This window comes from Trichosurus vulpecula, chromosome 8 (assembly GCF_011100635.1).
Source record: "Trichosurus vulpecula isolate mTriVul1 chromosome 8, mTriVul1.pri, whole genome shotgun sequence".
NCBI lineage: Eukaryota > Metazoa > Chordata > Mammalia > Diprotodontia > Phalangeridae > Trichosurus > Trichosurus vulpecula.
The window spans coordinates 147,385,276-147,457,364 of NC_050580.1; the positions used below are offsets into that span (position 1 = coordinate 147,385,276).

The 72,089-nt window shown below is 38.7% G+C and overlaps 2 protein-coding genes and 1 pseudogene across 2 annotated transcripts; 2 read left to right on the forward strand and 1 right to left on the reverse strand.

Annotated features, from left to right (window-relative positions):
- The first annotated feature begins 18,625 nt into the window (after nt 1-18,625).
- Nucleotides 18,626-39,933, forward strand: LACTB (lactamase beta). The gene is made up of 6 exons (XM_036737140.1): nt 18,626-19,022; nt 19,966-20,032; nt 22,467-22,657; nt 22,966-23,317; nt 26,233-26,398; nt 39,143-39,933. Exons 1-6 carry the CDS (start codon nt 18,660-18,662, stop codon nt 39,672-39,674), a joined length of 1,671 nt encoding a protein of 556 aa, XP_036593035.1. The 5' UTR covers nt 18,626-18,659; the 3' UTR covers nt 39,675-39,933.
- A 4,919-nt stretch (nt 39,934-44,852) lies between these two features.
- On the reverse strand, nt 44,853-48,444 carry RPS27L (ribosomal protein S27 like). The gene is made up of 4 exons (XM_036736283.1): nt 47,867-48,444; nt 47,180-47,288; nt 46,662-46,772; nt 44,853-45,049 (listed from the first exon to the last, which is right to left on the reverse strand). Exons 1-4 carry the CDS (start codon nt 47,870-47,872, stop codon nt 45,021-45,023), a joined length of 255 nt encoding a protein of 84 aa, XP_036592178.1. The 5' UTR covers nt 47,873-48,444; the 3' UTR covers nt 44,853-45,020.
- Nucleotides 48,445-59,735: 11,291 nt separating this feature from the next.
- LOC118830404 lies at nt 59,736-59,847 on the forward strand (annotated as a pseudogene).
- The last annotated feature ends 12,242 nt before the right edge of the window (nt 59,848-72,089 follow it).

The following is a 72,089-nucleotide window of genomic DNA, read 5'->3' on the forward strand; positions in this document are numbered from 1 at the left end:
TTTATGGGGTAAAAGAAATGTATAGGATTATAATATGTAAAAGAATTATTTCTCAGTCACTCTGATATAATTTTGTCTATAAGAAACCTTGTCAGAATGTTCATTGTTGTTTAGATTTTCTCTAAGACCTACACCTATTCTTGAGTATAATAATAAAACCTACGTTTTTACCTCCATAATTTCTGCATTGTGGTAAACATGTATTTGGCAGTAGTTACTGATCAGGGGATGGGACCTGGACCCCTAAAAGGAAAAGACTATGTTGTTGAAAGCAACTCAGTCCCTGAATTTTCCCATACATTTCAGCAGCCCGGATCACTGACATCTTACACTAAGGCATCTGGCCCAGCCCAGCCCACCTAGACACTCAATAGTCATTTCACAAAGGCTCTTGGCCCATCCAGACCACTTAATACTCCTTTCACAGTGCTCTTGACCCACTCCATACCACTTAACTTCTTTCACTGTTGCACCTGAGCCACCCCAGGCTATTTACCACTCCTTAATCTCACTGTCAAACTAATCCCCATCAAGGTGCAGATTCACTAGGAATCTAGGCCACTTCCTTACTTTGACTGAAAGAAAGCTTGAATGCTTGAATGCTTTCCAGGCAGATCCCCCTGTACCCTGACATTTCAGGGTTCCCAGCAACCCTAAACCATATCAGTTACCACCATGTGATCCCAGAGAGGAGATCTTTCTACAATAACATTGGCTTCTTAAACTTTAATGAGACTAGGACTTGGGTAAGATGAAAATATGAAAATCAAGAGGACAGAAATATCTCACTAAAAGAAAGAAGCAGCATTTAGGAACAAAAATTCATAACTGGTCTTTCCAATTTGGCTATAACAAAATGGCAAATGGAGAGGGAGCATAATAGAGTAGAAAGAATACTGAATTTGGATTCAGGGGATCTGGGTTTAAATCCTGACCATATTACTTACTACATACTTACTACATACTAGACAAGTCACTTCCATCTAGGCCTCAGTTTCTCCATTTTATCAGTGTTTCCTTTCTCTTGAAGCTTTATTAGTCTAAGCTGCTTAAACTTTGTGGGCTAAAAAGAGTTAGATTGTAATTGACTTGGGGCCAAGACAATCTTGGAACAAACTGGGGGAGTCCCCTCACTATTTATTTAGTGTCCTGAGGCACTGAAAGGGGAGAGGGGAGGAAGGGAATAAAGATTTATATAGTCTCTACTGTGTCCCACGTGCTGTGCTAAGTACTTTTTCAAATATCATCCCATCTGATCCTCACAAGGTGAGGTAGGCGCTGTTATTATCCACATTTTATAGTGAAGGAAACTGAGGCAGATAGAGGTTAAGTGATGCACCAAGGGTCCCACAGCTATTAAGTGTCTGAGGTCAAATTTGAACTCAGGTCTTTCTGACTCCAGGCCCAGGGCTCTTATTCTCTATACCATTTAGCTGCCCTGGGGATCAGTGCTTCTGTCCTCCTGGAAGGAGGCCAAATTTCAAGAATCTGGCTATGTTAGAACTTTGACTGGACTGAAAGTATGGAAAACAAAATTCTAAAGCAGTTTGGTCACTTGTACTGAATCTCTGTGTCCTCCTCCATAAAATTAAATAGTTGGAAAAGGTGGTTTCTCAGGTCCTTTCCAGCTGTGACCGTGTAAAGCCATAATAATTGGACTCCATCTCCTGGTCCCCTCAGCTACTAGTGCCTTCTGCTCCAAGATTACTTTGTGTTTGCTTTATATATTTTGTATACAGCTATACATGTACTCATTTCCTTATAAGAATGTAAGATCCAACAGGGCAGGGACTGTTTATCTTCTGTCCCTACTACAAGCATAATTACTGGCACATAATAGGTGCTTAATAAATACTTAATTGGCCATAGCTCAGGCTTCCTGCAAGAAGTCCCCAGAGTCAAATCTTAAAAGGAAGCCAGAGAAGCTTGGAAACAGGAGGAGTGAGAACATTCCAGGTATGGGAGATGGAAAGTCCTGAGTACATTTTTTTTTCAACTGGAGAGTCAATTATTAAACATTTGCTGAAGTACAAAAATTCCTAGTCGTTACTATAACCAAACTTCCCCCACCCCACTCAGGGAATTAGCTGAAAAAAAAAAAAACAATAAAGAAGAACAAGGAAGGGAAACAACTATGGATAGTGCCAGAATCTCAACTGTGATGATTTCCAGGCCAGTGTAGAAGGTAATCCAAGGGGAGAGCATCTTTATACAAAGTTCTTGCCACTCCTCCCAGCTTCAGTGGGTGGGATTCCTGGGCCTAATAGCACTCCATACATTGTCTCATGTTGAGAAGATGTATTGTGTTGTTTCCTCCTATCAGAATGTAAATTGCTTTTATATTTACATTCCCAGCACTTTTTTTTCTTCTTTCATTCCTAAAGACTAGGGATTTTCCAGAGAACAATTGATATACTAACAGCAATATCATAAAGATAGTCAACATTGAAAGACTTAGGAACTCTGATCAACACAATGACCAACCATGATGAAATATAATATGAAATACAATAGAGAGGTAATATTCTCTCTCTCTCTCTCTCTTTCTCAGTGGGGGACATGGGTAATGTGGGAATTTGTTATGTATGACTATACGTATTTGTAATGGGTTTTGTTTTTCTTGACTTTTTACTGGGTGAGGAAGGGGAGAGGAAGTCAGAGAATCCAGAACTGAAAATAAAATAAAATTGAATTAAAAAGAAAAAAGAAGACTAGGGGTTTTATGAGAAAGGGTGGGAATCATTAGCAAGGTCCTACTTCCCTCCCTGATGTCATAGGCAGAAAACTACCAAGTAAGCTAGAATTTTCCAGTGAGGAAGATTCCAGATACAGAAGACTGTTCATGACAAGGTGGTATGTCTAGAACAGAGATAGCCCCTCCTGGGAAAAGCCAGCCCTAGAAAAACAAGAAATTTTCTGGACTACCATTGTGACCATGGCCCAAATATTTAACCTCTCAACTTCAATTTCCTAATCTGTAAAATGAAGATAATGATATTGCACTTTACGGAATATCAGGAAAAACACATAAAATGTGTGTTTATGTGAATTATTATAACATCTTCTCTTCTATCCTAGTATAAATCCATAGAATACTTCCATCTGCCACATTGTGATAGATTGTAGAATCAAACCAAATATTTCTCTGAAGCACACTGATTTTGAGGAGAACACTTGAATTACAGCATTAAGAAGAGTCAGTGAGGACATATGCAGCCAAAGAGCTTAATTTTAAAACACAGAAGTTGATCATTATTTAAATATCTGGTTAGAGGAAAGCATGGCAAGAAAGTTTAGATGTGGATTCTCAGGATGCAAAACTAATTAACAAGAAAAAGGCACAAGTGTTTGGGGATAGTCCCTTTGAAAAATGATAATTTCTAAAGCAACAAAATATGTGTATGTCATCTGGGCTGTTTTGGATTTTGCACAACAAAGTTACTTGGTTTGACAGATTGCCAGATTCCGTGGTTCAAAAGATCATCAAAAGCAGGGAAAGAATCCAAGATTCCTCGAGCTGAATTCCCAGAACTCTCCTCCAGTTTACTATAAGGTATTCATCACCTACCTTAGCACCCCTAACTGGTAGCTCTGTTCTGGTGATATCTTTGGCTGATACACTCCTGAAAATAATGTTAGTAAGATTCTTAAAATAAAAAGGAGAGCTGCCCTTGCTACTGAGAGCTTAAATTTAGACACTTGATTTTTTTTTCTAACAGTCAGCAGCATTTTCATTTCAGAGATTCGTAAGGAAGAAAGAAGTAATTTCCAAACACTCAAGACAGAAATTCTTAGTAGAACTCCTAAAGTATCTGAATACTGGCAATCAGCCCTTTGACTTTTCTTTGCAATTATATATAAATATTAGTTGCCTGGAATCTAGCTAATACTAACTTTGAAAATATCAGACAGCTCGATGACACTAACACAACATAACCATTGTTCATACCGCAGACAAGGAAGCAAAAAGAACACAGGCTCTGAAGCCAGAGGACTCTGGGCTCAAATCTCACCTCTAACACTCTGACCCTGATGGGAGCAATTCACTTCACCTCCCCAGGCCTCAGTTTCTGCAGCTACAAAACAAAGGAGTTAAACTATTAGCTCTATGGCCATTTGACTTTGAACAAAAGCCATACATAATTTTACATGGAGTTTATTCTCACTGAGGTCAACTATGACTAGCATAAAGTATTCTCAAGCAAGCATGCTCCTCTAAAGCCATCTGAACCTGACTGACCATAAGGCTGACTGAAAGCAATGTGTAGCAAGGGTCATCTAGTGGATCCTGTGGGCAGTAGAGCTGAAGAACTGATGACTCATCAAATGTACAAAAGCAACCCACCCCCTTTGATTATGGATTAAAAGCAAGGCAAGAGACCATTTGGATCAGTTGCCCCAGAGTTCAGCAGTGTGAGGGGCAGCTCATGTCCATGGGGCCATAAACACATGACCTGCCTAAGCAAGACTGAAGCTGAGTTAGTGCCACCATTATTTCCTGATCTTAGATGAAAGTCTTCAGCCTCAGAGTGAAAAGTAGTCCTCCTTTTCACCAAGGCTAACTTCTTCTGGTAAGCCCTTGATCCCATCCTTTCCCAATCCTTTTGGAATCTTAGTGATTTAATCATTCCTACCCCTTCTATTGGCCTCCCATTGAGTCTTTAATCTCTCTCTTTTCACTAACTCTTTCCCTTCTGCCTACAAATATGCTCAGTTCTCCTTTATACTAAAAAGAATGAAATAAATTCTCCTCAATTGAGCTATAATCCTATCTTTTTTTCCTATAACTGCCAAACTTCTAGAAAGAAGTTTAACTTCCTTCCCTTTACTTCCTCACTTTTTCTTTAATCCCTGACAGTCTGGCTTCCACCCCCAAGTACTCTAATAAAATTGCTCTCTTGGAAGTCACAAATGACTTCCTAATCAATGTATCAAATGGCTTTTGGTTGTTCCTTGTTACATTTGAGCTATTACAGCATTTGACACTGATGACCATCCTTTTCATATCTTGATATGTTTCCCACCCTTGGCTTCCCTGAAATTGCAGTTTCTTGTTTTAGAAAGCTAAAAACATAATTTTGTCCTTCAAGGAGTACACATCCTATTGGGAGAGACAACATTCAAACAACTATGTACATACAAGCTATATAGTATAAATATGAGGCAATCTCAGGGGGAAGATACTTGTTGGAGAGGGAGGGCAGAAGTTAGAATTTGAGCTAGTATATTGGTAATTAAGGCGGGACTTTCTTACTGTTTTAGAATGCTAAATTAATTAAGTGTCTTTGATTAAGTCTTATTAGGTGCAAATCTCCAGGCACACACCCTTTTGCTAAATAAAGCCCCAGGCTCACACCCTTTTGCTAATTAGGTGTGACTCCTTAAACGTTAGCATTCTGTCTGGGGCTCTCAGTCACTAGAAGAGTGGCCTGGGACTCTGGGCAGCCATTTTAAGAGCCCCCGGCTTGTGAATCCAGATGTTGATGCTTTCCTGGTAACTATGAATTGTGACTTGGTCTGTTTATATTGTGTATGTTTGTAATTTGTTTGTATTTGTTCTGAAGTTCAGGTTGCCGGCTTTTCCTCCTGAACTAAGTGAATGATACTTGTATGTTGGATTAAAGTAAGATTGTTAACCCCTTACCAATGCTTTCCTTAGTAAAGCAGATCAAAGAACCTGTGTTAGTGGCCTTCTGTGTGCTAGTTGTTGTTAGTTTTACACAGGCAAAGTAGCTGCTAGCCAAATTGTTGCTAAAGCTTTGAAGGAATCCAGGGAAGCTGGAATGCAGAGGTGAGGCAAGAGCATTCCAAGCGCAGGGGACAGTCAATGACAAGGTACTAAGTTAAGAGATGGTACATGGTACAGAGTATGATGTGCAAGGAATAGCAAAGAAGTCCAGTGTTGCTGGATCATAGAGTATGTGATGGGTAGTAATATTTAAGAAAACTGAAAAGCATCTGGAAAAGGTTTAGACTCAGGGGAACCTGCAGCCTCAAGGCCACATGTGGCCTTCTAGGTCCTTGGGTGCAGCCTTTTGACTGAGTCCAAGTTTTACAGAATAAATCCTTTTATTAAGGGGATTTGTTCTGTGAAGTTTGGATTCAGTCAAAGGGCCATACTTGAGGGCCCAGAGAGCCACATATGGCCTTGAGGCAGCAGATTCCCCACCCCTGCTAGGTTCTGAAGGGTTTGAACGGCCAAGCAGAGGATTTTTTATTTCAGTGTGGAGGTAATTTAGGAGGTATTTAGTAATATCATTGGCAGCTGAGTGGAGGATGAACTAGATGAAGCGGGGTGGGGGAACTGGAGTCAGGGAGACCCACTGGAAGCCTATTGTAGTCGTGCAAGTGTAAGAAGATGAGTGTCAGCACCAGAGTGCTGTCTGTGTGAAATGAGAGAAGGGAACATATATGAGAGGTGTTGTCAAGGTAGAACTGGCAAGACTTAGCAACAGATAAGATACATGGGGTGAGTGCAAAGAAGGAACTAAAAATGATACTGCGGTTTCAGGTCCATATGACAGGAGAGATATCTGGTACTGCTCTTGACAATAATAGCAAAGCTGGAAAGAAGGGAGGGCTTGGGATGAAAGATAATGAGTTTTATTTTGAACATGTTGAGTTTGTGACTGATTCTTCTCTATTTCCACTTACTATACTTTCACATGGCGTGATCAAAATATAGGCATTTCTCAAGGCTGTCTCCCTCAGTAATCATTCAATTTCACAATTCCAACCATCAATTTCTGTGAAGAATATGTATGCTTAGTCCTGATCTCTAAGTTTCAGACCATTTCAAATAGCCTCCTGGATATCTCTGCCTGAATGTACACTGGCACCTCAAATTCAATGTCTGAAGTCAAACCTTTCATCTTTCTTTTTTAAAAAAAGTAAAAAAAACAAAACCCAACCATTCTATTCTTGACTTCCTTGTTTTAGTTAAAGACTTCATGATTCTCCTAATACTCTGCTTGAAATCTCCTTTTCTACCATACCTCATATCTAATCAGTTGCCAAATCTTAATTCCATCTTCCCCCAGCTACATCACATTGACATAGGGCCAGTTAGTGGAGGAGGCAGCCACATAACTTGATATAATTTAAGAAGTTCTAGGAAAGCCTACGTCTGCCCAAAAATATCCTTCCTACCCACCTGCCACACTGCTAAAGAGTATTTTTTCTCTTGAGTTTGCTAGCTTTCTTTTTTTTTTTTGAGTCTGCTAGCTTTCTATTCCAAAACAATGGGGAAAAAAAACAGAGATGGCATATTTTTTTTAAAAAAAGCATCACCAAACAGACATAACATATCTTCTTTCTCATCTCTGAAAGTTTTATAAGCATGCTCTATATATCTATTATAATTGACTGCAAAGGGGTAAGAACCTTCCCCAATATCAGAGAAGACTTGCTATTGCTCTGAACGGCTAGTGAACTTCCTTATTCCCTCACAAGCAGGCTACAAATGAGTCAGGATGTTCTCTAGTCATTGGTGAAAAAGAGGCAGCTAATTTATCATCCATGGGATTTTGAGACAAAGAGTAGTATGGAGATCATGTGTCCAAAGGGTTAGTGTGTTCAGAGTGATTACCCATGTGAATCAAAGAAAGAATGGAGTGTAGACAGAGAGATGTGACTGTGTGGAAGCTGAGAGAGTATGAGTCTGTGTGTGTGTTGTGTGTGTTGTGTGTGTGTGGTGTGTGTAATCTATCTGAGTTTAGATCTCTAGAGAATGCATTCGCCCTTAAGATGAACCTTGATTTGTGTAAGTGTGGGGAAAGTAAGGATTAGGGTCCAGAAGTGGGCAGCCTTAACCTGTGTGGCAAACCAGTGAGACTAAGTGAATCCTTGGTCCAGGGGACATGCTCAAGGAGCAATTCCAATTCTGGCAACAGTGATAAAACCCTAATAAATGCTACAACTGAATGACACAGCTCTGAGTCTCTCATAGGGTCTAGAGGGGAAAAGAGGGTAACCCCAATAAATATAAGCAGATCTAGAGCTGGGAGAGTGAAATCAGTGTATGTATGAGTGTGTTTAAGACATACTGAGTGTTTTTCCTTGATGCATAGGAGAGGAGAGAGAGAGAGACACAGAGAGACACAGAGACAGAGAGAGACACAGAGAGAGAGGGATGGAGAGTGCAAGAGCAGACTTTTGCAAACAGTTTTCTATGGCAGACCACAACACCTTTATGGTCATGTAAGTGCCTGAAGAATGCAGATAACTTGAGATCCTTGTCAATTTTTGTTCCCTAGAACAAAATTCATTAATGCTATCCTAGCTAACTCTTTTGTACCAATGACCAGAAAACATGCTGGTGACTCCTTTGTAGCCTGGTTGAGGGGTGAACAAGGAAGTCAACTAACAACTAAGAGCAGCAAGTCCTGTCTGATTTGGGGAAAGGCTGTTTCCTCTTTGCAGTTAATTACAATACATAGACCCAAATCACACACAGACCATGACCACAAAACTTTTACAGAGATTAGAAAGCAGGCATCTAGGTCACGGGTTGCTAATAAAATTTTTTGGTAAATATGCCATTTATGATCTTTTCAATTTTCAAAGACTTTCCTCCAAAAAACTCCAAAGCCCCTCAATATTTCTATTGCATAAGTTAAATCATATAAATTTGATAGATGAAACTATGTAGATAACTTTTGTTATATAAGTAGCTAAGTACTAACAACAAAGATGTTCAAAAGTGAAATGGATGATGCTCATTACAGTGTCCACACAGAAGAAGGGCATTTGATTAATGGTGAGATTCTCCAAATGCTCTTGTTCACAGATAGCATGGCAGTAATTGCATCAAACCCTGGACTATTGCCTTTTCAATGAATTCCACACTTGTTACAAATAAATCAGTTTAAGCAACAACACTGGAAAAACTAAATGGATGATGACCACAAATATGACTAAGGTAGAAATATGCTTAATATGATTGTTGGGGTTTAATCTCTGCCTACCCAGGGACACCAAAAACTGTTGCAGTTTCATGATGTGTTGTGGTGGAACCATCTCAAAGAATTCAGAATCAGACCACCTCTAATCCAAGTATAGGCATTTATTGAGATTGACGCCTCTCACGAAGCAGGCTAAGTTCCAAGAGGAACCAGCAACTTCAGAGAAAGCAAGATAGATTTTTATGGGGTAAAGATGCAATTAAATAACAGAAATTATGAATATTAAAAAGGCAGGAGGGGTTTGTCAAGGGATCAGGTAATAGGGGACAGGTCCCAGCCACAGTGGACCTGTGCATGCGATTACCCACAATGCATACAGGAAAAACCCATTTGGGGGTTATATCTGTATGATAATGATATTATAATAAGCCTCTCTACATCATAAATTTACTCTAGGTCAATTCCTTACTATTAGTATGTAGGTGCCTACTTAGGGAAAGTCCCTTCTATTGTTTGGGGTCCACATCCTGCTTGGGCATCCTGGTGCTGCTGCTTTCCGATTGCCTGAGTATTGTGGTCCTGTCTAAGACTAGATGGCTGTGGTTGTGGTTGAGTGCATGGACACACCTGCTGCTTCTATGAGAAATATGAGGAATGGGTCTGGGGGCAATAGCTAGCTAGAGTCAGTGGCTGGGATCCCATCACATGGACATGCCTGCTGTTCTGTGAGAAATAAGAGTTCATGGACATACCTGTTGTTCTAGTGAGCGGGGAGGCATATGTGGAGAAGTTAGGACGTTGCAGGGGGTGGGGGGGGGTGCTTGGCTAGGTAGGTACAGTGGGGCCTATAAGGAAGTTAGAATATTGGGGCTGGGGGGCAGCTTTATTAGGATTCCATCATGATCATACATGTATAGTCTATATCAGTCCAGAATATGACTAGCAGATGAATAGACAGTCCATTGAATTGGCCTATCAGTAAATACATTAATATATTTTGGACAGGTACTATAGAGAGACAATAATCTAGGTCAAGAATTGAGTAGGAAGAGATTGGGTTTTTATCAAATTTTTGGAATTGTATTATACTTTCAAAGATCCTAAGTTGCCGACAGCCATGATTTTCTATCTCTTTAACACCAGTATTTGCCCAACAATGCAATGTAGTTATGAAGCATGGAACAATATGATCTCAGAAGAATAAAAATTGCAAGTAACCCAAAGGACCTTAAAAAATGCAGCATTTGGGGCAACTAGGTGGCACAGTGAGTAGAGTACCAGCCCTGGAGTCGGGAGGACCAGAGTTCAAATACAACCTCAGACACGTGACACACTTACTAGCTGTGTGACCTTGAGCAAGTCACTTAATCCCAAATGCCCTGCCTTCCCCCACTCCAAAAAAAAAAATGCAGCACTTATCCCCCAGTCATCTGATTGGTGACTCCAATGACCCCCTAATTCACACCAGACCCAATCCAACTATGCCTCACTTCATTCCTTGGTTTCTTCTCTTTATACTCCTCAGCAGCCCTCTTTCTCCCCACCTCCCCATTTTTTTTTTAAGTTCTGGAACCATAATCAAATCAAGACTGTCACTGCCACTAGTGGATAGTATATGTCAGTCATCTCCTCCTTGGCTTCACTCATCTGTAATACCAATTAAGTTCAAACTTTTTTACTGTTTTAGAATGATAAATTAATTGTCTTTGATTGAGCCTCACTAGGTGCATAGCCCCAAGCCCAACCCCCTATCTACTAGGTGCTAAGCCTATGTGGGCAGTTGCCAATAGTAGGAGCCTAAGTTCTGGTGGCTCAGGTGACGTTTGATGACAGCTAAAGAGTGTATAAAAAGAGAGAACAGAGCTATTTGCAAGGGGGTTGTGAGCCACAGGAGTGGCGGCGTGTGACTCCGAGTCAGCCATTGTTATGAGCTCCCTGGCTCCTGAACTCAGATGTTGGTTTCTTGGTAACTATAAATTGTATTTGGTCTATTTATAATGTATGTTTGTAATTTGTTTGTTGTATGTTTGTAATAGTTCAGGGTGCTGGCTTTTTCCCCTGAACTATTTGTGTGTTGGATTGAAATAAGATTGTTAACCCCTTAACATTGCTTTCTTTAGTAAAGCAGATCAAAAGAACCTGTGCAGAGAGCATTCTTGTTGTTGGGCTTGTATTGATCTTTCAGCCCCACAACAGCTGCTAGCCAAATTGTTGCAACATCATCCCAGTAACTTTCCAAAACAGAACACCTCTTCTGAGACACCTGGATGGGTCTGGAGTCAGGAAGACCTGAGTTCAAATGTAGCCTTGAACACTAGCTGTGTGACCCTAGGCAAATTATTTATGTGACTCAACCTCTGTCAGTCACAGTTTCCTCAGCCTTCTGCAATACCACTGCTAGATCTGAATCCCAAAGAGATCATAAAAAAAAGAAAAGGACCCACATGCAAATAGCAGCTCTTTTTGTGGGGGCAAAAAATTGGAAATTGAGGGGATGCCCATTGATTGGGGAATGGCTGAACAAGTTCTGGTATATGAATGTATTGGAATACTATTGTTCCATAATGGTGAACAGGCAGATTTCAGAAAAACCTGGAAAGATTTGCATGAATTGATGCTAGTGAAGTAGGCAGAACCAGGAGAATATTATACACAGTAACAGCAATATTGTGTGATGCCCAGCTTTGTTAGACTTAGCCCTTCTGAGCAATGTAATGATCTAAGACAATTCCAAAAGACTCATGATGGAAAATGCTGTCCATATCCAGAGAAAGAACTATGCAGTCTGAATGCAGATCGAAGCAGACTATTTTTCCTTTTTTGGTTGTTTCTTTTTTCTTTCTCATGGTTTTTCCCTTTTGTTTTGATTCACAACATGACTAAAGTGGAAATATGTTTAATATGATCATACATGTATAGCCTATATTAGATTGTATGCCATCATCTTGGGGAGGGGGAAAATTTAGAACTCAAAATCTTATAAAACTGAATGTTGAAAACTAAAAATTAATTAAAAAAAACCAACAAAGTTTCCTCAACTGTAAAATGCAAATAATAATAACATCTACCTCCCTGGGTTATTGCAAGGATCAGATGAAATCATATTTGTAAAGCTCTTGGCAAAATGCCTGGCTCATAGCAGGCACTTAATAAATGCTTATTGCCTTCTTTCCTTTGGTTATTACTCTCCTTTATGTGTAGTCTCTCCTATTAGAATATAAATTCCTTGAGGGCAGGGGCTGTCTTCAGTTTTGTATTTATATCCTGGACAAGGCATGGAAGACATTAAGTACTAAAGAAAAAAAATGTTTTCCCATTCAGTCATATTTCTAGTATTCACTTGAAGTAGAGACAGGAATTATAGGACAAATATGACTGAAAAAAAGTAGCAAGAAAGTGAGACAATAGACAACCTAAATATTACAACTGTATTCCAGATAATGAAAGAATCACAGACAGAACTCCTATAGTTTAAGTGGCTCTTTTTTTTCTTGAAATTTTAAAATTTAATTTATTTATTTAACATATTTAGTTTTCAGCATTGGTTTTCACAAGAGTTTGAATTACAAATTTTCTCCCCATTTCTACCCTCCCCCCCACTCCAAGATGGCGTATATTCTGGTTGCCCTGTTCCCCAGTCAGCCCTCCCTTCTGTCACCCCACACCCCTCCCATCCCCCTTTCCCTTCCTTTTTTGTAGGGCAAGATAAATTTCTACTCGCCATTGCCTGTGTATCTTATTTTCTAGTTGCATGCAAAAACTTTTTTTTGTTTGTTTTTGAACGTCTGTTTTTAAAAACTTTGAGTTCCAAATTCTCCCCCCTCCTCCCTTCCCACCCACCCTCCCCAAGAAGTCAAGCAATTCAACATAGGCCACATGTGTATCATTATGTATAACCCTTCCACAATACTCATGTTGTGAAAGACTAAGTATATTTTGTTCCTTCCCAACCCATCCCCCTTTATTGAATTTTCTCCCTTGACACTGTCCCCTTTCCAAAGTGTTTGTTTTTGATTACCTCCACCCCCATCTGCCCTCCCCTCCATCATCCACCCCCCTTTTTATCTTCTTCCCTCTTCTTTCCTGTGGGGTAAGATACCCAATTGGGTATGTATGGTATTCCCTCCTCAGGCCAAATCTGATGAGAGCAAGATTCACTCATTCCCCCCTCACCTGCCCTCTCCCCTCCTCCCACAGAACTGCTTCCTCCTACCACCTTTATGCGAGATAATCCACCGCATTCTATCTCTCCCTATCTCCCTCTCTCAATATGTTCCTCTCTCATCCCTCAATTTGATATTATTTCTTTTAGATATCTTCCCTTCATCTTCAACTCACCCTGTGTCCTCTCTCTCTCTCTCTCTCTCTCTCTCTCTCTCTCTCTCTATATATATATATATATATATATACATAGATATATACATACATACACATTCACTTACATATATATATATATACATAAACATACATACATATATGCATATTCCCTTCAGCTACCCTAATACTGAGGTCTCATGAATCATACATGTCATCTTTCCATGTAGGAATATAAACAAAACAGTTCAACTTTAGTAAGTTCCTTGCAATTTCTTTTTCTTGTTCTTTTTCTTGATTACCTTTTCATGCTTCTCTTGATTCTTGTGTTTGAAAGTCAAATTTTCTATTCAGTTTTGGTCTTTTCACTGAGAAAGCTTGAAAGTCCTCTATTTTATTGAAAATCCATATTTTGCCTTGGAGCATGATACTCAGTTTTGCTGGGTAGGTGATTCTTGGTTTTAATCCTAGCTCCATTGACCTCCAGAATATCGCATTCCAAGCCCTTCAATCTCTTAATGTAGAAGCTGCCAGATCCTGGGTTATTCTGATTGGGTTTCCACAATACTCAAATTGTTTCTTTCTGGCTGCTTGCAGTATTTTCTCCTTGATCTGGGAGCTCTGGAATTTGGTGACAATATTCCTGGGAGATTTCTTTTTGGGATCTATTTGAGGAGGCAATTGATGGTGTTTTAACAACCCAGCTAGCAGCTTCAGTGGGGGCGTAAGATCCCTCCCCCACAGCCGCCACCCAGGGGGCCAGGACCCAGGAGGCTGCCAGGACCCAGGGGGCTGCTGGGAAAGCACAGGTTCTTTTTATCTGCTTAAACAAGGAAAGCACGGTGAAGGGGTTGACCAGCTTACTTTAATCCAGCATTCAGTTAGCATACAGACAACAATCATTTAGTTCAGGGGAAAACGCCAGCATTCAGTTAGTTCAGGGGAGCATACAGACAAGCATCAAGAGACAGACCAAATACAGATTCATTGACTTACTTCAGGGGAAAAAACCAGCACCCTGAGGTTCAAAACATTCATTTAGGGAAAAAACAAACCAGCACCCCGAACTTCAAAACCAAAATACAAACAAGTTACAAATATCAACAGACAGACCCAACACAATTCATAGTTACCAACATCTGGGCTCGGCCTGAGAGCAAGGGCTGGCCCAGAGTCACACTTGCTTGCCGCTGCTCCCACACCAACTGGAAGAGGAAAAAGAGAGCTCTTCAAGCTGTCCTCTCCCCTCTCATAGGGCTTTTGACATCATCAAGTGCCACCTGAATGACCAGGGCCGATTGGTTCTTGAGTTGGCCCCTCCCCCTAGGGTAGACATTAACACCTCCCCTCAGCCAGCCCCATGACTTATCACACAGGAAGTTGTCTGCTTCCTGGCATGCTCTCTGGGCTTCCTGCCCCGGAAGAGCAAGCCACAGCGTCCAGAGGCTCAATGAGGTAAGCTGAGTCACTCAAAGAAAACAAAGGCCATTCTGGTTACAGATGGATTCTTTCAATTTCTATTTTGCCCCGTGGCTCTAGAATATCAGGGCAGTTCTCCTTGATAATTTCTTGAAAGATGATGTCTAGGCTCTTTTTTCGATCATGGCTTTCAGGTAGTCCAATAATTTTTAAATTATCTCTCCTGGATCTATTTTCCAGGTCAGTGGTTTTTCCAATGAGATATTTCAGATTGTCTTCCATTTTTTCATTCCTTTGGTTCTGTTTTATAATATCTTGATTTCTCATCAAGTCACTAGATTCCACTTGTTCCAATCTAATTTTTAAAGTAGTATTTTCTTCAGTGGTCTTTTGGACCTCCTTTTCCATTTGGCTAATTCTGCCTTTCAAGGCATTCTTCTCCTCGTTGGCTTTTTGGAGCTCTTTTGCCATTTGACTTAGTCTATTTTTTAAGGTGTTGTTTTCTTCAGTGTATTTTTCAGCATTTTTTTGGGTCTCCTTTAGCAAGTCATTGACTTGTTTTTCATGGTTTTCTCTCATCCTTCTCATTTCTCTTCCCAATTTTTCCTCTACTTCTCTAACTTGCTTTTCCAAATCCTTTTAGAGCTCTTCCACGGCCTGGGACCAGTTCATGTTTTTCTTGGAGGTTTCTGTTGTAGGCTCTTTGACTTTGTTAACTTCTTCTGTCTGTATGTTTTGGTCTTCTTTGTCACCAAAGAAAGAATCCAAAGTCTGAGACTGAATCTGGGTGCGTTTTCGCTGCCTGGCCATATTCCCAACCAACTAACTTGACCCTTGAGTTTTTCAGTGGGGTATGACTGCTTGTAGACTAAAGAGTTCTATGTTCCAAGTTTGGGGGGGAGGTGCCAGCTCTGCCTCACCAGCACTACTCCTTCCCCAAGAACCCCCAACCCGGACTGGGCTTAGATCTTGAGCAGGCTGTGCACTCCTGCTCTGATCCGCCACTTAATTCCTCCCACCAGGTGGGCCTGAGGCCAGAAGCGGCAGGAAGCAACAACAGCTGTAGCTGCCCCACCTCCGCTGCCCCCAGGGCTGGTAGCCGATCTGGGAACTCCTTCCACTCCCGCAGCTTTTCCCACTAACCTTCTCTGTTGTCTTTGGTGTTTGTGGGTTGAGAAGTCTGGTAACTGTCGCAGCTCACTGATTCAGGGTGGTAGGACACATTCCGCCCGGCTCCTGGTCTGGTTGGTGCGCGCTGCTCACGCTGGGCTCTGCTCAGCTCGGCTCCCAGCTCCCAGCTCCGTGTGGGATAGACCTCACCCAAAGACCATCCAGGCTGTCCTGGGCTGGAGCCCTGCTTCCCTCTGCTGTTTTGTGGGTTCTGCCATTCTAGAATTGGTTCAGAGCCATTTTTTATAGGTTTTTGGAGGGACTCAGCAGGGAGCTCATGCTAGTCCCTGCTTTCTAGCTGCCATCTTGGCTCCGCCCCCCGGATCTCAAGTGGCTCTTTTATGAAGGATTTTGAAAAGACATAAAGGAGAGTCTCGCCAGAGGAGGAGAGGCGGGATAGTGGTCTTATACTGACTGGAGGGAGTACTCACACTCATAAGCTCAGAGATCTAAGTAAAAAGTTCTCTTTTAATGCAAATCCCCAGTTAGCTGGTATTGGTTTTTCAGTTCCAGGCCCTGATTAGATTATCTAATGGCCAGAGACAGTTGGGTGTTCAAAGACAGAGCTTTATCTTCCATAGAATTTTCCTCACAATTCTGAGATAGAAAATGTGATGCAAAGATTTACTAAGGATCTGGTTCAAATCCTAGGTCTGCCACCTAATGTGTGACCATAGTCAGATCAATTCACCTCCCTAGGCCTCAGTTTACTCATTTGTAAAATAAGGGGAACGTACTAAACGACCTCTAAAGTCTCTTTCTACTCCAGAATCCTCTGATCATGAGATAAATCAAGAGATAAATGATGAAAATAAAGATGACAAAAAATGGAGAAGGAGAGAAAAGGATAGCAGTGAGGAAAAATGAATGGGGACAAAAAGAGAATGGAGAAGAAACTAGAGGAAGAATGTATGGGGGAAAGGAGAAAAGAGAAGGTGATGAGGTTTAGACAGTGGGAACCCCCTTGAACTCCACCCTGAATCTTCCCACTTGATCTGGTTTTTCATGCCCAAAGAGCCTAGCCTAGCCTTCCATTGTCTGGCTACCTCTGGATTGCCTTCTGGCTGTTTACCACCCTTGATCCTGATCAAAATATCTATACCTTAGCTCTCTTAATGTCTGTCATCTCCAGGTAGCCTTCGGCTATTTCCCATCCTGGAGTCTGACCTCATCCCACTGCCATCAAGCTCCTCCTTAGACTCCTCCCCTCCTCCCATCACCCCAGGACCACCCTAGATCCCTTCTACAATCTTTGTGTATGTAAGTCTCATCTTGCCTCCATGAAGGTGCTCAGATTGGTCCACTTGTGAAAACAGGCATCACAAAGGGTGGGATTTCTTAAGATAACCCATTATGGCAAACCCTTAATAAACTTTGTCTTTTTCCTTGGCTGAGAAGGCTTGGGTCGAATTCTTTCGGCAGGAAACGGCATGTTGGTATTTTGGGGTTTCAAGCACCCCTCAACCCCAAATCTCTTCAAAGGGAAGTGGAGAAAATGGTAATGAGGGAGAATGAACAGGGGAAAAGATGGGAGAGGGAAAGTATAGAAAAGGATGGCAATGAGGAATGGAGAAAAAAGGGAGAGGGGAAGTGGGGAAAAAGATGTCACTTGAGGGAGGATTAATGGGGGAAAACAGGGAAAATAGAGAAAAGGATGGCAGTGAGGGAGAACGGTAGAAAAAGAAGATGGGAACTAGGGAAAAGGATTGGCAATGAGGAAGAACAAATGGGGGAAAAGAAGAGAGAGCAAGTTGTATGGGATGAAAAACCCTCACCAATTAAAAAAAAGTTAATTTTTAATAAGGAGCCATCTCAGGGTGGGAACAGAAATGAAATTTTATTCAATTCTCCTGAGAATAGGGCGTCCTCTGCCAGAACAGGTCTAGCAAGGGTGGCCCCATACAAGTCCTAAAGCACTAATAATTATGCCTAAGGCAAGAGAATTCCTGCCCACCTCTGACCCTTCTCACAATTGGCTGGGAGGCGGGCTTACAATCTGAGCTCGAAAAACTAGACAAAGAACCGGGAAATCAAGGCACAGAAATTCCAATTCCCATTCCCTTAGTTAATGATTACAACTGAGGTGACATCTATAAATCTGAAGGAGAATAGGATAAGGGGAGGGGGAGACACTCTCCATTCTTCTACAGTATTTTTATAGTAAAGGAAAGCAGGTCACAGTGACCCTATTCTTAAACCAGAACCAGAAGAATAGAACAAAAAGTTTCAGGGTAACTTTCCCAGAGGCTGAGCCATCAGACTCTCACAGTCTCAGCAGAATTTTCCACTTCCCTATTTCCCTATTTCTTGATTTTTAAACATTTCTAAGTATAGATATGAATAGATATAGATATATATTTATACATGTATATATATTCCCTGCGAAGTCTTCATGTTTTATTTTCTCACTACCTCACACAAAGTGGAGAAAAGGATTAAACAGGAAAGGAGGAGAGGGGAACTGAAGAAAGATGATGGGAAAATAGAGAGAGGGAGACAGGAGGGGGGAGAAAACAAAGGTGCAGAAAATAGAGACAGAGACATGGGGGGGAAGGAGAGGGGAAGAAGGGAAGAGGGAGGGGGAGGGGGGAGGGGGAGGGGGGAGGGGAAGAGGGAGGTGTTAGGACTTAGGAAGTGGTCCTGGAGAAGGAAAAGAAAGGAAGAAAAGCAGAAGTAGGAAGCCGAGAGCACGCGAGGGGAGGGAGAGCTTAGGGCTCGATGCGCTCGGCACTCGTTCGCTCCGCCGTCGGTTGCTGGGGGCTGGGCTCGAGGTCGGGCACGCGCGAGGTCCCTCCTCCCTCCCTCCCGCGCGCGCCGCCGACAGTAGGGGTAGGTCGGGCCTGAGCCGCAGCCATGTACCGGTTCCTAGGCGCTGCGACGCGGCGGTCCGTGCCCCCGAAGAGCTGGAGCGGGCAATGGCGCTGGTCCCACCAGCAGTCCAAGTGGACTCTGGGGCACGGCTGGGTCGGCGGGCTGGGGCTGGGGCTTGGGTTGGGCCTGGCGCTGGGGGCGAAGCTGGCGAGCGGGCTGAGGAGCGCGAGTCCTGCGCCGAGTCCCGGGGCGCCGCGGCCCGATGAGTCACCTCTGGGCGAGCCTCTGACCCTGACCCCAGCCCCGGCCGGGCTCCCCCGCCAGCAGCCCGCGCCGCCGCCGCCGCCTCCCGAGCGCTTCGCCAGAGCTATCGAGAGCAGCCGGGACCTGCTGCACCGGATCAAGGTTCGAGCGGGGGCGGGACTTCTGGGGGGGAGGGAAGGAGTGAGATGACCCCTAGCCCCGGTCCCCAAAGCTCTGCTCTCGGAACGACACACCCTTGGACCTCCACCCCGCGCCCCTTAAAAACGATAGCATCATCGAAAGGACCTTAGAGCCCATCTAGTGCAACACCATCCTTTTACAGATCAGGAAACTGAGGCTCGGGGGGGCGAAGTGACTGGAGGTGAAGTGACTGAGGTCTCCCGAGGGAGAAGGAAGTGGCAGTGCCGGGCACTCCTTCCCTCTTCCAATTTCACCCCCTGACTTGTCTTCTTGTGCAAGATCTGGGGCAGTTCGTGGGCGTGTTTTCTGGATGCTGCCCTTTCCTTCCGCCCGGAGTTTGTGCTCGGGGCTGTGGCAGCATCAGCATCTGCTGCATCAGCAGCATCAGCATCAGCATCCTCCTTCTCCTAGCCCGCGAAACTCTGTCAGGTGGTTTCCCAAACCAGCCTGCCGGGGCAGAAATCCCCTCCGCGAGCACCTTCCCAGCTGTGCGCCTCCCCGACTTAGATAAACCACACCCAGTAGTCCCTTTAAACAAAAGTTTAGTGTTTGCAACACCTCGTCACAGGTTTGGAAGGGACTCCTGAGACCTTGTAATTCAGCCTATGCATAAAGACCCAAAGAGAAATCCTCTGGAAAAGATACCTGACAAGTGGTCATCCAACCTTGGCTTCCTTCTTTCCTTCATTTATCTTATTTATTTTTTGCCCCACATCCCTACCTGTTGTAGAGTGCTTTACCAGCAATTAGTGTCAGTTAGGTTTAGGAGGGACCACTTCCCCACCTGGTGAGCTCCCACTCTAGACTTTGGATAATGTACCTAGTGATCACGCTTTCACACTTTTGATTGAGTTGTTTGTTTGTGTTTGTCTTGTTTGTTTGTTTTTTTCCCCTCCACACACAGGATGAGGTGGGAGCACCAGGCATAGTAGTTGGAGTTTCTGTAGATGGAAAAGAAGTCTGGTCAGAAGGTGGGCTTAGGAAAATACTAAATCACTTTCTTAAAAAATGTCAGTTTTGCGAGTGAAATACTGTTATTACTTGAAATAAGTCAGTGTGAAAACAAGTAGTCATCTTTTAAGAAGATAAAAGGTCCATCATTATGGAAAGCAGAATTGACTTTCTGATATAATACGGGATTAGGGTGGTTTAGTAAAATGCAACATTTTTAATGTGGTAGTCAATGACAAAAAGAGGTTTGAGGGTATCTTTTTTTTTTATTCCAAGCTTTGCTACTAGAACAAGATGGTTTATGTTATTACTTTATTTCCTAGACAATCTTGACTGGTATTTTATATATTGAATTTGTTGGGGATGAGGGTTTCTAATATGAGAACTTTTAGAAAGTCATGCTCCTGTTCACCAAGAAGAAATGAGATCTGATTACAAAGTAACAAAAGAACTAGAAATCATTTGGAATGAAGCAGTACAAATCACATACTACATAATCTCTTTACAGATGCTTTTATGACTATTCATTTCTCCATTGCACAGTTATTTGATGCTTTTAAGTTTTGACTAGCCTTCAGAAGTCATTTTTCTTAGAAGTCCTTGACTGACAGCTAGCAGTTACTGCCAGTAACTATCTGCCTTTTGATGTCTTTCACCTGTTTGAGCTGCCAGATTTCACCCTGTACTTGTGTTGAAGTTTGGGTAGTAGTGATGTCCATTGTCAGAGCCATTATGCATATAGGGAAAAATAGGAAATAAATACAAGCAAACCCAGGTTGCTTAAATATACGCACAGTTTTATATATCTGTTAAAGGTGGCAATGGAGTCTCTGACTTAGATACTTATTTAATTAAACATTTTGTTGTATAATTTCTAGTTAAAAAGTTTTATCCAGAAAATATTTATCTATAACCTGAGCATTAGATTATATAGACCACATTCACAAGTAGAGATTTTGAGTAAAAGTGACTGGGAGAGACCCTGGGAAAGTCAGTAGACTCTCCTCCAAATATAACATTTCTTTCATAGTATTTCACTTAGAAGTATTTACTTAATGTACATAGTAATTTTTACTTGTATTTTTTTTACCTTATGACTGTAAAGATTGTTATTTTTACATGTTTAATAAAATAATGTTTGCAACACAGTTATAGTTTTGAAAGGGACTTCTGAGGCCTTTTAGTTCAACTCATGCATAAATACTCAAATAAATCTCCTGTAAAATATACTTGACAAATCATCCACCTAGCATTTGCTTGAGGTGAGAGGGGAAACCCACACCACCTTAGAAAGTCTATTTCACTTTTGGATAGCCTTAATTGTTAGGAAATTTTTTCTTAGGTCAAGCCTAAATTTTTGTCTTTAGAATTTATACCTATTACTCTAAGTTCTAAGGCCAAGTGAAATAAATCTAATGTTTCTTATACTGTACCAGCCCTTTAAATACTTGAAAATAGTTATTTCTCCTAAATAATCTTTTCTCCAGGGTCAATACCTCCAATTCCTTTGGCCTAAGTTTTTGGCTGTACAAGCCACATACCTAGTTATTTAAAATTATCTAATATTATTTGTCAAGTCATCTCTTATATTTCTATCTCAGGCTTTCTAGAAGATGTGAACTAATCCCCAAAATTTGATAAAGGGTATTTAATTAATTCTGAACTTAGTAAGCAGAAGGTCTCATTATTGCAGGGGCCTCAGGCCAAATGTTTTTTCTTTTTGTTTGTATCTGGATTAAGTAGATAGTGAACAGAATCATATCTTCATGAAACAGATTGATGTTCACTTCTATGGAATCACCAGCAGAGAGATCTTCTAATGTCCTCTTGATGTGAAACTAGGAATAAATGGCATCTTGTGAAGACATTTTGTTTACTATGAATAGTACTGAGCAATTTATTTTAAAATGTAAGATAATCAGCCTTTTAAAATTTTGAGAACATTTTCATGTAAATCACCTTAAAATCCTTGTTTAACTACTCAGCATTAAATAAAGCAAATTATGTTGACAAAATGGAAGATTGTATAGTAAATTGTAGATAGTAAGGTATAATTTTGGTTTGAGTCAGCTTATATTCATATTTGGTTTCATGTTAGTGTAAAGAAATTTTGAATCCTTGTTCTTCTTGGTTGATATGTAAGAGCTGAAACAAGCTATTTAAGATTTCCTGCAAATATATTTTGTGCCACATGCTGAATGTAAATATTTTAGTTTTTTTAGAACATTGGTGTCAAACTTGTCCACTAAACCTACATAAGGAGCCCTTAGGCTACATGTTGACTTACAAATCACATACCAACATTATGTTCTATTATATTTTTATTTAGTTAAATATTTCTCAATTACATTTTAATCTTGCTGGGCTCACAAGAGAGAGTATTTGATACGTCTGTTCTAAAATATACTTAAAGTTCATTTATATATATTAACAATTACTTTTTTTCTGTTAAAGGTTTGGGTTATGCTGATGTAGAGAACAGAGTTCCATGTAAACCAGAAACAGTGATGAGAATTGCTAGCATCAGCAAAAGTCTTACCATGGTGGCTATTGCAAAATTATGGGAAGAGGGCAGATTGGATCTTGACATTCCAGTACAGAAATATGTTCCTGAATTTCCAGAGAAAGAATATGAAGGTGAAAAGGTAGTGAAATTCACATTTCATCACAGACACATCATATTGTTTATTTTGGATTATACCTGCGTGTGGCAGAATATTTTATAGTTTACCTTTTTTTTTTTCATTAAATACTAATGGCAGGTTTTCCTTTCAGGTTTGAGTCTTGAAACTTGCAAGGAAAACTGTTATTCTTACTGTGTTCCAGAATTGGAAAATATGACTGTTACATTATGCTTTCTTTGCATGTTTTTTTTAAAGTGACCTTTCTAATTTAACATATTTCTACTTTGTAGCTTAATGTACTATTTCAATTTACATGTTTTAAAAATTAGGTTTCTGTCACTACAAGATTATTGATTTCTCATTTAAGTGGAATTCGCCACTATGAAAAGGATATGAAAAAAGTGAAAGAAGAGAAGACTTATAAATCTTTGAAGAAAATGAAAGAAACAATGGATTTCAACCAAGATAAGGACTTGAAAGAAATAGGAGGCAAAAATAATGAAAAAGGTGACTTTGCCAAAGCTAAGACAGAGCAAGATAGTGAAACAAAATGCCGAAATTCAAAATCTGTCAAGAAGAAGAATGATTTTGAACAAGATGAATTATATTTGAAAGAAAAGTTTGAAAATTCAATTGAGTCTCTAAGATTATTTAAAAATGATCCCTTGTTCTTTAAACCAGGTGAGTATTGATTGTATTTCTTAATGAAGTAATCATTGTTTCTACTAAATAAATTCAGGATATCTTAAATGATACTATCTTCCACGCATCAGATAGAAGTAAAGATTGTATAGGTTCTGCTGCAAGTGTAATTTCATGCCCATTCAATGCTAGAGGCTCACAAAAAATAGCATTTAGTAGCACAGTCATTAAAGTTAGCCCAGTTTAAGGATACCATGTAGTTTCATTCCCTTAGTCATATGATTTACTATGTCTTTCATGTGTAGAAAGTTGGTAAATAGTAGTTTTCAAAGTATAATTCAATGTTAAATAGAAATGGACTAAATTATAGGTAACTATTTCTCTATACAATAACTTTTAAAGAAAAATCCCTTTATCAGCAGTAATTTCTGTAAACTTAATGATATGTTCTTTTTGATAAAATGTATAACTACGTAAAATTCTGATATGTTTTGATAATACTTCATTTTTGATTTTTCAGTATGATGCCTAGGAATTCCATTAAATTATAAAAGTGTTTTATGAATATATTAACCTTGAAAATTATTCTTGTTCCACATACGAAGTATCTGAAAGAGATCACCTAGTGACTTAACCAAACAGTGGATCTAAAAGAAATTTAATGCAGTCTTCCTTTTTTTAGCCACCAAATATTTTAAATTTTATTTTTAAAAATTAATTTATTTTTAGTTTTCAACATTAACTTCCATAAGATTTAGAGTTTTAAATTTTCTGTGCCCCCTCTCTTCCCCCCTCCCCCAAGATGGCATGCAGTCTAATAAAGACTCTACTTACACATTTGTATTAAACATATTTTCACATTAGTTATGATGTAAAGAAGAATTAGAACTAATGGGAGGAACCACAAGAAAGAAGAAACAAAACAAAGCAGCAAAAGAAAAGGAGAGCAAATAGTATGCTTCTATCTGCATTCAGACTCCAGAGTTCTTTCTCTGTATTTGGATAGCATTTTCCATCATGAGTCTTTTGGAGTTGTCTTAGATCCTTGAATTACTGAGAAGAGCTAAGTCTGTCAAAGTCAGTCATTATACAATGTGGTTGTTGCCGTGTACAGTGTTCTCCTGGTTCTGCTTGTTTCACTCAGTATCAGTGCATATACGTCTTTCCAGGCTTTTCAGAAGTCCACCTGCTCATCATTTCTTATAGCACAGTAGTGTTCCATTACATTCGTATACCACAACTTGTTCATCCATTCCACAGTTGATGGACATCCCGTCAACTTCCAATTCGTTGCCACCACAAAAAGAATGGCTATAAATATTTTTGTACATACGGGTCCCTTTTCCACTTCTGTGATCTCTTTGGGATACAGCCCTAGAAGTGGTACTGCTGGTTGAAAGGGTATGCACAGTTTTATAGCCCTTTGGGCATAGTTCTGAATTGCTTTCCAGAATGATGGGATCAGTTCACAACTCCACCAGCAATGTATTAGTATTGCAATTTTCCCACATGTTCTCCAGCATTTATCATTTTACTGTTTTGTCATGTTAGCCAAACTGATAGGTGTTATGTGGTACTTCAGAGTTGTTTTGATTTGCATTTCTCTAACCGATAGTGATTTAGAGCATTTTTCATATTACTATAGATAGCTTTAATTTTTTCCTCAGAAAATTGCCTGTTCATATCCTTTGACCATTTATCAGTTGAGGAATTACTTGTATTCTTATAAATTTGACTCAGTTCTCTATATATTTTAGAAATGAGGCCTTTATCAGAGACACTGACTCTAAAAATTGTTTCCCAGCTTTCTGCTTCCTTTCTAATCTTGGTTGCATTGGCTTTGTTTGTGCAAAACTTTTCAATTTAATGTAATCAAAATCATCCATTTTGCATTTCATAATGTTTTCTATCTCTTGTTTGGTCAGAAGTTCTTTTCTTCTTCATAGATCTGACAGGTAGACTGTTCCTTGTTCTCCTAGTTTGCTTATAGTGTCAGACTTTATATCTAAATCATGTACCCATTTTGACTTTTATCTTGGTATAGGGCGTAAGATGTTGGTCTATGCCTAGTTTCTGCCATTCTGTTTTCCAGTTTTCCCAACAGTTTTTGCTAAATTGTGAGTTCTTATCCCAGAAGCTGGAGTCTTTGGATTTATCAAACAGTAGATTACTGTAGTCATTGACTATTGTGTCTTACATACCTAACCTATTCCACTGATCTACCACTCTATTTCTTAGCCAGTACCAAGTAGTTCTGATGATTGCTGCTTTATAATACAATTTAAGACCTGGTACATCTAGGCCACCTTCCTTTGCATTTTTTTTCATTAATTCCCTTGATGTTCTGGGCCTTTTGTTCTTCCAAAAAATTTTTGTTATTGTTTTTTTCTAGCTCTATAAAATAATTTTTTGGTAATTTGGTATGGCACTAAATAAGTAAATTAATTTAGGTAGAATTGCCATTTTTATTATGTTAGCTCACCTACTGATGAGCAAGTGATATTTTTCCTGTTATTTAGATCTGACTTTATTTGTGTGAAAATTTGTCCCATTTTGTTTTGTCATAGGGAAGAGTAGAAATGATCAGTTCATATAAATCTTTGCCTGAGTGCTTTTGTTACAGGCAGATGCTTATATTTTCATATCCTTGTATTTATCTTCATTTGATTTTCGTAATTACCTTCTTAGGTAGGTGAGATAAGAAGAAAGAGAAGTAGCACTGGTTAACCTGGGTGGAACTGTACACATTTTTTTAGGGCTGATGACTTTTGAAAGCCAGTTTGCAAGGCCAATAAATATGTTCATGACCTTTCTTAAAATGTCAAAATAGGATGTTCTGGTTAAAAAAAAAGTTGGCTTTTTTCAGTATTTTTTTTATGGAGTCCCTATATGTCAAAACAATGGTAACATATTTTAAAATAATGGTTTTTTTTTCCTTGCACTCATGTCTCAAGGTAGTCAGTTTTTGTATTCAACTTTTGGATACAGTCTACTGGCAGCTGTTATAGAAAGAGCTTCAGGACAGAAGTTTTTGGACTACATGCAGAAAATATTCCATGATTTGGATATGGTGACAACTGTGCAAGAAGAAAATGAGCCAATGATTTACAATAGAGCAAGGTAAATGAATGTTTCCTCTTTGTGTTGTATGGTTCTCTGGTATCTTATAATGTTTATGTAGTTTGTAGATTTAGCCACAATCCCCTCTGCCCACTGGGAGAGTGTTTCCCGTTTGTAAAAAAAAAAAAAAAAGAAAAAGTAAATAAGAAGTGTTTACAAAGTGTTGCAGAAGGGTTTTTTTTTTTAAATTTGGAGGCTTAAACTTTAATAAATTTAGAATGCTTCATTTCTCACTTTTACAAGTTTTAAATTTAACCACGAAATCAGTTTGAAATTGCCTGAAGGTTTACTTTTCTGAATGAAGAAAATTATAGGTGAATTGCCTAAACAATGACTTGTTAGCGATTTATGTAAAACCTTCACATTCACTTTGCTATTATCAGCTTATTGTGTTTTTTAATGCTTAAGAAATATGTCTATTATTCATTTATATTGTTAAATTATTTGGTTCAGTTTCAGTGGAAAAAGGAAAAATGTTTTGTCAAAGTCTTAGTCTTCATTTAGACACTGTATATGTACATATACCTATTACTTTAAGTGTTAATGTATTTTCCATGGGTAATAATTTTAATAACTGATTTAAATGAACAATTTTTCTAATGTCCAGTATCTGGAAGTTATAAAACTTCTTAATGCTCTATTGAAATGAATTACAGGCAGGACTAAAAATGTGAATTTAGTCCTTAAAGATCGTTTGTCAGGATTGGTACACATATGCTATGCTTCAAAACCACATGTGAAAATACTTATATCACTGCCTTTTTAAGTTACTGCATTTATTTTCTAAAATGGCAAACTCATTTTATAGAGAAAAACTTTTAGACTAATTAGGAAAAGTGAGTTTTGTTATTTATAGTGGGGTGTACAACAAATACATTTTGCATATTGAAATAATTTGGAATGTCTTAATTTAAAATTTGTTTGCAAAACTAGTGCTTAGTTAATTTTTAGTTAACTGCAGTTCAGAATTAATAAACAAAGAATAGTGTGGAAGGAGCACTGGACTGAGAGTCAGGAAAACAGATTGGATTCTAATGCCAGCTACATTAGTCACTCTTCTACCAGGAATCATAGGCCAAAGCATTTTCTCTCTCTGAGCCTCATTCTGTAAAGGAGAATTGGACTAGATAATTACCAGTGTCCGTTCTAGATCTAAAATTCAGTGGATCTATATTATTACTAACTGAAGTATGAGTTCCAAGTAAAATAGTTAGGTAGTGTACCGTGTTATCAATCAACAAACATTTATGAGGTGCCTACTGTGTGACATGTACTGTATCTACAAATACAAAGAAAGAGATAATCTGTACTCTCATGGGGAAACAAGTACATACATAACTATATACAGAAAAATAGAACAAATATAAAGTAATTAAATACAAGGTTGTTTGGGAAGGACGGTACTAAAAGTTTGAATCAGGTAAAGTCTTCCTGCAGAAAGTGCTGCTTGAGTCACATCTTGAAGAAGGAGAAGGGAGTCTCTGAGGTGGAGGTGAAGGAGTCATTCTGAGCATGTAAGGTAGCCAATGCAAAGGCCTGGAGATGGGAGGGAGAGTGTGGGATGTACAAAACATCAATTTGGTTAGATTGGGGGTTCAATAATGTACAGTGAGTCTCAAAAGACAGTCTGAGACCAGATTGAATAAAAATCTCCCTTGGATCTCACAAATTGACTATTCATATTCATGGTTAAAATTATAAAATTTGCCAATTCAACAAACATTTATTGAATTAACTTGCTATTTACTTTAGTTATTGACAGATTTTCCTTTCTTCTACGTTTTAGAATTAAGAGAAGAAATACAATTCAAATCAGTCATTTTTATTAGTTGACTAATTTGTGAGAGGTCCATTAGGAAAGAATCGTGAAACCACTAGCTGAGAAGAGGTTTTAGGTTAACTGTGCTTTTTCATCCATCCATTTTCTGTGTGCCTAAGTATTATTTAAAGAATGGTTATATATTTAACAAGACAAACACAAGATAAAAACTTACTTTTATTTGTCAGGTATCCCAATAGTAGCTATTATGCAGGAGAATTTTAGGATATATACTTTTAATAACTTCCAAAAAAAATTTTTGAATCTCTTTTCCCACTGAAACCTCATGATTTTATAGTGATGACTAATAGATTTCTTTGCTTTTATTAAATGTATAAAACCTAATTTTTTTAAACCATCAGCTTGTTTTTGAAGGTTTAAAATGTACACTACTATTCAGCCTAGATCTTAAAAGCATTTTCTTGGCTCTAGAAGAAATAAGATTGAAAATGAGGAAAGAATTTTTGTTAAATGGCTCGTAACACTATACTCTTTATAACTGATTAGCAGCTTACTCTCTTCAGATACAGTATTAAAAATGTGAGGAAAAGCTGACAGAAATTTTATGAGCAAATAAAAATATCTGAGATGTAGTTTTTTTTTTTAATCTGACAGCGACTTCTATGAATATTGCAAAATTATAAAGAACAAGTTTGGTTCACATTGAGATAATGAGAAAAAATTTCCTTGTTCATCTTTGCAGAGATCTTTTAGTATGGAACATTGCGTATAACATCAGATTTTTTTTGATATGTTAATTGGTTTTACTGAAGTTTTTTTCTCTTTTTAAAAAATAAATCTTTGTGGATATCTTTTGTTTTTACATAATCTCAATTTCTCCCAGTATCTTTCCTTCCCCTCCCAGAGAGCCATCCGAAATAACAAAGAGAAATTTTTAAAAAGAAAATAAAAATTAGAAGAAGGGGAGGAGAATGAACAAAACTGATCAATTCATCAAAAAGTTTTTCTTTCTTTAAAAAAATTATTTGTTATAAAGGTCGGCTGCTGAAGAGGAGGAGGAGATACAGAGGGGATAAGGGCAATATAAAAACAAAAGCTATCAGTAAAAATCTATTTCAAAAATGTGTAGAAAAAATGAAGATGTTACAGAAATCGTTAACTTCCCTCCAAACTTACCCCTTTTGTAAAGTTTCTTATTTACATTGAAGATACCAGTATTCTTCAGGTCACCCAAGTTCATAATCTTTGCATTACTCTGAACCAGGGGTGGGGAACCTGTTACCTTAAGGCCACATGTGGCTCTCTAATCCTCAAGGGCGGCCTGTTGACTGAATCCAAAGTTCACAGGACAAATTTTGTGAAGTTTGGATTCAATCAGAGGGCTGCACTTGAGGACCTAGAGGGCTACATGTGAACTCAAGGCTGCAGGTTCCCCACCCCTGCTCTGGACTGTACACTCTCTCACTCCATAAATCCAGTCATTTGCCAAATCCTATCATTTCTGCCTCCCCAAATATCCCCCTCTGAAGTGAAATAACTACCATCTCTCACCTAGGCTGTTTCAATAGCCTCCTGATTGGTGTCCTGGCCTTCCCACACATGACTGCCAAAGTGCTTTTTCTTAAGTGTAGATGTGACCTTATCACTTCCTCCTCAATACTCAGTGCTTCAGTGGCTCCCTATTGTCTCTAAACTCTTCTGTTCACCTTTTTTAAAGCCCTTCACAGCCTAGCCCTACCCTATCTTTCACCCTCCCACATACAAACTGCTGTTCCTTACACACAGCACTCCATCTCACATCTCTCAGGCCTTGAATGCACTCCCTACTCACCTCCACTTCATAGAATTTTTCCATTCCTTTAAAACGTGGCTCAAGAACCATCTTTTCCGCAAAGACCTTTCCATTCCTTTCCCTTTCCCCGCAACTTCTAGTGGCCTCACTCTGGAACTGGCTTACATTTTTAACTTCTTTGTGCTTATTTTCTTTATATTCTGTATGTACTGACATATGCAGCTGTAGCCTTTGTTAGAATATAAGTTCCTAGAGGGTAAGCATTATCTCATTCTTTGTATTTATATTCCCAGTACTTAGCATAGTATCTGATACATGGCAGGCATTTGAGAAATGCTTGCTGATGGAGTATTTAGTACTGCATATAGGAGTATGTATATATACATATGTATGTGTATATATATATAGATACAGATGTATAATTTATATGTAGTATTTAGTACAAGTATAGTATTTAGCAAAAGGCTCATTTGTACCCATTGAGCTTAACTACTCTAACCTGGGAGAGAAATAAGCTATATTGTTAGAATGGGTTACTTGCAAGAACAATTTGAATTTGTTGCTAATTAATCTTATACATATAATTTCAGAAATAGAGAGTGTAACATTGCTTTTAATTTGCTTTTAAGCAGTTTCTGTTCTCTGCCAAAGAGTTTCTATTTTTATGTTAAAGATATCATCAATCTTCCACTTTTTCCTCCCAGAATTTTGATTTATAATTTGTAGTCTTCTTAGGGAGAAATAATTCATTTTAGGCTAGTTAGAGTAGAGCTTTTAAAATAGAGTAGTACTCTAGGAGGGGAAGGAAATGTTAGATAAATGAATTTCTCATGTACTTCAGCATGGTTTACTTTTTTTCTGACCTCAAATATATCTATAGAAATTTTTTGGTTTCTGTTTAGGCCCTCTAAAGTCCAATACTAATGCTTTCTTGATAATCATGAGGGGAAAATTGACCTTAAAAGCCCCTATCTATGATTTTTAAAGAGATAAAAGTTATCTGATGCTATTTTCAATGTTTTATACCTATAATCTTAAAATTTATGCTTTATAGTATTATCTTACAAAAAAGACATCGCAAGATTTACCTTTTTTTTAGAGCCTTGCATCTTGGACATTTAATAAATTGAATATTGTTTTAATATCTCAATGTATATTCAGGGAACAATGAGTAGCCCAGATTAATTAACATAAAAGTATACAGTAGAGGAACAATGGGGACAAAAGGTTGGGAAGATAGGTTGAAGCCAGATGTGGAAGACCTTGAATGGTGAAAGTTAAAGTATTTAGACTTGAAAAAGCATAGAAAAGTCTTATGCAGGGAAACAGTCTCTCTGTATAAGCTTTCTTTCTACTACAAATCTCAGAAGTGGCCATTCAGCCTTTGCTTGAATACTTCTGGGTAGGGGGAACCCACTTTTTCCCAAGGCAGAGAGAGACTTTTGGATGGTTATAATTTTTAATAAGATTCATTTTACCTTAAGCCTAAATTTATTACTTCTGCTGTCTGGGACCAAGAGGAACATTTCTCTACCTTCTTCTATAAAACATCCTTTCAGATACTTAAACACAACTGTCATTTCCCCTGACTCCTTCCACCTTCAAATTTTCTCTTCTCTAGGGAAAAACACTAATACCTCATAAGGTAGTACTATCATTGTATTATGCCCTGGTCGTACTTCAGATATTTGAAGTATTACTTTCAATTCAGGTTCCAGATTTCAGGAGGGGCACTGATAAATTGATATAAGTCCAGAGAAGGGCCTAGAGTTCATGTCCTATGATGATTATTAGTTGAAGAAACTGAGATGTTTAGAGAAGAGAAGATTTATGGGCAACATGATAGCTGTCTTAAAGTATTTGAAGGATTGTCATGTGGAAAAGGGATTGGATTTCATAAATAATAACTGAAATTTATATAGAGCTTTGAGGTTTGCAGGTACTATATACCTGTATATGAATACACACATAAATAAAATCATATTAGATTTTGGTAACAACAAGTGCTATAGGAATTATCCTTGCTGAGACTCATCAAGGTTAAGTGACTTGTCCAGGGTCACACAACTAATAAGTGTCAGTGTTACAATTTAAACTAGGTCTTATCACACTCCAAGTCCCTGTTCTTTTTACTGCATCATAGTTGCACCATTAGACTTCTTGTTCTTATTTATGTATTCACCAAAATTTGAACAAATATATCCAGACTGCTGTCAAATCTTAATGTCCCAGTTACATAAATACTTTTGTAAGTAGTCTACCAGGGAGGCAGAGAATGCATGAATTTGTGATTGACTCTTTCTGGTTTTTTGTGGGAGTTCCCAGGCAAGTTTGCTTTTAAGGAGCATAGAACAGAGAATTTGGAAGTAGCAACTGACCTGTGGTAGAAAATATTTATATAAATTTTTAAAAAATATTCAGCTATTCCTGAAGAGTTAAAATTTAGTAGATTTTTCACAAATACCCTTGGGAAAATTGTATTTTCATACATTTTGCATAATATATGTCGCAAAAAAATCTCCTTGGAACAAACCAAATCAAGTGGATATTTGTAAAAACATTTGTTTTGGTGTGAATGTAGTAGTGTTGCACTTTCATGATCTGTTGTGGTGGGACCTTCTCAAAGAATTCAGAGTCAGACCTCCTCTAATCCAGATATAGGCATTTATTGAGATTGTTGCCTCTCATGAAGTGGGCTAAGTTCTAAGAGGAACCAGCAACTTCAGAGAAAGCAAGATGGATTTCTGTAGGGCAAAGATGCAATTACATAACAAATTATGACTATTAAAAAGGCAGGAGGGGGTTATTAAGGTATTCCCAGCTACAGTGGAATTCTGCATGCGATTACCCACAATGCATACAGGAAAACCCATGGAGATATATGTATACACACATACATATATATATGTGTGTGTGTGTGTGTGTGTGTGTACACATATATTCATATATATGTGTATATACACACACACACACACACACACACACATATATATATATATGTACATAAGAGAATTATATTACAGTAAGGCTCTCTACGTCATAAGTTCATTTAAAGGACAGCTTTTTCTATTACTGCACAGGTACCTACTTAGGGGAAGTCCCCTCTATTGTTTAGGGATCTACATCCTGCTTGAGCCTCCTGGTGGTGCTGCTTTCTGATTGACTGAATATTATGGTCCTGAGATTAGATGGATGTGGTTGTGATTGAGTGCATGGACACACCTGTTGTTTCTGTGGGAAATATGAGGACTGGGTCTCAGGGCAGTGGCTAGCTAGAGGCAATGGCTGGGATTCCATCACATGGACATGCCTGCTGTTCTGTGAGAAATATGAGTTCATGGATACACCTGTTGTTCTAGTGATCAGTGAGGCATATATGAAGAAGTTAGGATATTGAGTCGGGTGGGAGAGGAGTGTCTAGATGGGGCAGTGGGCCTATAAGGAAGTTAGAATAGTGGGGCTGGGGCGCAGCTTCATTAGGATTCCATCATTCTCCTCTGAGAGAGCTGGGGCCCAAATTCATTTGGGAAAAGGGATGAAGGTCTCAGCTTCTGTAGCTTCTCTGGGCTGAAAAAGGGAGTAGAACTGTCCCTGTCTAGATGGGTCCTAGGAAGGTGGTTGACTGGAGCCAAGCATAGATCACATATTGGGGATGATGGGTGAGTATGAGTTGGTATCCACTCTTTGCTGCCAACTGTAGGTAAATTGGCCTATAGTCTGGGAGACACAAATCTGACAAGAAAGTTCAATATACAGGGCCCCAGATAAAAGGAGAAAGAAACCAAGAGCCTTATGATGCTATTTTTTACTTTTAACATGCAGGATTATCTGATTTTGTTACTTTCCCAGAAATTTCTGCTCTGACTCCCAATTCCTTTAGGAGAATCAGTTGCTATTGGGGATCCAACCCTATAGAGGTAAATATTAGTAATACTGTGCAGGTAGAAGCTTTCCACCCCTGGGTTCAATAGTTATACAAATGAATTTGCTTTTAAGAGGTTAACTTTACTCCAATTATAATAAAAGACTGGGGAGGACACTTTAAGTAATTAATTCCAAAACAGTGCATATCAATAAGTTGTTTATAATAAAACATGTTTGTAATGAAATTGACTTTTATTCCACAAGTTTTAAGAAAAATGGTTGCATTGAAATTCCTTTTCCCAAACCAGACTGAAGATGTTTCTGATTTAGTTTCAGTAATTAATAGAATAACAGCTAGGTCTCTCAATCAGTTGTACCAATACCCGATTATTTTTACATCATGTTGAAACATTTAAGGACCTCATTTCATACAGATGCATCTGATAGCAGGCAGTTGATTAGTCCAAGCAGTCATTGACTAAATTATTTAGGCTATAGAAAGGAACGTAATTTTAAGATGAATAGCTCAGATCTAACACGTATTTTATTATAGTAGCTCAGATGATTCCCAGCCTTAGTCTATGGGATAATGATTAACATTGTGTTTGTACCTTTGTTTCACAAACTTCTTTTCCCTTTGTCTGATTATTCATATATCATTCAGAAAGAATGTTCTGTTCCAGAGATTTAATCTTTCAAATGACTATGCAGGCAGGCAGATGACAAGCCCCAGTACTAATTCACCCAGTTGTTTGGAATACAAAATGACTCTGCATTCAGATTGAAAACAGCAAGATTTTACATACTTGCATCATATCTTTTACTGACCACTTGCTCTAATTATAGAAATTTGCTATAAAAGGAAAAAGCAGGGACATGAAAGATATAACAGGATAAAATATCCTAGCTCTGTTTGAATTCAGATAAGTCACAGTTATCAATTTCACCTCATAGCCAGACTTAGGAATAGCCAGGTAGGAAACATTCCTTTTCAAAGGAAGACAAGGGGGAAACTGAGCCAGGAGGGTCCCATCTTAGATCGAGGCTAAAATTGTCCCCTCAGCTTTTCCTAGAAGCAAACCTTTATCTGTAGCAGGATTACATTCCCCCTGAGTAGCTTGTGGCATTTCTCTCAAATGTTGATTTAATTCAGAAAACTATATCTAAATTCCAACTCAAAATAAAATTAGTTGTGTTCCCAAGGGCTTTTACTTCAAATGGCAAGTCTCACCTATCACAGCTTAGGGCTAGATACGATTGTTTCTATTCTTATGGAGTTGCAATAAGCAATAAAAATTTACCATGACTTACATACATAAGAAGTTTCACTTTTTCTTTCCTTCAAGTTTAAATTTATCCTGGTGTAAAGACAAATCATTAAGAATCATTTCTATATTATACATAAACTTGCAAAGTCTGAGCAAGCCAAGTTCATTGTTTAGGAACTCCATAACCCAAACAAGCTCTTTTTTTTTTTCTGGGGCTGATGACCTTGCCCACCAGATGGTTTCTGGGGATCTGACAAGTTTACAAAATAAGGGGAATCGACAGGGACCCCAAAGAAGGGGCTGCCTGTCCACCCCATGATATTTTTCCTCTGGACTGAGTAAAACCATATACTTTCTGCTTGGTAAGTCCCCTGTTTCCAGTCATAATTTAATTTGTTTTGCCCTGATTGATTTTTCTTTTTCTTTGCCAGGATGTCTTTTGGGGTTCCCATATTTTATTTTTAGGATCTCATTATTTGGTAGCTGGCACAGGATCTGGAAAGAGCCCTCAGAAGCAATCCAACACAATCCCTTAATTTTCCTGATAAGGAAACTCAGGCCTAGAAAGGTGATGATTTAGCCAAGGTTACATAAGGAGTAAGGGGCAGAGGTAAAATTTGAACCTAGGATGTCTTGACTTAGTACCAGAGTACTTTTCTACTTTGCTTCCTACAAACACTTCATTTCCAGGGTTGTTTGAGAATTACTATTGCTCACTTATTTAAGTTCTTTGCCCTCTGCCCTGTATCTGACAGGCTGCAGTAAAATCTTAATGTTACTTTTCAAATATTGAGATTTAGAGAAAAATTCTTCTTGGCAAATTAAACTCTTTAATGTATGCTATTGACTCTATGTTCTTAAACTTTTTAGTGTAAGACAATAATATACAAAGTGACAGAAGTGACATATTTTATAGAAATTAAGAAACATTTTTTCTCAATAACAGTGTCTCAAATAACTAAATCTGTAGTGTTTGGGTTTTGGCATGTAACATATTGTTACTAGTTCTAAAAAATCACATTATCTTCAGGAGTTTACATGATACATTGTCTCTCAGGAGTTTGTTATATTTGTTAGGTTCCATACTAATACACATTGTCTTTTAAAATGTGTTTATTTCTCTTCCACTGATCAATCTCCGTATTTATTTTTCAACTACCAAATTATTTTGCCAGTTGCAGCTTTGTTCAGTAATTTGAAATCTGTTACTTCCTTCCCATTTTTTTCATTGATTTCTTTATATTTTAACCTGTTTTTCCTCCAGTTGAATCTCGTGGGGTTTTTTTCTAGCTCTACAAAGCAATTCTTTGGTAGTTTAGCATGACACTGAATAAGTAAATTAATTTAAGTAGTACTGTTATTTTTATTATATTGGCTTTGCCTACCCATGCTCATTTTCCTTCCAGTAAGCGAAACCCCTTTTCTCATTGGAGGCTTTCCAGTTTCCGTTTTGAAATTCCTTTTTGTCATTTCTTATGGCACAATAATATTACATTCCATTCATATGCCATAATTTGTTTAGCCTTTCCCCAATAGAATGGTATCCCAGTAGATCTCTGCTTTGAGCTACTAGGAGAAGAGTTGCTATAAATATTTTTGTAAACATATGTCCTTTTTCTTCTTTCTTTGATCTCTTTTTTCCCTAAGAGGATAAAACAGTAAAGTTTGTTCACCAAACAGAATTATTTCTGTGAAAACCTGTTTCTCCAAGAGAAAGTATAGAATTAGAATTTTCACCAAGTTTTTGGAAACCAAAAGAGAAATTATTGAAATGTCACAATCCCTTTAGTATATGCAGAAACATTTTAAAAATTATATACTAGAAACATAGAATTGCAGAAAAGCAATTCATTGTTAACCAAGAGTATGGAGGAGACTTTGCACGCAAACAGAAGTTGAACTCCAAGTAATGTCATTCAGGTCAGAAAATAATGCTCCTACTGTGTAGTTCTTTCCAGATACATTGCACAGTAATCAAATATTTGCTCTGATTAAAATTGTGGCTTGTATTTTAACATGGCATTTAAATGCTAGTTTATAGATTTTAAATCAATATTTTACTCTTATCAGATTATAAACTCATTTTTCTTAGGTATCTTTTTATTACCCTCCATGCCTAGCTATGCTCTTTTAACATAGCAGATGCTTAATACATGTTTGAAAAATGAATCTTAGATGGGTACTTGTCTTTCTAGCTTTGTATTGTTACTGTTTTTTTTCTCCAAGTGTGAATACTCTTTAAGATTGTAGTACTAATGGAAACCTAAAAATGCAATTGAACCAGACTACTTAAGGACATTTAAGCTATTAAGATTTGCTTTTCTTCTCTGTCTTCTTTGTTCTGGTCATGTACTACATTATATATGGAACTATTTTCAGGGTAACATTCTCGTTTGAAGAAGTAGCGTATATGGTATTTCATACAGAAATAATACAAAGAGGATTGGGTTTAAATCCTGGCTATAACATTGTGACCCTATTCAAGTTTCTTCATCTGTAAAATGAAGGTAATACTTACAAGTAGGATTTACCTCACGAGGTTATCGTGAAGAAAACATAAACCTTAAAGTGCTTTGTAAATATAAGCCATTAATATGATGCATAATTCTAGATCTTAGAACCAGTCTAGGAAGTGTATAACTTTACCAGAGCCTACCAATATTTGATTATCTTCTATGCCACTTTCATAACTTGGAGTGACTCATGCTAATGACGGAAAGGTGATAAATAGTCTATGTAGTGGATGTGTTTCAACATGCAGTTTAAGTTTTAATACTTTAGAACCATAATACTGAATTATTTATCCTGTCATAAAACCTCATGAATCTGAATAATTTGCTAATCCATACTAAAATTACCTTTGCACTATGGAAAAGAAATTTGCTAAGCACAAATTGTATATCAAAGGAAATGTGTGATGTACTTAAAATTGAAGGTGGTAAACTTTTGAGGCAATTATAAAATAACTTTTTATGGAACCTCTATTCAATTACAGTTGTGCTATTTTTTTAATAACTGTTGTTCAGTCATTTTTCAGTAGTGTCTGACTCATGACCCCATTTGGGGTTTTCTTGGCAAAGATACTGGAGTGGTTTGCCATTTTCTTCTCCAGCTCATTTTACACATGAGGAAACTGAGGCAAACAATTAAGTGAGTTACTGCCCAGGGTCACACAGCTTGTAAAAGTGTCTGAGACCAGATTTGAACTCATGAAGATGAGTCTTCCTGACTCCAGGCCCAGCACTCTATCCACTGCACCACCTATTTGCCAGTTGTTTATAATTGTTTATGTGTGTGTGTGTAAATATATTACTTTCTCAAAACAAGGTCTAGATCCTCTTGCCTATCATAGCATGTTCTGAAGTTATCCAATTTTGTCCTTTGAACTTAGAAATTAATTTTCATTCCAGCAGGATCCTGTATGACAAGCATGTTCATTGAGCTGCATTGCACTCTCTGCTTCATTGTTCTCCTTACTTTGTGCAACCCAGCTAGTGTTTTTCAGAACAGATGATTATATTTTGTACTCATATGTCTTTTTTCTCCAGTGCTTAGCACATAGTAGGTGCTTACTTTTCGTTTGTTGACTGATAGTTGTGTTCTAAACTTGCCAATGATATAGATAATAATTCTTCATTTTTATAGTTGGAAAAGTCACATAAGTAAGTGTGGGGACCAGGAACAAGTATTGTAAGTTTGTCTAAATACCAAAGAAGTTACCTGTTAAATAAAATATTTGTTGTATTCCTGCTAGTACTAGTACAAGCTCCTTTCTACAGGTGGATCATGCCATTATAAAAACAGACCAGCTTCTCGGTACTTAATTGACAAGATTACTAAGCCATTGCTTTCTCCCAGTCATCTATACTGCATTAATGTTCAGTCATACAAGAAAAATTCTGTTTAGTTTTTGGCTCATAGTATTGAAATGTAATCAGTCCCATATACATTTTTCCCATTTAGTATAATGTGGACAGTAAAAAATAGATTACTGAATTCTTAATAATGACTAGTAACCTTTCTTATTTCATTTCACGTAGGTTTTATGTTTACAATAAAAAGGGACGTCTTATCAACACCCCTTATGTGGACAACTCCTATAAATGGGCTGGCGGTGGATTTCTCTCTACAGTTGGTGACCTCCTTAAATTTGGCAATGCAATGCTCTATGGTTACCAAGTTGGAATGATTAAAAACTTAAATGAGAAACTTTTGCCAGGGTACCTCAAGCCAGAAACCATGGTGATGATTTGGACTCCTGTGCCAAACACAGAGATGTCTTGGGACAGAGAGGGGAAATATGCAATGGCATGGGGTGTTGTGGAAAAGAAGCAAATATATGGCTCATGCAGGCAGCAACGACATTATGCTTCTCACACTGGAGGTGCAGTAGGTGCTAGTAGTGTCCTGCTAATTCTTCCTGAAGACTTGGAGATAGAAACTACAGATAACAGGATGGCCATTCCCCCACGGGGAGTGATTGTTACCATCATATGTAACATGCAATCTGTTGGCCTCAATAGCACTGCCTTAAAAATTGCACTGGAATTTGATAAAGACAAATCAGACTGATTCATTAAGTACCAGGTATGGGAAATTTAAATGTCATTACACTATTAAGAAAAGTACCAAAACAAAGAAGACTTTTAAGAATGAATTTGTAATAGCAAATAGACAATGCAGAGAATTATGTACCTCTATTGTTTTTAACTTTTTATAAATATATTTAGCTTTTGTGGAATTAGTTCTTTATGCTCAGGGAAGTAACTTCATGGTTTTTACTTTTTTCAAAAATTGTTAAATCATTTGAAATAAAGTATTCTAGTAAAAATGTGTTTTCTTTGTTAATGAATTGTCAAAAAAAAAAAAGCCTTAATGGTCAGGAAGCTTCAGACTTAGTTTTCTTAAGGTAACAGCAAAGATAGGAAGAATTACAAGAAAGGAATGGTTCATTATAATGCAGCTTTACCAGGAAATTATCATTTACTGATAATAGGCATCAATATGGAAACTGCTTTTCTCTTTGGATAGTCATAGGAAACACAGGTTTTTAGAAGTGGAGATAGGCTGAAGAAATATCAGTTCTTTGTGAGTAGATTTTCTCTGGCGCATGTGTGGCTCCCTTGATTTCCTAGGGGCTTAGAATATTGATTGGACTTCATTTCTGCCCCTCTTTTCCACCTACATTATCCTGCTTAGCTGCAGTTCCTTCCCTGCTTCTTTGCAGGCCCTAGGAAGGCCATGTCCTCAAACCGGTCTTCTCAGCAAGAAACTAATAAGAAATGGCTGGCTGGTCCAGAAGCTTATAGCATAATCAAGGTCTTGGGGCAAGTCCCTCTTACCTGTTCTGTGTGTGCTTTGCTTTGTTCTTCTTCTGTGGAACTAATTCCTGGTCCCCTTCAGGGCTTGTTGACCATTTGCCTTTTTTAAAAAATTTATTTAATATTTTATTTTTCTCCAATTATATGTAAAAATAATTTTTAACATTTGTTTTTAAAATTTTGAGTTACAAATTCTCTTCTTCCATCCCCACCCTCCTCATTGAGAAGGCAAGCAATTTGATACAGATTAGACATGTATAGTCATGCAACACATATTTCCATATTAGTCATATTATAAAACAAAACAAACCAGAAAAACCCCAAGAAAAATATTGAAAGTAAAAAAAGTATGCTTCAGTCTGTATTCAGACTCCATCAGTTCTTTCTCTGGGGATGGTTAACATTTTTCATTATAAGTCCTTCAGAGTTGTCGTGGATCATTGTATTGCTGAGAATAAATCCTAAGTCATTCACAGTTGATCATCTTATAATATTTCTGTTACTGTGTACAACATTCTCCTGGCTCTACTAATTTCATTTTACATCAATTCATTTAAGTCTTTAGAGGTTTTTCTAAAAGCATCCTGCTTATCATTTCTTATAGCACAATAGTATTCCATCATACCCATATACTACAACTTGTTCACCATTCTCCAGTTGATGGGCATCTCCTCAATTTCTAATTCTTTGCCACCAGAAAACAGCTGCTATAAATATTTTTGTACATGTAAGTCCTTTTCCTTTTTGTTTTTTATGTCTTTGGGGATACAGACCTAGTAGTGGTATTGCTGAGCTAAAGGAGATGCATGGTTTTATAGCCCTTTGGGCATAGTTCCAAATTGCTCTATAGAATGGTTGAATCAGTTCACAGCTTCACCAACAGTGCATTACTGTCACAATTTTCCCACATTCCCTCCAGCATTTGTCATTTTCCTTTTCTGTCCTGTTACCCAGTCTAGTAAGTGTGAGGTAAATGCTTGTTCATTGTTTCCTTACTACCACTTCTAGACCTTCTGTCTTCATCACTCTTTAGTTTCTCTTTCTTCAATTAATTTCCTACTTCTGTACCACCCCATCCAGTTCCCTGTTGCCATCATACATTAGCTTCTGGATCACTCTTATTTCTCAAGGAATTAGCACTTGACTCACCAATTTCTGGAAAGGTTGACAAAGTCAGTATTTTGGGATTCTACTCCTGAACTCTGTTCACATTCTAATCAAAATAAATTATTTACAATATGTGTACATACACATATGTGTGTAAACCAATCAGTTACCATTTATTAAGTGCCTTCTGCATACCAAATGCATCCCAGTACTAAATAGCGGAGATACAAAGACAAAAATAAAACAAACTTGCTCTCAAGGAGCTTACACAATATATAGAGAGTAATTTGGTGGGAAGAGCACTTAGTAGCTCAGGAAAGGTCTCATGTTAGAGATGGCACTTGAGCTGAGCTATGATGAAAAATATAGAGTCTTTGCAGGGGAAATGCAGAGATGAGTGCTTCTAAGCATGAGGGACAGAGACAGGAGATATAGTATTTTTGTGACCAACAGCAAAGACAGTTTAGCTAAAACACAGTGTTCTCAAAAGGAAGTAATATATAAGAAGCCTGGAAAAGGAGGTTAGAGCCAGCACATGAAGAACAAAAAGAAAAGTTAGTAGTTCATCCCAGTGGTAATAGGGAGCCCCTGGAGTTTATTGAGCAGGCATGTGACATAGTCAGACCTCTGCTTTAGGAATATCACTTTGGTGGCTGTGTGAAGAATGGATTAAAGCAAGGAAACCAGTTGAGAAGCTATTCTAGTCCAGGTAATAGGTGACAAGGACCTGAGCTAGCGTGGTAGCGCCATGTGATTGGAGAGGTGATGGATGCAGGAAACATGACTGGGGCAGAATTGATAGAACTTAGCAACTGATTAGTTATGGGTGGTGAAGAGGCAAGGATTACTCTGACATTGCAAACCTGGGGAACTGAAAAGATGCAGCAGAAACAGCAGAGTTCAGAAGAGGGGTAGTTGGAGGGGTAGGAGATGAGTTCTGTCTTGGACATGTTCAGTTTGAGATCCCTGATACATCCAATTTAAAATACACAAGGAGTTGGTAATGTAGCAGTATTGCAGCTCAAGTAGATATCTACATGTAAGAATTATCTGTGTAGAGATAATTGAACCTGTCTTAGCTGATGAGGTCACCAGGAAGGAAGAATGAGAAGAGAACCCAAGGCAAAGCCTTGGTGTACACCTACAGGTAATGGGATATTATGATCCAGCAAAGGGGACTGAGGAGAAGACACACCAGTAAGAAGAAAAACAAGAGAAAGTAGTATCACAAAAACCTGGGGAGAATATTTGGGACATGGGGGCCAACAATATCAAATGCTACAGAGAAGTAAAAAAGAATGAAGGTCAAAAAAAAGGCCTTCAGAATTGGCAGTTAAGAGATCACTGGTAAATTTGGAGAGAGAAATTTATCGAGTGGAAACCAGGTTGCAAGGAGTTGAGAAGTGGAGATAACAGCTTTTTCTTGTAGTTTATGAAAAGGAGATAGTAGTGGGTGTATTTAGGGGATGACAGTCACTTGAAGACTTTTTTTTAAGGATGGAGGCAGCCAGTAAATACAAACTAAAGACTAGAGCAAGAGGATGATTGTGAATACAATATAATCTCCTGGAGATGGTAGGGTATAGAATCAAAGGATGACCTTGGCCAGAAGGACCACCTCTTCATGGGAGACTGGTGTAAAAGAGAATGAGAGATGATGTTAAATAAGGGGTTTTGAGAAGTATGGTAAGGGGGGAGCTCAAGGCAGGTAGATTTTATCCCAAACCAGTCTCGTCTTTGAGTTAAGGGGAGAAAATGCCAGTCTCCTGCCTTGTGGTGAGGAAAGAAGGCCATCATTCCAGTTGTTTTGTTTGTTGCCCTGTCTCCAGCCCCCCTAGGTCTCCTGCCTCATTTCCAGTCTTCCTGGGGAAGAGACACCATTGCATCAAGTACTAGTCTCTTGTTTTTTTGAGCTAAGGGGAGAAAACACTATTCTATCACCTAGGTTTTCCTGACTGGTCTCTTGCCTCCTGACGAGATGCACACCACCATTCTGTAGAGCACCAGACTCCTCCCGTCCAGAGAAGAGGAGAAAGGCTCTAGCCTGGTGGTCTGCCTTGGGAAAAGAACAGTGCCATTCCTTCTCTTCCAAGTATTTGCTCCTGTGAACTGCCTCAGGCCCTGAGAGTTCTCTACCTTCAGGCCAAACCCCTATGGACAATGAAAAACTATCTAAATTTGTTCCCCCACCCCATACCCTTTCCATTTCAGTGATTCTAAAGCCCCAGAAATGATCACTCAAACCCTATTCCTGTTATTTCTTTCTTATAGATCCGCCCCTCCCCAATCCCTTTTTCTCATTCCCTCAAGCAAACTTCCCAGTGATCTCAATCTAAAGCTTTTCACCCCTTCCACTATGGTCTCTGGGATGCCTGCTCCACAGGCAACAAACTTGCTTTATCTTAAATCTTTTCCTTTTCTACTCCTTTTATCTTCTGGCTCTCACTGAAAACTGGCTCCTTCCTAAGGACAGTCTTCTTAGCCATCCTATCCATTCTAACACTGGCTGCTCTTTCACTCCTTCCCTCCCACCCACCACGTTCACTATCAATTAGTAAGCACCATGGCCGATTCACTGGAAATTATATAGTAAATAAAACTGAGATTAAAAAAATGGGCCTGTTTCCTCATCTATATGAAAAATAAAAGCCGAGGGGGCTGGACTAGATGACAGCTAACAGAGGCAGTCCTATGCACTTTGAGCCTCAGCACCACGTATTCCTGTACATAGCTTGTTGGTACGTGGTTGTCTGCATATTCTCTCCCCTATTAGACTGTAAATTGAAAGCCTTTTACTTTTCTTTGTACCTCTAGCACTTAGCATAGTGCCTATGACTGCCTTGTTGCAATGAGGGCCTAGTTGAGATTAGGCACATTACAGTCAGCACCATTTGCAAAGACATGAATGGAAACAGAGAAGACCGACACTGGGTCCGGGATTGGACTTTGGCAAGGCACCTGTGGAAAGAGGACAAGGTGTGACGTGTGAGAAGGGATTAAAGAATAGAAGACAGAGAAACACTGAGCTGGTCAACGACAGGATCAACTGAGGGAAGGAAAGGAAATGAAGTCAGAGAAAGGTTGATGATTTGGGAGACTAAGGGTGGAGGGACTGGATGTCATGTAGAGGAAGAATAGGTTCGGAGGCATGAGAGGGGGAAAGGCAATGCTAAGTGGAGGCCATGGTTGCTAAAAGTATTTCAGAGCTCTTGATCGTGGAAGTGGAACATTTGTGGGTTATGTTAGGATCAAGCAACTGCGTGTTTCTGAGTATACACACACAAAAAGAAAACAATCATATGCAAAAAAATTACAAGGAGAATGTTGTGTATAATTAAAGTTTTAATGTAAAACAGACTCCAAAACAGGAGACCACTGTTATATACCTTACAAAGTCAAACTTAATTATACTGCCAGATTAACTTGGACTGCTGAACAGATAAGGCTTTCTGAGATATATATTGTGTCGAATTCATGAAGCTGAATGTCATTAATGTTGCTTTCTTCTAAATGAGCAACCTGTAAAGGAAGCATATGAAAGAATAACAGAATAGTCTGTCCTTGTGCAATATAGTTTTGGATGTAGAAAAGCTCTTTCTTAGGTGCCGATGTTGTCTAGACTTAAAAACATTATATTCTTATGGAGAGATAAAATTTACCTTTTAACCCAAAATTCTCAAGAATTTTTTGCTTACATAATTGCCATTTGTGCTTCCAATACCTAGAACTATAAAAAACCATTGGCATGAATTATGGGGTTGAATCTGCTTTATGCAATCTGACAGAAGGTGAGGTCCTTATCTCCAGGGATAGGTTTATAGTCTTGTCCAGAGTCCCTTCCTATCATTCCCATTATATATTCCTATAGAGTTCCTTCCTATTCAGCCTAACTTATTAAAAAAATCCACTTAAAACATTTTACTAAGTAAGAATTACCCCTTTAGATCTATTAGGAGATGTGATAAATTCTCAGGATTACAGCAAAATTAGAAAGGTTTCCAGACTTTAAAAAACTTTTAAACATGAAGAAAAAGACTGAACTTGTGATTTTTAATGATATAAGGAACTCCTAAATGAGGCAACTCCCTTTACCAATGCAGGTTGGCACTTTTTCTGAAACACAGAGTTGCTTAGAGTACCGAGAAGCAGAACTGGAACCCAGGACCTTCCTAGCTCTAAGGCCAGCTTTTTCCATTGTGCTACACTGCCTTTCTTTGAGAACACATCAGACCAATAACATGTTGCTTTTCATTTAGTAATAGTTCTTTGAGCTCAAATACTTACATGTAACATTCAGAACCCAAAAAATGAGAAAATAGGATCATAATACATTAAGCTTTAGACTTGCACATCTCCTCTGGTTAGATCAATACTGGGGTTAGAGTTCAGATTTCCAAAATGCTAACTGTCACCTACATTTTGCAAGTACTATTCTAGAATATTATTTATTGTCACCATACTACTGAAAGATAGGAATTTTCATTAGATTTCTATGCAAGCCTTAAAGTGATTGTCAGATATTTTTGGAAGCAACTAATTTTTTGCTGTATGTTTAAATGAAATTTTCATACTTTAGGGTGAATCTCCAGAGGCATACTTAACTGTTTTTGTTTCATTTCAGAAGGTAACTTATAAAAGCAACTTTAATGAAAATGTTTGAGACATTTAAAGGAGAAGATATTAAGTCTTTGAATTCCAAACAATTTTTTTAATCTGGCCTTGAAAAGAAATACAGGTGCATCTTACTTTATGCATAGGTGTTCCTGAAAAAAATGTTGGTAAATTAAATCATTTCCCCACTGACTTACATTATAATTTCTTTAGCTTCTTTCTTATTATCTTCAAGTGGCAGAGCTAATATTTTAGCCCTAAGTTTCTCTGCCTGAGCCAGGCAGTTAACAATCTGTATCTGTAAAACACTTACATAAACCATGTGGGATAAGCACAAAAGATTTTCTAGACTGAGGCTCATAAAATCCAGACACTTAAAAGAACAATCCCTTTATAATAGGAAGAATCCTTGAGCAGTCCTAAATTATGTTTAATGAGATTTTCTATACTAAAAATTTAACAAGCAGAACACTCATACTCAGACCACCTTATATCTAGATTAGAAAATGCCAAACCATACCTTCTGTGAGTCTGGCCTTTCCTCCTGTAGGCTGGCACAACACAGTTGAGCAACCTACACAAAGAACCACTGTCTGGGCATGACTGAAGACTGTGGTGATCTTATAGCAGCCTAAAAAAAGAAGCAGCATTTTTCAAAGATTTAACAGGGAAGTAAAATAATATCCACTAAATTCAGGAAGAGATGATTCTCATGTCATCATTAAAAAGAAATTTCTCCATGTGAAAAGCTGAAAAGATTCAGTAAAAGTTCAAAATGGATTTTCTAGGTTATAGAATTTTTTTTTTTAACAATCCAAATTTTCTAAACTAGGCACAAAGATCTGGCTGGCAGCAAGGCCCTTTGGTACCTTTTTTATGAAAACTCCCCTAAGGGTTACTAAATTTTCAGTTACGTTTTCCATCTTGAGGCTAGGTTTAGGGAGTTTTCACATATACCACACTATCATTTCCTGTTGATGGGTTTCGTTTCACGAGTAGAATAATCAAGATCTGAGACTGAAGTTCCTCCCCTTTTACCTGGACACTTGACATCCATAAAGTAGGAATTTGGACTCTGAACCAGGCGTTTCTTTTTATGTTTCTTCTTTTCATCCTCTAGGGATGGATGCACTAAATCTCTTGCCAACTGTTGAATAAAACAAAAAAGCATGCGTCATCATTCGCTTGCATTACGTAATGCTCCAGGACTTCAACCATATGTGAAGTCTTGAATACATCACATCGCACATAAGAATTACTTTCAGAAGCTTAAACATCTCTGCCTCTTTACGCCAAACTGCAGACAAAAATCAAAGCTCTAGGAATGTGAAGGCGCCCCCCGACCTCGCCGCCCCGCCCCCCACCCCCCGCAAGGAGAAAGTGCCCGGGAAGGGCTTACTGCCCCAGGCTGACGTTGGTAGAAAAAGGGAGAGGACTAAACAAGTCGTTTTATTGTTTTGGGTTTTTTTTGGGGGGGTTAAGAAAAGGGAAAATCAAGAGAAGCTCGGGGGCGGGGTCCGAGGACCCGAGTCAACATCCAAGCTGTTTATGCAAGTCCCTTCGCCTCCCGGGGCCTCAGTTTACTCTACGGCCCCTCACTCGGACACGTGAAGGGGGCGGGGTCGGCGACCCAAGCAGGGCCTCCAGCCCGGGGCATGTCTGGACGCGTCTCCCGCCCATGCTCGGGAGCCGCCGGGCCCACCTGGACCCGCGTCAACAACTCACAGGCATGACGGCGCTCCCGGAGGCCCAGCGCAGACCGCCTCGAATGATGCCCCGCAGCCAAACAGTCCGAGCTCCGCCGCGCCGAGCCGCGTCAGTTTCCGGGATAGAGTGCGGAGGACGGCGGGAAGGAGCGGCCCGCGACCCGCGACCACTCTGGCCTCTTCTCTCGATGGTGACTTCCAGCCCAAAGCGAGGCTCCGGAGCCTCTCCCGGGAGGCTGCTTCTACCCGCCGCTGTCTGGGCTGGGCGGCCTCTCCTGGGGGCCTGCGGGCAGAGCGCGCGCCTCGACCACCCACTGGGTCAGCCTGGGACCCCGGACACGGATCCGAGCCTCGAGCCCCGCGCGGATTCAGCCGTCCGCCGCTCCGGCCCGCTGGCCTACTGCCCACTCCCGTCCCGCCGCTGCGGGCCTCAGTTCCCTCAAATGCCAAACGAAGGCGTTGGGCCAGATGGCCGCCCTTGAGGCCTCTGTCCACGGCCGGCCGAGCCTCTGCGGTCCGGTAATCCCTTCCTGCTTTCAGACTCCCGAGCTGCGAGCTGCGTGTGAGGCTGATGAGGAGGGCCGGTCCGAGGAATACGTGGTGCCGGGGCTCAGAGTCCGTAGGACCGCACCCCTTCGCTGTCATCTAGTCCAGCCCCCTCGGCTTTTATTTTTTATATACATGAGGAAGCAGGCCCGTTTTTAAATCTCAGTTTTATTTACTGCGTAATTTCCAATGAAATGGCCACGGTGCTTATTAATTGATAGTGAATGTAATAACTTAATTTTTTTGAGAGTTTACAAGCTTCAAGACACCAGTTAAATATTGAAATGGTATAAAAAGTCGATCTTTGCCGCTCTGTGGCCAGCTCCAAAACGCGACCAGCTTAGAACCTTCCATTTCAATCCAGGTGGCAGCATTTACACCACTGGGATTTAAGGGAAAAAAACCCTTTGGGATATGAAGTCAATGCCAGTCGCTGTAGGTGCACATTTGAAAAAGTCAGCAAGGCTGCTTCTCGAATTAACAGTCTGAACCCACTGTGTGTCTCTGTTTTCTTCGACACAGGGAACCATACCAGAAAGTGGAATCCATAAAAGAAGAGTTTGGAAGTAGGAATGCAGAGCTATTGATCCTTTCCCCATATGAACTCCAGATCCACAAACAATAGCTATTTGATTAGGCTGTAGATTTCTAAGTCTCTTTTCTAATTTGTCCACATCTGCAGATTGTGACTTGCCCATATTTATGCCAGGATTGGAGCTGATGTCTCCTGACTCCAAATCCACCATTCTTTCCACTATATAATGCTACAAAAACTCTTATCATTAATTTTAATATTTCAGCCATCAAGTCACATGCCCCAAGAACATATTTAAGTAGATCCTCGAGCTCCTCAATATAGACACTCCTTACTTTTGTACAGGTTACAATCCACCTCCATTTTCAAACTACACATTTCCTTTTCTTGCCTTCTCATAAATCATATGCGCCTAATTTGCTAGAGGCCTGCTAAATCTTTTAAAATTTCATAGATATCCCTGTAACACAAGTCATTGTCAAAGAAAGCATGAGAGTCACATACAAAGCACTGTGCAAGCTGCTGAAAATAAACATATTCAGACTTTTGCTCTCAAGAAACTTAGAGACACAGGGGAACAGACATTCACAAATAGCCCCGATACAGGTGAAAATGAGATGAGTGTGAAGAAGATGTCGCCAAAGAGTGCTATTAGAGATTTCAGAAGGAGAGATCACTGTCCTTTATAAAGACAGGGCAGCTTCTTGAAGAAGCTGGCACTGGAACTGGACCTGAAAAAAAGAGGGAGGAACTTCTGCAAAATGAGGTAGGGGTTGAGAAATAGCTTGATTTTAGGGCCCTTGGAAATGAAAGAGGGCAAGACAATAGCTAAGTGCTTTAGACAGCTCCCTTGTGGTGGTGGTAGTTGTCCTTCCTTCTCGAAGAGGAGCATGACATCAGGGAGGTGATGCCATGACATGCAAGTGAATTGGATTTAAGTGATGCAGGGCTGTGCAAAGTCACCAGCCTACTCTCTCCTCTGGAGCCATCTCAGTCCAGGGGCCAGATATAGATCAGGACAATTGGAGATGACTCAGGATGCAGTGGGGGGACCTTGGACTTTTCAAGCTGAGGCCTTTAACAGGTCTCAGTTTGACTGAGGTAATGCCCATTCAGTGATTAAGGCTTATCTACAAGTCAAGTTAACAAGCATTTATTTATTGATATCTGAAATAAAACTTTATTATGATCTAAACGATAAAGGAACAGGAATGCTGTAACAATCAAGATTCACCACTGAATATTTGTGATGGGGCTGCAGCAGTCTTACATTTGAAACTCAAGTGGACGTAATTGCCGTCCAAAATAGCTAAATATGAAGGTCCAGAATATGAATTATATATATTTTTTAAAGTGCCACATTCACTCTGAAGCCCATTCATTTTCTTCAGCATCCCAAAAATTAAGCATATGTCCTGCTCAGCTATATAATAATATGGCAAACATGCTACGCTACTGACATCACAGGACAGTTGCCTATAAAACTAGATCTCTGACACAGGGCTCTAGCTTCACCTCCTACAGGTCATTATCTTCATCAGGAAGCACAGTTGTCTGAGCAATCTCTAAGTCCTGCTCATACTGTGCTGCCAATGCTGAGTCCATGACAACCTCTGGAGATGCAAGAGCTGGTATGGCAACAAACTTCAAGTTAGGGTCTCCAATAAGTTTTCTAGAAAGCCAAAGGGAGGGCATTTGTGAAGCAATTACTATGTGCCTGACTTTGGGTAAAGGAATACAAATTTCTAGCTTTGTGCTAGTAATACAAATACAAGCAAAACAGATGTTTATACTAAGTCATTGAGGGGTTGTTCTCTAGAGAGGTGGAGGGAATTCCTTTCATCTCCCTACACAGATGAAAGGAATTCCTTATTGCAGATCCTTCCAGTATTTCAGTATTAAAGCCCCCTTTCTGTAGCATTTCCAGTTTAAAAGGTAATTCTCTTAAGATTATAGGTTTTGCAGAGCAAGTGCATTAGTAGAAATAGTTTCATTACCAGGAACTCTAAGCTAATGAAATCCGTGTTCTGCATCAAGAGACTCCGAAACAAAAAATTATACATTGCTCTTGCAAAAATACTTTAATCATAAGGACCCTGATACCTAAGTGCAACCCAGTGACCTAGGAAGAGTGTTATTAAGCCCGTTTTGTAAATGATGAAACTCAAAGAGGTTAATTGATTTGCCCATAGAGATTGTGTTAGAGTCAAAATATCAGACTCAGGTCCTTTGACTTCAAGAACAGTGATCTATTTATGATGCCATGCCACCATCAAAGAAATTTACCACTTGGGGGAGTAGGAAAGGGATTTCGACAGAATTGCTTCATTAGAGGAACAAAAACCTTGTTATATAGGACTGAGGATTGAATAGATGGTTAGGACATGAAGAAGCAATTGTAGATTACTCTTTCTTAAAAAAAATGGCAGTAAAATATAGGAAAGATACAAAGAAGAAAACTGGAGGGGTTGGTACAGTCAAAGGAACATCAAAAGGATAATTAGATTTAGGTAATCTCTTTTAGGCTTGGAGAGGCCTGAATACGTTTGTAAATTGAGGGAAAGGAGCCAAGTAGAGAGGGAGAGATTGAAGTTGCATGAGAGACAACAAATTGTTGGAACAGGATCCTCTAACACAAGGGAATGGGACCTAGGGTACAGGAGGAGAAGTTAGCCTTGGTGAAGAGTGCAGAGAATGGAAAGAAGACAAAATGGATAAGTGAGGACCCTGGAAGTTATAAAGGAATGGAGGAAGGAAGTTAAGGGAGTTCATGTTGAGTGGTCTTAAATTTATCTGGAAGAAGTGAGACCATCTGAGAGTGAGAGGACAGGGTGTGGATTTGGGGGCTTCAGGAGAGAAGAACAGGTTCATTAACAAAAGCCTAAAAATGGCATAGAATCCCAAGGGATGGGGGAGGTGAGCACTTTCAGCTTCAGATTATATCATAAGTAAATAATCATCAACCCTCCCACCTCAACTCTTGATTAGTCCATGTAATTTATGAAAAAATGGCATCAGAGTCACCTTAGCTCCTCTTTCATTACAAGTATCATGGGGAGATAGAATTCGTGAGCATGTGTCACCACCATCTTATGCAGGCTAGCTGCCATGTATTCAAAGTTTTAAAGTTTTATCCAGATTGACTCAGCACAAATAGCTGACTTCCCACAATGTCATGCAAAATTAATTTCCTCATTAGCCATGCACCAACAAACAACAAAAACAAAAACAAGGAAAAGACAGACAAAAAATGCTTCAATCTGTACTCTGAGTCCATCAGTTCTCTATCCGGAGGTGGATAGCATGTTTTATCATGCGTTCTTTGGAACTATGATGGGTCATTGTGTTGATCAGAGTTACTAAGTCTTTTGAGATTGATTACCTTTACAATATTGCTGTTGATGTGTAAAAAGTTCACCTGGTTCTGCTCACTTCATTTTGTGTCAGTTCACACAAGTCTTCCCAAGTTTTTCTCAGGTACAACAGTATTCCATCACGTTGATATAGCATAAATTGTTCAGCCATTTCACAATTGATGGGCATCTCCTTCAATGTCTAATTCTTTTCTACCACAAAAAAGAGCTGCTATAAAAATTTTTCTCCATATGGGGCCTTTCCTTTTTTATTTGATCTCTTTGAGGTATAGACCTAGTAGTATTGTTGAGTCAAAGGGTATGCACAGTTTGATGGCCCTTGGGCGTAGTTCAAAGTTGTTCTCCAGAATGGTTGGACTAGTTCACAGCTCCACCAGCAATGCATTAGTATACTTATTTTCCCACATCTCCAGCATTCAGCATTTTCCTTTTTGCCATCTTAGCTAATCTGATAGGTGTGAGATGGGTAGCAAGTCAAAAATGAAACAACTGAGGAAATAAAGGTTTGAGCTTCCAAGCATATTGATTTATCAAGCAATACATGCCAACTGCATAATAAATTAGCTCCAGGCCTTCCACAGCTTTAGCACTGGACCCCAAATACAGAGGGAGACAGACTTTTATGTATGACAAATAATCAAATAAGATCAATTAATTAAAAGAAAACAATTAACCAGGACACAAAATTGTTGTTGTTATTTAGTCATGTCTGACTCTCTGTGACTCCATTTGGGGTTTTCTTGGCAAAGATGCTGGAATGGTATGCCCTTTCCTTCTCCAGCTCATTTTACAGATGAGGAAACTGAGGCAAACAGGGTTAAATGACTTGCCCAGGGTCACACAACTAGTAAGTATCTGAGACTGGATTTGAACTCAGGAAAATGAGTCTTCCTCACTCCAGGCCCAGCATTCTATCCACTGCACCACTTAGCTGCCCATAATAAAATTAGGTAATCTGATTTCTAATTGGAGGAAAGATTGGGGACTTTCCAAGTTGGTACAGGGAAAGAGAACAGGTGCAATTCCCTGAAGTTAGAAAAAGAAATGTCCCACCCTGCCAAGTGTTTATATTCAACCAAAGGAACAGAGAAATAATAATTGAATAACAATATGGGGCCAGATTTCAGATAAGACATATAGGTTGTTTAAGATGTATAATTGTGAGAAAACTCCTCTTGCATCAGTTTTCAGATATGACTGGATTTCTGGTCAGTATAACCGAAGCAGCAGGTAGATGTGGTCCAGCTTCCCAGCCAAACAGGGGTAGGTCCAAACAATGCAATAATGTTGGGGTTTTTTTTGTTGTTGTTTTTTTTCAAAATTCCCACAAATGAATAAAGTTTCCTCACAAGACAAAAATTGAACCTGACCAATAATTGAATAGAAAGAGAACTGAGCTGGATCCAGAATTGAGTCACAAGATGGAGTCAATGTGATTTACTCAATTCCCATTATCACTTGCTGTTCTAATTCCCTCATACCTCAGAGTTTGAACTTAATTTGAATTGAAATCTAAACTTGAACATAATGATGATGATATCCCTAAGTCTTCTCTAGACTAAAGATCTTTTGACCTCATGTGACATAGACTTGAGGCCCTTCACCATCCTGGTTGCCCTCCTCTAGTTTCTGTTAAAGCAACTTATCCATATCCTCCTTAAACAGACTCTTTTCTGTATGGTCCTAGGGAAGCAAGTGAAAGGGCAATGTTTATTCCTCCTAGGGATCTCAAAGAACTGTTCTGGATTGAGGATATAAATGCATTCTGGCTAATTTGTTAAGGAAGTGGACACATACTCCAAATTTGGCAATTGAGAGCAGAATAGAGGGGGACTATTGCCTCCTTTTTATTTTTATTTTTTGCTGTCACATCATACTACTGACTCATATTGATATTGTGGTCCACTAAAATATTCAGATCTTTTCCAGACAGAAACTATTTAACCATGCCTCCTCCATCCTGTACTTATCAAGTGGATTATTTAAAACTAAGTGCAAAATTCTAAATTTACCCCATATTGAATTTCAACATATTAGATTCCACCCAGTTCCCTAGTTTTTCAAGATCTTTTTGGATCCTGTCATCCAGTGTATTAATTTGCTATTCCTCTCCACTTTGTGTCATTTGCAAATTTAATAAGCCTATCTTCTATGCCTTTGTCCAAGTTATTACTAAAAATGTTAAATAGCACAAGGCTAACTACTGATTCCTCCAGTGTAGACTTCCTGCCATGTGAACACTGAGCCATTAATGACTACTTTTCAAGTCCAACCATCCAATCAGCTTGATTTAATTGTATTATCATAGTCTAAATCTCTCCATCTTTTCCACAAGCATGGTATGAGGTACTTTTTCAGATGTCTTGCTAAAATCTAGGTAAGCTTTATCTACAGTATTCCCTTCATCTACCTGTAATGGAGGGATAGCCCCAGCAGCTTGTCCTAATGAGGGGTGAGTTAGAAACTCCATTTGGATTGCCAAAACAATCATTAAATAACAGTATGACAGAAATGCATAACAATAAGCCAAGTCTTTGTTAAATATTAAGAAAACAGTAATCTCTGATAAACTTTGTAAAAAAATTTTTTTTATCGCTGTTGCATAACTCACTATTGGGGAACATCATAATGTTCACCTGTACATGTAGGGTTATATAAGATCTATGCCCCATTGACTATTTTGAAACTCTTTTCTGTTTGGCACTGGGGAAAAAAGTGAAAGGACAATGCTTATACTACCTAGTGACTGCAAAAACAATTCTGAATTGAGGATATACACAATGTATTCAAAATATAGTCTGACTGATTTGCTGAGGATGGCAAATTTTTAAGTGGTGGGGGAATACTGTAATGGAGGACAAGCCAATGGGGGTCCAGTCTTTGACACCTAAGCAATATTGTCTGCCTGCTGAATGCCCACGGATAGCCTTGGGGATCCTACTTCTGGAAATGCACAATGATAAATAGTGGATGAGTCCTGCTCCCCTCTTCACTTTCTTCATGTCAAGGGGAAAAAGCCCTTCAATTGTCTGTTGAGCCAGAACTGAGTGTGCACAGAGAAGGCTCCAAAAGAGGAACTTGAGCTGTTACTTTCAAGTGAGGAAGAACTTCTGTAAGTTTCCAGGTAAAAGGGAGGGGATCCACTACCCAGCTTTTGAAAGCATGGGCCCGTTGTTTCTTCTATCCCTATTGTGTTTAGCCTTTCCTGAGCTTGGGTGAAGGAGTATTGTAGCAGGATGACCTTATAAGCTCTGAAAGATCCAAACTGAGGCTGAACATCCTATGTGGCCTAGCCCAGCAGTGAACCAATCCAGTAGCCAAGATACCATGTTCCTTAGCCAAAGCAAGGGAGTGACTTTTAAGATACCATGTTTAGAAATAATCTTGGTGGGAAGCATTTTTATAGCAGCTGATTTAAGTTTGAACTCACCTTTTCCAGGTGTGGAAGAGAAAGTGGATTCTGGTTCAGGGAGCTGTTTTATGCTTCAGTTCTTACCATGTCTTTTCAGTAAATATTTGTTGTAAAATAGAATTGATATAAGTTGCTTACCAAGGCTACTGAGGAGATATCAACTGGTTGAATTATTTTAGGGAGATACCAACTCTGACAAATGATGTTGGGAGAAAGACACTGGATGGGGGCTTGAGCCTATACCAGTGCCCCTCAAAGATATCCCTGAGGCCTCTAGAGGGGGATGGAGCCAGCCACAATCTAGGAATCCAATTTGCTGGTTGCATGTATGAGTTGGGAGTATAAGTCCAGAGCCTAAATGAGTCTCACACCAGTTTAGTAACACTGTCAAAAATGGGGGGAAAAGTTCATTTGGCCTGGCTCTTTTTTTTTTTTTTGGATTATTTATTTATTTAATATTTTTAGTTTTCAGCATTGATTTTCACAGGAGTTTGAATTACAAATTTTCTCCCCATTTCTACCCTCCCCCTCACTCCAAGATGGCATATATTCTGGTTTCCCCCTTCCCAGTCAGCCCTCCCTTCTGTCACCCCACTCCACCCCCCCATCCCCTTTTCCCTTACTTTCTTATAGGGCAAGATAGATTTCTATGCCCCATTGCCTGTATATCTTATTTCCCAGTTGCATGCAAAAACTTTTTTTTTGAAAATGTTTTTTAAACTTTGAGTTCCAAATTCTCTCCCCTCTTCCCTCCCAACCCACCCTCCCTAATAAGGCAAGCAATTCCACATAGGCCACAAGCGTATCATTATGTAAAACCCCTCCACAATACTCATGTTGTGAAAGACTAACTATATTTTGCTCCTTCCTATCCTATCCTATCCCCCTTTATTCAATTTTCTCCCTTGACCCTGTCTCTTTTCAAAAGTGTTTGTTTTTGATTACCTCCTCCCCCTATCTGCCCTCCCTTCTATTGTCCCCCCTTTTTTATCTCCTTCCTCCTTCTTTCCTGTGGGGTAAGATACCCAATAGAGTGTGTATGTTATTCACTCCTCAGGTCAAATCCAATGAGAGCAAGATTCACTCAGTATTCCACCTCACCTGCCCCCTCTTCCCTTCCTACAGAACTGCTTTTTCTTGCCACTTCTATGAGAGATAATTTACCCCATTCTATCTCTCCCTTTCTCCCTGTCTCAATATATTCCTCTCTCATCCCTTAATTTGATTTTATTTTTTTAGATATCATCCCTTCATATTCAACTCACCCTGTATATTCCCTTCAGCTACCCTAATACTGAGGTCTCGTGTATTATACACATCATCTTTCCATGTAGGAATGTAAACAAAACAGTTAAACTTTAGTAAGTCCCTTATGATTTCTCTTTCTTGTTTACCTTTTCATGCTTCTCTTGATTCTTGTGTTTGAAAGTCAAATTTTCTATTCAGCTCTGGTCTTTTCACTGAGAAAGCTTGAAAGTCCTCTATTTTATTGAAAATCCATATTTTGCCTTGGAGCATGATACTCAGTTTTGCTGGGTAGGTGATTCTTGGTTTTAATCCTAGCTCCACTGACCTCCAGAATATCATATTCCAAGCCCTTCTATCCCTTAATGTAGAAGCTGCTAGATCTTGTGTTATCCTGACTGTGTTTCCACAATACTCAGATTGTTTCTTTCTGGCTCCTTGCAGTATTTTCTCCTTGATCTGGGAGCTCTGAAATTTGGTGACAATATTCCTAGGAGTGTTCTTTTGGGGATCTTTGTCAGGAGGTGATTGGTGGATTCTTTCAATTTCTATTTTACCCTCTGGCTCTAGAATATCAGGGCAGTTCTCCTTGATAATTTCTTGAAAGATAATATGTAGGCTCTTTTTTTGATCATGGCTTTCAGGTAATCCAATAATTTTTAAATTATCTCTCCTGGATCTATTCTCCAGGTCAGTGGTTTTTCCATTGAGATATTTCACATTGTCTTCCATTTTTTCATTCTTTTGGTTCTGTTTGATAATATCCTGATTTCTCACCAAGTCACTAGCTTCCACTTGCTCCAATCTCATTTTTAAGATAGTATTTTCTTCAGTGGTCTTTTGAACCTCCTTTTCCATTTGGCTAATTCTGCCTTTCAAGGCATTCTTCTCCTCATTGGCTTTTTGGAGTTCTTTTGCCATTTGAGTTAGTCTATTTTTTAAAGTATTAATTTCTTCAGTATTTTTTTGGGTCTCCTTTAGCCAGTCATTGACTTGTTTTTCATGGTTTTCTTGCATCACTCTCATTTCTCTTCCCAATTTTTCCTCTACTTCTCTAACTTGCTTTTTCCAAATCCTTTTTGAGCTCTTCCATGGCCTGAGACCAGTTCATGTTTTTCTTGGAGGCTTTTGATGTAGGCTCTTTGACTTTGTTGACTTCTTCTGTCTGTATGTTTTGGTCTTCTTTGTCACCAAAGAAAGATTCCAAAGTCTGAGTCTGAATCTGAGTGCGTTTTCGCTGCCTGGCCATGTTCCCAGCCAACTTACTTGACCCTTGAGTTTTTTTGTCAGGGTATGACTGCTTGTACTTTGTCCCAAGCTTGAGGGGCTGTGCTTTTGTTTTCAGAGGTACACAGCAAGCTTTGCCACACCAGTTCTACTCCTCCCCCAAGAACCGCCAACCTGGACTGGACTCAGATCTAAGCAGGCTGTGCACTCCCAGTCAGATCTGCCACTTAATTCCTCCCACCAGGCGGGCCTGGGGCTGGAAGCAACTGCAACTGTAGTTCTGTAGCTGCACCACCTCTGCTGCCTCTGGGGTGGTGGCCCAACCACAAACTCCTTTCACTCTGTCCCAGCAGCTTTTCCCACCAACCTTCTCTGTTGTCTGGTGTTTGTGGGTTGAGAAGTTTGGTAACTGCCACAGCTCACTGATTCAGGGCACTAGGGCCTATTCCCCCCGGCTCCGGGTCTGGTTGATCTGTGCAGCCCACACTGGGCTCTGCTCCGCTCTTCTCCCAGGTCCATGTGATAGACCTTACCCTGTGACCATCTAGGGTGTCCTGGGCTGGAGCCCTGCTTCTCTCTGCTATTTCATGGGTTCTGCAGTTCTAGAATTTGTTCAGAGTCATTTTTATAGGTGTTTAGAGGGATCTGGGTGGGAGCTCATGCAAGTCCCTGCTTTCCAGCTGCCATCTTGGCTCCGCCCCCCTCCTGGCTCTTTCTCGATGAAGCTGTACTATAGTCATTGCTTCCCTTGCTAGATGGCAGGGTAAGATCAGGAAAAAACTTGCAGTTCAGTTTGGATGGATATAGCATACCTGAGGGAATAAGGAGCCTGCCTCTGTAACTTTTCGTGATGTAGGGAGCTCCTAATATAGAAACTCTAACCCATCTGCAACTCGTAGAGATTAAATGACTTGCTTATGGCCATACAGCTAGTATATGTCAGAGGCAGGAGTTGAAACAAACCTTACTGACTACAAGGCCAGCCCTCTATCCACACTGCCATATTGTCTCTACAGGAAAAGAGGAAAGGTACAGTAGAATGAGTGCTGCATTTGGAGTCAGAAAACTGGAGTTCAGATTCTAGCTCTGCCACTTACTACTTGTGTGACCTTTGGTAAGTCACCTAACATCTTTGGGTTTTAGTTTCCTCATATCTAAAACAAGAAGATTGGGTTAAATTACCTTTATGGTCCTTTCCAGCTCTAAGTCTATAATCCTATGATCCTAGTATTTGAGAAATACACCAGTTAGGACATGAAGTTCATATAAAATCCAATAGGTGGCATGAGGAACCCGTTTTATAAAACATATACAATTTGGAGACTATGTTGTTGTTCAGTCGTTTCAGACTCTTCACAGCCCCATTTGGGGTTTTCTTGCATAGATACTAGAGTGGTTTGCCATTTCCTTCTCCAGCTCATTTTACAAATGAGGAAACAAGTAAACGGGGTTAAGTGACTTGCCGGTGGTGACACAGCTAGTTAAGAGGCCAGATTTGAACTCAAGAAGATCAGTTCCAAGCCTATCCACTGTGCCACCTAGGTGCCCTCTGTGGTATGAAAGGAGAGAAGATTAGTAACCCCCTTGATAACAGTGGAGACTGTGTATATATAACCTAATGCAATTTCCAGAAATAAATCTTCCTGGAATTCTGGCATTTCAGGATGTCAGTTTTCCTTTCATAACAGGTAATTGAGCAAAATGAGCCTCTTAAAATGTAAGGAACAGTCATGAGTTTTCTGCAGGGAATAGAGGCTAAGACTAGAAGCTGAATTAGAAATGAAATAAAACCACCCAAATATTTCCACCTAGATCTTCTGCTTGTATGAAATTATGTAAATCAATGCTAGTTTGTCCTTCCTTCGATGTTGTATACCACTCTTTCTAAGCATGCTTACTATAATCAGAAAAGCTATTGCAGGCCTATTGTCATCCTTGCCCTTAACGCAGGCTTTCTATTATCCATGGTAGTTAGGCAGTAGAAATAGCTTAAATCCACAAAAGTACCAAAACTTGGTTTTAGAAGGGATTTGTTAGTTTCTCTCTCAAAATTGTCTCAGCTATTCACAAAGAGTTAAATTAATTGGTTGGCAGTTCCTCTGCCCATTCTCTAGGGGAAAGGTTTAATAAGTGTAGGAAAATGGTCAAAAGATATTGATAAGCAAAAAGAGGAATAACAAAAGATCATGACAAACCACCAACTGGATAACGGTAGATAACGAGTCCTTGAATACTGGGGAGTTGACCTACTTAATGTTCACTAAGAGCTCATAGTGTGCTGAGCAATGTGAATAAACACGTAAAAGATACTTTCTTTCTTCTTCAAAATTTCCATCTAATCCCAGTCAGTTTAATGTTAAGGTCTTGGACCTGCCAAGAGTCTGTGAGTGTTGTTCAGAGAGTAAATACATCGGATAATTTTAAGAAAATGATTTTGTTTCAAGCACTGCTATCCATCTCAAAATATATTTGTGTGCTAATCAAGGAAGACAAGAAGAGATGTATTTTTATGGCTCATATTGGTTACCTATAATTGGAATTTATCCTTATACTGAGTAAAACTTGAACACACAAAGCATTAAACGTACAACAACTGATTCATCCTCATAATGTTAAACCCTAGCTCATTGCTGAATGGAATTATAGGTATAAAGATAAAGAGATTTTATAATACAGTCAAGAGAAGGCAAATGCCTGTCTGAACTGGATGAAACATGCATGCCTCATCTCACAGGAAAGTTTATCTTAGATGTAAAAATATATGCTGTAATATGCTGAAAGGATGCACAATTTTTTATAAATTTTCTTCATACCCCTCAATTATTTGCTTGTATCTACACTTACTGGTGGGCAACTAGGTGGCTCAGTGGGTAGAGTGCTGGACCTGAAGTCAGGAAGACTCATCTTTCTGAGTTCAAATCTGGCTTCAGACCCTTATTAGCTGTGGGACCCTGGGCTAGTCACTTAACCCTGTTTACCTTAGTTTCCTCAACTGTAAAATGAATTGGAGAAGGAAATGGCAAACCACTCTAGTATCTTTGCCAAGAAAACCCCAAATGGGATGACAAAGAGTCAGGCAAAGCTTAACAACAAATACAGATAATCCCTTTAAAAAAAAAGATAAGTAACCATTAGGACAATTTATTTCTACTTTTCTGCTATAGCACCTGTGGGAATTCTCCCTCCCACCCATTCATATATGAGTCAACCCAACAAGGCTATTCGATGATCAAAGTTCTCCTTGGGTCCACATTGACTGAAAACTTCAACTTGCACTCTAGCTAATGTGTTCACCTTTCTTAGCCAGAAGATACAAGTTCAAAGCAAAGGTATTTAATGAACTATTAAGTTAAGAAAAGCCTCAATCGAATATTTTCCCATGTGGGGCACGTTCTCCCATGCACAGGTGAGAACAGGGCACATAACTCATGTCTCTATAACTACAGGACCATTGATATCTTCTGGTGATGCTTTGCACTGATCCCACTTTGCCTGCTCCCTTCCTTGTGCTCTATTCCAGGTGTAGTCCCTATCCAACATCTTCTGGATATAAAGTCTATGTCAGATCTGTCATTCCTGTTGAGTATTGACCCCTTCTAGTCTCTTGGTTGTTACTCTGGGATTGAGGCTGCCTGATCACATTGTCCTTGTCGTGAAACTCTATACTGTAGACTACTTGAAGTTTTGATGCACTAATCTTGAATAGCTGACAACCCTGGGTGGGATGCCAAGTTGATCTGATTTGTCTAGAGTATCTCTACCCTAAGAGCAAATTATCTAGCCATGTTTGTTAGTAACTGCTCCCGGTGGGCCTTAGCTGAACCCTTTAAACTTACATACACTAGAAACTCCAGTTTGCTTGCTCCTGACTTTCCCTGTCCTGTTAGGGCCTGTATCCTGGCTGAGAGTTTGCATTTGCTAACTTTTCACTTTGGGCAGCATTCTCAATACTCTGCCTTCTTTCTTAGAACAAAGCAAATCACTTTGATATTATTGGTCAACTCAAATTTTCTCTCTATTCATAGTCACCACCCTTCTTCAGTCCTTCACCCCTCTTACCTGGAATATTAGAATAGCCTCCAAATTGGTCTCCCTATCTCCAGTCTTCTCTCTACTTTCCCCTTCAATGCATCCTCCAAATAGCTACTAAAATAATCTTGAACAGCTCTGACTTTACTACTAACCTACAAAGGAACCTTCAGTGTTTCCTTATTGCATCCAGAATAAAATAGTAACTACTAATACTGGCGCTTTAGGTTCTACATACTCTGGCTCCTATTTTCCCATTCATTTGGCGTCACCCTTCTTCATGTCCAGCTTCAGTCCAGCTAAGCTTATACTGCTAACAGAATTTCCAGACAGAGGCTGAAAAGAGATGATACTCTTTCTGCCTTCTAACCTCCAATCAAGAGAGAGAAAAAAAAGAATTTACTCCTGCTAAGGTCTCTTAGCTCTTTCTTAAGCTTGAAATTCCATCTCCCACCTTCATGCATTTGTATTAGCTACCCCCATGACTTCCCGATTCCCCTTTTTGCTAGTGTTATCTCTGCTCACATTTTCCTAGAATATTTTGATCTCTCCTCTCCCACCCTTTACTGTCTATGTTGTGTAATACTTATTTGCATACATCCCCTGTCCCCAGCAAAATGTTAAGCACCTTGAGGTCAGGAATAAGTTCATCTTGGTCTTTAGATTCCCCAGTGCCTCACACATAGCAGGCACCTAATAATTATTTAATTAAATCTCCACATCTCTATTAGTTGTTGATCAATTTCTATAGTGGGAGCACTTTTCATACTTGAAAATCAAATCACAGCTTACACTTTATCTTGAAATTTCATGTCAGAGAGCAGCTAATTTTAATTAAAGAGAAACTAGCAAACAAATATAGCATTTTATTCGACAATTATATATGTTTTAAATCCTGTGGCATTTGTCCAAGCACAAAGTTCAGGATTATTGTACTATGTATATCATGCATGGATAATTAACTTTGTAAGCTTTTTTCCCCCTTGAAATCATTCTCCTATATTTAGTTTTAAAAACAGTCATTTTATTTTGATTCAAGTGTTTCTGATAACCAAAGAAGAAAGAATTAATTTAGGATTAAGAACAGAAAACCAGGAAGATTAGGCTTAGCATGAGTTCCCAGCTTCTGGTTTACTTTCTATGTCATTGGAGTTCAAATTGAGCAGTTGCATAGATCTGATGAAAACCTTACAACTCTGGAAGCTAAAGCTAAACCTGCCAAGGAAAACATATTTTTTAGAAAAAAAAATTCAGTAATAAATGTTAAGACCATCAGATCATCTCCAATCTGGGTTAGATTTTATTGGCTTCCTTGTAATCAATGTTAGTATTAAAATGTAAATGTTGTGATTTGTTACATATGAATGTTGTGAGAGATAAACTGCCTAAGAGAACCAGCAACACCACGATGATGAAAGCAACTAGAAACTTCCCAGATGTTGATTCACAAGGAGACTAGAATGGCTTCTGGTAAATCTTATAACTGTTCCTTTTAACTGAACTCTGGTATGTGACCTTTTCAAATAAAATGCAACTTGTAAGACTTTTTCGAGGAAGGAATGGATGCCAGACAACCCTCTGATCTGAGTTGCCTCCCTTCAGTAAATACTGTCACTAAGAAAAATGCTAGAGAAAATGAACTGTAGGACAGCCAAAAGGACAGGAATCACAGTGAGAATGGCATGTTGTAGATCACCACTTTCTCAACTAAAGAAGCTTTTCAGACTCTCAAAGCCCATTTATGAACAAATCCAGAGAGATGCTATTTTCTGTATAGATCAGTTGCAAAAACAAGTCTGGCAACTACAACCAGCTGCACCCTTCATAACTCATTGTTGTATGCAGTCCCTACTGAAAGGCAGCATGGATTAGCAGAGAGGGTACTAGAATCAGGAAGACCTAAAGTTGAATCCTGCCTGAGACAACTACTAGCTGTGTGATCTTGGGCAAGCAATTATTAGCTTTTCTTATCCTTAACCTTTCTTAACTTTAACCTTTCTGAACCTTATATGTTCCTTATATGAACCTTATAAGTTTCCTTATATGTAAAATGAGAATAATTACAGTAGCACAGAGTTGTTGCAAGCATCAAATGAAGTCATGTATGTAAGATGCTGCAAACTGTAACATATATAAATGCAAGCCATTATTATTACAGAGTAGTTGCTCATTCCAATATTCACTCCCATCACAAAATTGTTTGCTTAGTTTTATCAATGTAGGTATAAGAAAACTATTTTTATTCACCTTTGAGTCCCTCCCTCTTTTAATTTATCAGGCTGCTCTGTTTGATATCCTCTATGTACTTAATCAATAAGGAGAAATTTTCTTTAAGGTGTTTGGAGGATGTCCTTGCAAAGTTCGAGAAATGTGCTACCAATGATTAGTCCAGGTACTCCTTCTCTTAGATCACAATGTACTCATTGTGGTGAGTACCCATAATGCTACAGGACCTCCTTAATGATGCCCATAGTTATTAGAAAGAGATTGGTATAACCATCCATAAATGAAAAACAAAGTGGATGAAAAATATGTATTGTCTAAATTTTGACATGTGATTAGAGTGATAATCCATTGAGTTAATCTATCATAGATTTATGTACATTTATACACATATGTGCATATATTTTGGACAGATTTTAACATGTAATTAGATAACCTATTAAGTTAATCTATGTATGTCTATCTATATATCTCTATCTCTATATAGTGTTGCATATAGTCCCTACAGAAAGGCAGCAGCATGGATTAGGGGAGAGGGTACTGGACTAGGTATCAGGAATAACTGAATTTAAATATAGATAAAGATAGATATCTTGTAGGTAAGTGATGAATTGGTTCCAAAACTGGGATGAGGGGATTGACCTGAATTTCACTTGGGAAATTACATAGCACTTTCAGAATTCCAAGATTCTCCTTTTATAAAAGCCCATCTTCAAAATATCATTGCTTTCCTAATGATGATGAACAGCTACAAATTATGGAACACCACAATCTCAGAAGTATCAAAATTGTGGGTGACTCAAATAGAAAGATATAAACTGGGTATGAATAGGCTGAAGTATATTCCCAAGAGTAGTATTGAAGATATCAAAGACATGTATAGAGTAGAAAAGGAAGTGGACTAAGTCATGTGGTATGAATGTGGGATGACAAATGGATAGACTAAGTGCTGCACTGGTATCCACAAAATGGTAAAAGAACTACATAAAGCTTCAAATGTGTTATGTAAATTGTCTATGGAATATTTTCAGATGCAGCCATTGTGGCAATTTGTTTTGTTTAACTAGGCATCTTCGTCACAAGAATTTTCTTTTTCTTTTTCAATGTGGGGAGTGGTGTATGAGCAAGAGGAGAGGAAGACTAGGAAATTGGTTTAAAAAATAAAGAAAAACAAAAGAAGGGAAAAAGCGTCAGTCATTGAAGGCTTTCCCCCCATTTTATTATGTTTTATTTTTATTTATTTTTTAAAATGTTTTCATTTAAAAAAATTTTGCAGTTCCAAATTCTCTCCCTCCCACTCCAGCCCCACCCATTGAGAAGGCAAGAAATGTGATATAAATTATACATATGAAATCATACAAAATATATTTACATATTAAATATATTACAAAAAAGAGAACAAAAAGCAAGAAACATAAAGAAAGTGAAAAAAAATTGTGTTTCCATCTGCTCCCAGGGTTCGTCGAATCTCTCTCTGGAGATGAATAGCATTTTTCATAGTGGGCCCTTGGAATCTTGGATCATTGTATTGATCACAGTAGCCAAGTACTTTACAGATGATCATTGTACAGTGTTGCTATTACTGTATACAATGTTAATGTTCTTCTGGTTCTGCTCGTTTTACTTTCCATCAGTTCTTGTAAGTCTTTCCAGGTTTTTCTGAATGCATTCTGCTCATCATTTCATATATCACAATAATGTTCCATCAGACCCATGTGCTACAACTTGTTCAGCCATTCCCCAATTGATGGGCATCCCCTCAATTTCCAATTTTTTGCCACCACTAAAAAAGCTATAAATATCTGTGTACATATAAATCCTTCTCCTTTTTTTTTTTTTTCTGTCTTTGGGATACAGACCTAGTAGCATTGTTTCTGGGTCAAGGGGTATGCATAGTTTTATAGCCCTTTGGGCATAGTTCCAAATTATTCTCCATAATGATTGAATCAGTATACAAGTTCACCAATAGTATGTTAGTGTCTCAATCTTCCCACATCCCCTTCAACATTTGTCATTTCCCTTTTCTGTCATATTAGCCAGTCTGATAGGTGTGGGGTGGTACCTCAGAGTTGTTTTAATTTACATTTCTCTAATCAATAGTGATTTAGAGCATTTTTCCATATGATTGACTATAGATAGCTTTGATTACTTCATCTGAAAACTGCCTATTCATATCCTTTGACCATTTATCGATTGGAGAATGGCTCTTATTTTTATAAATTTGACTCAATACTCTATTTGAAAAATGAGGACTTTATCAGAGGAACTTGCTATAAAATTTTTTTCAGTTATGATTACTGTGTTTTTCCTTCCATTCTGTTTTTTTCTCTCTCCTTTCACTCTGTCCATCCTCATAAGTGTTTTGCTTCTATTGGCTCCTTCAACCTGTCCTTGCTTCTACTAGCCCCACTCCTTTATCCCTTAACCCTCCTACTTTCCTGTAGGGTAAGTTAGATTTTTATACCCAACTGAGTGTGTATATTATTCCCTCTTTGAACCTATTCTGATGTGAATAAGGTTCAAGTGCTCCCTCTCCCACCTCCCTCATGTTCCTCTCTATTATAAAATGTCTTTTGTGCCTCTTTTATGAGGTAGTTTACCCCATTCTACCTTTCTTCTGCCTTCTCCCATTGCATTCCTCTTTCTCACCTTTTAATTTTATTTTTTTAGATATCATCCCATCATATTCAACTCACACCTGTATCTATGTCTATGTATACTCTTCCTAACAGCCCTAATAATGAGAAAGTTCTTAGGAGTTACAAGTATCATTTTCCCATGGAGGAATGTAAACAGTTTAACTTTATTGAATCCCTTATGATTTCTCTTTCATATTTACCTTTTTATGCTTTTCTTGAGTCTTCTATTTGAAAGTCAATTTTTCTATTCAGCTCTAGTTTTTTCATCAGGAATGCTTGAAAGTCTTCTATGGCACTGAATGTCTATTTCCCTTCCTTGAAGGATTATACTCAGTTTTGCTGGGTAGGTGATTGTTAGTTGTAATCCTAGCTCCTATGCGCTCTGGAATATCATATTCTAAGTTCTCTAGTGCTTTAATGTAGAAGCTGCGAAATGTAGTGTTATCGTGATTGTGGCTCCACAATCCTTGAATTGTTTCTTTCTGGATGCTTACAATATTTTCTCCTTGACTAAAGAGCTCTGAAATTTGGCTATAATATTTCTGGGATAAAATTTTCATTTTGGGATCTCTTTCAGGAGGTGATGTGTGGATTCTTTCAATTTCTATTTTACAATATCACACAGTTTTCTTTGATAATTTCTTGAAAGATGATGTCTAGGCTCTTTTTTTTTTTTTGATCATGGCTTTCAGGTAGTTCAATAATTTTTAAATTATCTGTCTTGTATCTACTTTCCAGGTTAGTTGTTTTTCCAGTGAAATATTCTACATTGTCTTCTATTTTTTCATTCTTTTGGTTTTTTTTTCTTGATGTCTCATAAAGTCATTAGCTTCCACTTGACCAATTCTAGTTTTTGAGGAGTTATTTTCTTCAGTGAGTTTTTGTACCTCCTTTTCTGTTTGGCCAGTTCTACTTTTTAAAGAGTTCTTCTATTCAGTGAATTTTTGTGCCTCTTTTTTCATTTGGCTGATTCTGGGGGTTTTTAGGGTGTTATTTTAAGGAGTTGTTTTTTTTCAGTGAATTTTTGTGTATCTTTTTCCATTTTTGTACTTCTTTTACCAAGCTGTTGACTCTTTTTGTTCATGATTTTCTTGCAGCACTCTTATTTCTTTTCCCAATTGTTCCTCTACCTCTCTTATTTGGTCTTTAAAATCTTTTTTGAGTTATTCTAGGAATTCTTTTTGGTCCTGAGACCAATTCACATTTTTCTTTGAGGCTTTGGATGTAGCCATTTTGACTATATTGTCTTCTTCTGAGTTTGTGTTTCATCTTCCTTGTCACCATAGTAACTTTCAATGCTCAGGTTCTTTTTTTGTTGCTTGCTCATTTTCCCAGCCCATTTCTTGACTTTCACCTCTATATTAAAGTGGTGATCTGCACTCAAGGTGGAACAGACACTGTCCCAAGCTTCTAGCCTTTCTTGCTACTGCTTTCAGAGCTAGTTCTGGAAATCTGTAAGTTTTTAGTTCTTTCAAAGTGGTATGATCTAAAGAAAGGTGAGATAACTGGTCTCCTGGCTTGTGCTGTAATCTATGAATGACCACATACAGTCTTTTCCACCCTGGTACTGTGACCAGGGTCCCCACTCACCTGTGGCCACAAACTCTATTGCGCTAGTATTCCTCCTCACTCTGGGACTGTGACAACCTGGACCCACATATGGTCAATGTAATGGAGTCCTGTACGCAGTACCAGTGAAGGGACCCCTGTAATCTCCTTCTGACCAGTAGTGCAATCCCCTTACTGTCTATAGGCTGAGAACTCCAGAAGCCACTGCTGCCACTACTGATTCAGTTACCTTCAAGGCTTGCTACTGGTTTCCTGGGGCCCAGCCTGAGTTGGCACAGCCTATGCTGGGCTGCACTCCACTTTCACCCCAGTGTGATACTCCTACTGACCTTCTAAGTTGTCTTGAGCTGGAAAATTGTTTTGTCTCATCTTTTTTTGTGGGTTCTTCCACTCCAGAATTCATTTTGAAGTATTATTTAAAGTTTTTTGGAGGGGAATTTGCAAGAGCTCAGGTATGTTCCTACCTTTTCTCCACCATTTAGAGCATTTTTTATTTGACTCTTGATAACTTTGATTTCTTCTTCTGAAAATTGCCTCTTCACACCCTTTGACCCTTTACCAATTAGGGAATGGCTTTTATTTTTGATAAATTTATCTCAGTTCTTCACATATTTGAGAAGTGAGGCCTTTATCAGAGAAACTTGCTATAATTTTTTTGCAGTTTCATGCTTTCCTTCTAATTTTGGCTGGATTGATTTTGTTTGTGCAAAATCTTTTTGATTTCACATAATCAAAATTATCTCACTTTCCTTCCAGTGATCCTCTTTATCTCTTGTTTCATCATAAACTCTTCCTTTATCTATGGTCTGACAGGTAATATTTTCCATGCTCCCCTAATTTGTTTATTATATTACACTTTATGTCTAAATCATATACCCATTTTACTCTTAACTTGATATATGATATGAGATGTTGGTCTATGCCTAGTTTCTGCCATACTGCTCTCCAGTTTTCCCAGCAATTTTCATCAAATGTTGAGTTCTTACAGCTTAGGTCTTTGGGTTTGTCAAACACTTGATTACACCATGGTCATTTACTACTGTGTATTGTACCTAATGTATTCCACTAATCCACCACTCTATTTCTTAGCCTGTACCAGACCGTTTTGATAATTACTGGTTAGTAATATAGTTTGAAATCTGGTATTGCTAGGCTACCTTTCTTCATATTTTTTTATTCCTTTGATATTCTTGACCTTTTATTCTTCCAGATTAATTTTGTTGTTATTTTTTTCTAGATCTGTAAAATAATTCTTTAATAGTTTGATTGGCATGGCACTGAATAAGTAAATTAGTTTAGGCAGAAGTGTCATTTTTATTATATTGGCTTGGCCTGCCCATGAGTAATGAATATTTCGCCAATTATTTAGATCTGTCTTTATTTGTGTGAAAAGTGTTTTATAATTGTCTTCATGTAGTCCCTGGATTTGGAATTGCTTTTTCTTCCTTTTCCAAGTTATTTCAGGAATCAGCCACAAGAAATTTGGATAACCCCATCCAGTTTCCCAGAGGAAATCTCACTGGACTGACAGACAATAGAGAAAAGAGTAAGACTACTCATAGGTCTCTAGATCTGTGGGGAGTACTAACACATTTGGGAGTTTCTGGGAGAGAATAAAAACTGTGATAATCAGCATGAGCCCACATGGAATGAATGGAAGATGAAAAAGCATTTATTAAGTACTTGTCAAGCACTGTGTAAAGAAGAATATAATGGGGTCCAAAGGTATATAATGGATCTAGCCCTTGCAAGATCTCTTATATATGGAACATGTGTCCACAGGAGCCACAGGACAAAAGAAACATTTAGAAATGGAGATACTTTGGTAAATGAGATGCAGTTGAGTTATTTGAAAATTTGAAAGCACTTCTTAAGCACTATCCCTCCCCTCCCCACCATAGGTACTGAAAGAACACTAGTAATTGTCACCTGTTGGTAGTTGAAAAGTTGCAGATGGAGAGACAAGCTAAACAGGACCCCTACACAGGACCCCTCCCCCCTTCACAGAAGACATCTTGTACCATTATTGAAGGCTATAGAAAGCTTTATGTAGAGTAATGCCAGACTTTGAAATGAAGATGTGACAGAGAACAATAAATGCTGGGAGTTGAGGAAGGCTAAAGGAGAAAGGATAGCAAAAATACCTTATGAAAGAAATAGCAATGGATTTCATCTACTTACTGGAGAAAAGAACTTTGATAAGGCATGAAGGGAAGTACTGATATGGAGGAATGATACCCAAGTACTGCCTATTGGATGCCTAGACACACAAGACAGTACTATAAATTGAATGAGATCATTAAAATAGAAAAAGAAAAAAAAGGCCTTTAGGGATTAGATCCCATTCAAAGAAAATAATACCTACCTACTAAAGAAAACTATTCATGTTTTGTACCTTGTGGAGATATGTGCTTGTAAGAGAGTTAGTGACTACCCATCAGAGCAATGCCAAATACTGAAGTTTTCATATCACCTGGTGGGAGAAATGAGTCACAGAAATAGGAAATTGCCCAATGCATTTAGGCCTTTTGTATAAAAAGAGAGCTTCTGGAATAAAGGACTCCAAAAATGTGGTGAGGCAGCCTTGTAAATCTAAGCTCCTTACACCAGAAGGAAGAGTAGAAACACTCAGAAACTAGAGTGACTGAATCCTAAATGTAACTGTTCTGTGCCAAAGTAATTTTTACCAAACTCTGTGTGCATCCTTTTGTAGTCTATTCATAACTAGCCTATTCAAAAGTGCTTAGGATTGGTCTACCCTAAAGTGGCGAATTAGTAAAAGACATCAGCTCTCTGAATATAAAATAATGTAAACCCTAGTGTTCAGGAGCTACTTTGATAAGTTTGCTTTCTTTGCAGAGCTGACAAGTTCCTGGACACACCTTATGTATTTTGGTGCATGTCCTAAATCAAACAATATATGGCTCCCACGTATCATTTGTTTTCACATCAATAAATTGCAATAGATAAGTTTTCTGTGAGCATAACTTATGTCTTTCTTAATTCTAAATAAATCATTACACAAAGTCATGACCATTACTCAGCACCTAGCACAATACCTGGCACCTAACAATTGCTTAATAAATGCTTGTTGATTTGGTTAATTTACTTGCTTTGATTAATTAAATTAATGATAAGAATAGCACAGGATAAGATAGCATGGAAGGATTATGATCTTGCCTACTGAAGGGAGTTTTCATGTTGGTGAGATCACTGAACCCTTAAAGTATGGAAATATGAAATTAACCATTTTCTAACCTGCTGTTATTTTTATACATTTCTCATCCTCTACTAGAAGTAAAATCGTTGAGGGCAGGGACTATCACTTTTCATCTTTGTATACCCAAACATCTTGCACAGAGTAAATGCTTAATAAATGACTGTTGAAATAAATGGTATTATTTCCACATTAGAAAAGACAGATGCTTTTGTTCTGGTAGTAG

Excerpts from the sequence above, each read along its gene's own strand:
- RPS27L (XM_036736283.1), bottom strand. Across the intron at positions 46,773-47,179 it reads TATGGATGTCAAGTGTCCAG|GCTGCTATAAGATCACCACA; the intron begins GTAAAAGGGGAG and ends TTCTTTTTTTAG. Across the intron at positions 45,050-46,661 it reads AAAGGCCAGACTCACAGAAG|GTTGCTCATTTAGAAGAAAG; the intron begins GTATGGTTTGGC and ends CTTCCTTTACAG.
- LACTB (XM_036737140.1), top strand. The coding sequence starts at position 18,660 with ATGTACCGGTTCCTAGGCGCTGCGACGCGGCGGTCCGTGCCCCCGAAG. Across the intron at positions 20,033-22,466 it reads AAAAGAAGTCTGGTCAGAAG|GTTTGGGTTATGCTGATGTA; the intron begins GTGGGCTTAGGA and ends TTTCTGTTAAAG. Across the intron at positions 26,399-39,142 it reads ATGATTTACAATAGAGCAAG|GTTTTATGTTTACAATAAAA; the intron begins GTAAATGAATGT and ends CATTTCACGTAG.